Consider the following 72,089-nt stretch of genomic DNA (forward strand, 5'->3'; position numbering starts at 1 on the left):
ATAACTTTTTATAAAGAACAAATATGGTGAAGCAAAGGTTTGGGACCTATAAGTTAAATCACTCCTATCCATTAAAAAAAACCCATAAAAATCGTTTCACTAAGTGAGACGCAATGAATTTACAAACAACAAAGCGCGAGCATGAAATTTAAAGAGTTCCCTCGATTTCTCCAGGATTCCTCATACCCGTACTTGAAGAACATTAAACGACCGGGCGAAGTATACCGTTTAAAACTGAAAAAGAATTTCCTAATCGGTCCAGGCGACTTCTAGTAATTGGGGAGCATAGTACATAAAAAAAAATTCCAACTGAGTCTGTTAATTATTATTGCCATAACTGTAAATTAAACTGACGGCGTCATGAAACATTAAATCTACACTGTAACAAATTTCGGAAACGTTTCTGGGTACATCGGAAACGTTTCCGAAATAATAAGAATCCTTCATCCAATAGCGAACTCCTCATTATTCAGAAAGCTTTCTGTTATTTCAAAAAATCTAGAAGCGGAAGTGAGGCGCAATGCTTCGAAACGTATTTTATCCTTCCAACATTGGCGCCAGTGAGTCGGAAACAACGAGAGCTTATTTTTTTCCTTATCTATGGTTGCTGCAGTCAGCAACTGTTTAGCATTGGATTATTTGTTATTTCTTGTCTAGAGAGTAGCAAATTGTGTCGAAACTAATTTTACGCTTTTGCATTTTCGGCTGCCCTTTATTTTTTAGACGATGTACGCAGCTTTTAAGTTAGTTAATGACGATTTGCTTCTTTACAATTTCCGATGCGACCATGATTTCATATATATTGTGTGTTCAAGCGTGAATAGTTTCAACAGCCGTTTTTATACTTAATGAAACGAAACCCTTTGGATTACTTATCCAGTTGTAATGGAGGTACTTAGATTTTCTTCCTCTTATGTTCACTTGTAAGTATTAATGAATATTTTAAAGCTTGTTGCTATATACATTTATATTTTTGTTGATTTGCATTTGAAGAGGCTCCAATTGTAACTGTTTTTGGGTTTATCGAATTAATTTAAAGTTATTCTACATACCTATGTGCGCAGTGTACTATTTGTTGTAACCAATTGAAACTGATTAATTACGCAAAAGAAATAAGATTTATATTTGAAAAGCAATCACAGAAAAGTTATTTCGAAATACTTGGATATACATACATTGGTTCAAAAAAAAAAAAAAAAAAAATCAATTGTTTAATTTATTAAAAATATGGTAATGCAAATGTTTTCTAGTATTGTAATATGCTTCACAAAAAATGTGCCAGTATTATTTATCTTTTTTTTATTATAATTTATTCATTTATTTAAAAATATTTATACCATTAGAAAATGGCCCAGTTATCTATTAGTAAGCAACATAGTTATGCAATTAATTCATGTGCTTATTCATTTTGTTAAATGTGGTTGACAATAAAAAATTCCTTGACATTAGTTGCTCGCTAAGTAACATTTCCTTCGTGGATATACTAGTTTAATATAGGATAGTCAGGAGGAATGAGTCAGTGGCAAAAATGGAACAGTTGCATTTACAAGCCGAAATAAAAAGAAATATTATTTCATGCCATTGTTTTAAAAGTGATCATTTTTTAAATACTATGTTATTAGTATACAAAGTACATATGGGCAGAAGACGAGGGGCGTTCACCACGCAGACTGCCATTGACATTTTCAGGGATTGCTTTTTTTAAAAAGGGGAGCGCTTTATAGCATTTTATGGGTTCACCATCACTCTTATGGTGTGGGGGGGGGGAATCTCGTATATATGAAATGGAGTAATCATGCAATATAATTCAATGTTTTAATAAATAAAATATATAATGCATTTTGCGCAAATTTCAAAAATAAAATCAGTAACCTATTTTGATTAAGTATTTATATTTGTGATGAACTGCAAAAGGGCAAGAACAGAAGAATCAACCCGAATGGTTCCAACAGGAGGACTTGGTGTCATATTTAAATTCACCAATTTCTCTGTTGCACTTTTCGGTTCACTTTGCTCGTCAGAGAAATAGACTTGACGCGAAGGGAAGGTAAGTTCTGTCAAATATTATCCGAAAATAAAAGCTATCAAGTTTGATACAAGATATGTTTCTAAGTTCTGCATTAAAAATACAATATGTTGATAATTTTGTCTTGAAAATATTGAGAGAAAAACTGAAGTTTAAGATTGTTTAACAAACCATCCCACTTTTGAGAAAGTACCCCCCCCCCCCCTCCCCTCCCCTGACGATTTTGTGATTACGAATGAAACTACTATATTATTTCATAAATTTTCAAAAATTTATAAATGTGCATATGTTATGCTGTTAACCATGCTATTTGTTATTAGAAATTCAGAAAAAAAAATCCACGAATGATTCTAAAATTGCTTGTTTCATTGCTGTTAGATATGAAAGAACTGAAACTGATATGGTATGCAATACTATAGTAAAGAATTATATTTTAGAAAAAATCACGGAAAAAGGATTCTGAAATTCTCGGAAACGTTTTTGAAAATTGTTTGGAGAGTTCTGAAATACTCGGAAACGTTTTCGAAACTTTCATGAACCACAGCTGCACAGAATACTCAGAAACCTTTCTGGAAATTACGGAAAGAGGATTCCGAAATACTCAGAAACGTTTCTGAAAATTAGAGAAAGAGTATTCCAAAATACTCAGAAACATTGAAAGAGGATTCCGAAATACTCAGACACGTTTCTGGACATTACAGAAAGATAATTCCGAAATACTCAGAAACGTTTTTGAAAATTTCATGAACCGCAGCTGCACGATATACTCAGAAACGTTTCCGGATTTTTTTTACAGTGTAGAATACTTGTCAGCCTTCAGAAATCGGACACCAGTTACGATATACTTATTAATGGATATAAATCTATTGTGGGGGGGGGGATTTTATCTTCAATTCCCCTTGAATTGAACACTAAATATATTTCAAAACTGAAATATTAAAAAAAGAAAAAAAAAATTAATGACTAAATGAAGTTATTTATTAGCAAAACCTTTTATATTAAATTAATTATTTCAACTGTTTTCGTAGCAAAATACATAGAATTTACTAACTTGCTACATGAGTAATAAATACATTAGTAAGACTATAATTAAAATTAACAGGCGGCGCCGTGAAAATCAAACATCCAGATGCGTGTGAATTAAGTATTGTACAAGACAAGATTATTCTGTTGAAAAAATGGACCCGTCACGCCAAACCCACGTGACCGGTGACGTATCGCGCAACTGAAGAAAGTTGGTTTACGCAGCCACAACGTTGAAATTTAAAGTTTCTTATATTTCTTCGGGACCTCTTATCATATCCAGACAAAATTAATATGGGATCATCTGGAAAGTATACCCTTCCAAACAAAAATAGAATTTTTCACATCGGTGCAGTATTCTTGGAGTAATACGAAAACATACATAAAAAGTCACAAGACGAAATCATAACCTCCTTTTTCGAAGTCGGTTGAAAAGACACTTAGTGATTAAATAGGTGAATTAATAAACAATGAAAGAATGTAAATGAAGTATTTAGTATTAACAAATGATTTTGTAAATGATTGAATAAATGCAGGAATTATATTAAATGAAATGAAATGAATTATGTCACTTCGCCCATCGTGCTCTACTGTTAAACATTTACTATTAAAAATTTAAAATTGAAATATGCCTAATATTAGCTACATAAGTACTGCACCGGATATCAGTGGATCTCAATTAGTTTTTAAAAGTGAATGACAAAAACTTTATTGTTTTATAATAACAAAAATTTGACAAATCACAAAATACTAAAATTCAGCATTTTGACGATTGCTTGAATTCTGATAGTAACAGCAATTTAGTCTTTTGACTGGAATCAACTATATGTTTAAGAAATTAGTTAGAATATCACTAGATAGGTGGCGCTGCAAACTGTGAAAATTTTGTACCACTTCACTAAGTCCCGCTATTTCACTTCACCTTACATTCCCCTACAAAATATAAGTATTTTACGATGTAAAGGAATTATAACTCAACTAAATGGCATTTGACCGATTAAAAACAAAACATTACGAGAAGCACATTATTGAAATATTCCCAACTTATATTTACATTTTTACCATGACATCTCCAAATAAGTTTTAACATATTATAGATGCTTTGCAACTTGAGCTAAGTGAGTAAAAAGAACAGCAATTCACAAACTTTCGAAATTATGGCGAGACGGTAGTGTTCGCTATTTAAGCATTTCTTTGATGAACTGACTCTGAACATGCAACGGGGCGTGTGCGCTTTTCCCGCCACTGTTAATTCTTCTGCTGTTACTTCGTGTAATGTATGCGTGATATTAGCGAAAAGCATAAACAACTTTGTATAAATATGAGTAGAAACAAAAGATCTACAAACAACGCAAACCATCTGTCTGTTGTATAGTACTAGAAGTTGTTTTTAAGTTCGTGGAATGGAGGACAAGCCTAGTAAAGAAAAATGCAATATTATTTTATTTTTCAATATATTCACCTGCAACTAAAAACCCTTCTCAGATCTATCAATAAATTTGTTTATACCTGCATAAAAAAATATTGAATCTCTCACCGAAAAATATGCTGAAATTGCTTATTACACTTCATTGCTTGTAAATTTCTTCCCTCAAGTTCTTTTTTTTCATTTTAAGGAACAGGTGATAATCACTCGGAACCAGGTCTGGACAATTGGGTGGATGATTTTTAATATCAAAGCCTACTTTGTGCAGAGCAGCCAACGCAAGACGAGTCTTGTGAACTGGAGCAATGTCATGCAGGAGCAACACAACTTTCGTCAATTTTTCCTCTTCTTTTTCTTTAATTTCTTCTTCAAACTGTTCCAATATTGAAGCATAATATTCTCCCGATATAGAGACACCTTTATCTTTATAATCGGTCAATAATATTTCTTCTGAATCCCAAAAGATCGCCGCCATGTGGTTTCCTGCTGATTGAGTCACCTTAAACTTCTTGTCCCTTTTTTACGCCACTATATGAAGTCTAGTTCAGACTTAGGTTTATAAAGATAAACCCCTAGTTTCATCCCCATTAACAATCCGGGTTAATACACAATCTTCATCTTCTCTCCAGAGGTCTTCATGATTTCAGTTTTCTTCCCAATTGAGTTGCTTGATTCGCGATAGTTCAAAGTCAACATTTCATAATATAGAATATTATGAAATGTTGACATACATTTCAGAATATAGAATGTATAATACCTTTGAGAGACTAAAAATAATTTTTATAAGTGGGAAATTGGCCAGTTAAGAACAAATTTGGTATTGTACTAATGAAGAGTCACAGAACACGTGACGGCTAAAAATATCCCCACCACTTGCTCCCATCCTCGCCGTTCCGCGAAATTAAAAACGCACCCTCGTAAATTAATTCAAATCTAATTAATACTGCAGGAACAAAAGCAGAAAATGAAGAAAGAAAAACATATACAGTAAAATCTCGTTACAGCGAATATCGATACAGTTAAATGACCGTTTCAACGAAGTAAATGTACGTACAGTATTACATTGCATGAATTGAAGGGCTCGGGACAAGAATGTAATATGACACGTGATGTGAATTTTTCAATTCTGAAATATTAAAACCCGAAATGTTTTTTTCCAAATGACATAATCCATTGTCATGTTTATTTCAATTTTAGTTTTAAAAAAACAAAAATTTTGATCGAAAATACTTGTGGCTTGTCATATTTCTGCCTCGAGCCCTTCAATTCTAAGTAAAATTTTCACCACAACGAGCAAAAGTTGCGGACCCTTGAATTTCGTTGAAATGGGACTTAAGTGCATTAAACAATTAAACTTAAACTAGAAATTGCAGGCTCATTAACCATTCTCGAAACCCGTTTTTTTCTCCTTCGAACGATTACGAAATGTTTAGAATAATAAACTTTTTTAAAATTCAGGAAAAGCCTTTTAATGTATTTAAAAATTGTTTAATATCCAAGATAACAAGCGTTTCAAATAACCAGGATAGTATTACAGAGGAAATGATTACATCAAAGCGTGTTCTTAAGTAATAGGGTCTGGTGGGGGAAAGTGGTCAATGGGGTAAAGTGGTCATACATCAAATAAATGGCTATAACTTGGAAATAAATGTTCGAATGAATGTGAAAATTTCATTTTAAGATAGGGCAGTTAGAAACTAGATTTTGAATACAAAATTTCACAATTGACAAAATTTTATTTGGTAAAATAAAATATTTTGTGTGAATATGAAAAAATTTAAAATCTAAACACCTCTTTTAACTTCCTTGGGAAATTTTGTTTGTTAGAATTATGAACAGTTTGACTGTACAGGAAGCTTCCTATATGTCTCAAGAACTCTTACTCATTAGCAGTTAGCTGAATCTATTTTGGATAACTTTTTAGAACAATTTAAGTAAGATGGGGTAAAGTGGTCATAATATTAGGCTTAACGAATAATCCTTCTAAAGTCACTTAATATTTAATCATGAGGCAGACATAAATGAAATATTAATTTAACTTAATCTGTGTTGTTTTTACAGTAAAGAGGGTTAAATATACGAGTATATGCGTAAGCTTACGCATATACTCGTGTAGGCACGTATATATACGTATTCACATAAATGCCCCCAAAAAACGCGTAATATATGGGTATCTGCAAGTATTTTTTATCCATAAAGATATACATTCAACTATAACATGCATATACCCGCTTGTACTCGTATATATACGAGCACTTATATACTCAGGTAGACACGTATATACGCGTACGTGCTCGAAACTCGAGTAGACACTTACACACAAGCATATGATATACATGTATACAGGGTGAATTTAAACTCTTAGGTAAATTCTTAAAAGTTGTAAGAGGGGTGGCGAAGAAGCAAGAATCATAAGAAACATATGGTCACAAACACAACGCTGACGCGCTACATGCACGCAAAGACAGAAACTGAGGGATGCAAAACAGATAACAAATTTACTACACAAACCCAATTTTACATAACATTTTAGGTCTTAAAAAAGTTTCAAAGTGATTGATGAAACTTGTGCCGGCTGCTGTAATACATGCGTCGCAATCACAAAGCACTCTCTGTTGCAATAATGAGACTTTTGAAAAACTTTCATCAGTCGTTGTGCCTTCGTTGTGATGCGTGTATTAGAGATACAACAGGCTGTAACTTTTAACATCTGCTCTAATAATTTCTTAAAAACTAAAATGTTGGGTAAAATCATCTTTGTGTAACTAATTTGTGACCTGTTTTGCATCCATCAGTTTCTGGCTTAGTGTGCATGTAGCGCGTCAGCGACCATAAGTTCATTATGATTCTTTGCTTGTTATCCTCCCCTTGCACACCCCTTTGATTTTTGCTCCAGAGCTTAGATTCACTCTGTAAGCATGTATATTAGGGGATATACTCGTGTACACATACAGATGGGGGACAAAATAATATGAACACCTGTGAAATAAGGAAAAATCTTTATTAATAGGGGGTTGGACCACCCTTTGATTGCGACGAGGATAGATGCATAAAGGTCATGGACAACATTTAAAGGAATATTAAGCCATTCCTCCTGCAGAATGGTCTCTAATTCCGAAAGTCCGGATGGAGGTGAAAATCGGGAACGAAGTTTGGGCTCTAAATATCCCCATAAATGTTCAATAATATTTAAGTCTTGAAACTGAGGGGGCCAGGCGAGATGTTCAACTTCACTGTCATGCTCTTTGAACCATTCTTGGACACATCTGGCAGTGTGTATAAGGGCGTTGTCGTCTTGAAAGAGGGGTCGCTCTCCAGGGAACACAGTCTGGACAAACGGATGGACATGATCCTCTAGAATGCGCAGATAGTGATTAGATTTGATACGCCCATGCAGAATAACAAGTGGCCCAAGACCACGCCAAGATATCGCACCCCATACCGTAACTGAGCCACCCCCATGCTTCACAGTCGGCAAGAGGCATTCAGGATTAAAGGCTTCTGAGGGCGTTCGCCAGACAGAAACGCGCCCGGTAGTCTGAAATAGGGTAAATGATGACCATATTACACCACTGTTGCCACATCTGTGGGGACCAAACTTTGTGGTCTCTGCACCATTGGCGTCGCTTGAAAGCATTAGTTACTGTCACCAAGGGTTTTTGAATTGCCACTCTGCCATAAATGTTCGCAGCATGAAGTTCCCTTTTGAGTTTTTGTTGAAACGGGGTCCTGGAGATGGCTGTTCATTTCAGATGTTATTTCGGATAAGGATTGCTTGCGCTTTCGAGCTACTTATGCGCTTCAAAGCTCTTCTATCTATATCAGCAAGCTTTGACTTTCGGCCACTGTGGTGCTTTGAAGACGTCGTCTTACCTTCTTTCGTGTATGCTGTCATAACCTCTAACAGCGTACCTCTTGCACACCCCAAAAGCTTTGCTGTTTCCGTTACCGATACTCCTCCACTTAAACGCGCCCCAACAATCATTCATTCCTCTTTGGAACTCTGTAAGGTCTGACATCTCAACTTATTACAGAAATTTAGAACCAAGCACGCAACATTTGTGACTACTGTTGAGACACTAATAGGTTCCTCTTCACGCTCACCAGGTGGCAGACTTCTGTTGCAGGTGGCGTGGCTGTACTATAGGTGTGAAATACGGCATACTTTTTCATAGGTGTTCATATTATTTTGTCCCCCATCTGTATATGTACAGATATATACTAAATGTACATATGTACGTTTATACTGGTACATAATCGTGTTTACACGTAAACATACGTATATACTCGTTGCTTCCATATGTATGTACGTGAGTAGACATGTACAAATACGCACTGGATATATTCACGAAATAACTCGTGTATACCCGTATAGTATGCATGTATGTACTCTTTTATATGCATATATACATCTACTATACACGTATATACTCAGGTATGCATGTATATACTGGAGATACAAGTGCATACACACACATTATATTCGTTTATACGCGTATATACTCGTACATACACGTGACACGTATATACTCGTGTAGACACGTGTACTGTAAGTAATCACGTATAAATGCTTATATACACGTCTGTACACGTATATACTTGAGTAGGCCTGTGAATGCATGTATCTGATGTATACATGTATCTACTTATATATGAACGTGTATATTCATGTTTACATGGCGCATATATACTCGTGTATACCCGCATATACTCGTGCATATACTTGTAACTATAAAAAACCCCGTAATATTTGTATATTTCGTTTATTTGTAACGGTTTTGCATCTATTTTAAACTATGACCACTTTACCCCATGCTATGATCACTTTCCCCCACCCCATGGGGTAAAGTGGTCATAAATACGTAAGGAAATGAAAGTATTATAAAAACTACTTAAACCAATATTTTTTTTCCTGAAATTCAATGTACCGTGTTCTTTAATAATGCAATGTAAAATAACAACAAAAAAAGTTGAAGTGTTTAAAGTATTAATCGTATTTATTATTCACCTAAGTTGAAAACCTACGATTTTATGACCACTTTACCCCACCAGACCCTATTATATGAATCGCTGCTTTAGAACACGATGTATGACTAAGGTGATCAGAGTTTTTTTCTCTCAAAACGGGAAGCTTTACAATTGTAAGCATTAATATACTTTATATTTATTTCTATATTTTAAACAAAAAATGACAGTTTGTGCTTGTTTGATACCTCAGATTTCAAGACACACACAAATACCAATGCACTTAGTCGAACACTATCAATGATTTACCCTAACCTGACTACTTTGACACTTTAGCTACGTTCGCCTAGAGCAACCGGTTGACCGCGGTTAGTTAATCACATGACGTCAGTAGTTATTAACCGGTTGTTCAGCAACCGGTCCATCGAATACTTTCAGTAAATAACACAAGTTACCTTGCGTAGACGAATAACGCGTCGGTGAAAATATTTGTTATTGGTCGAAAATGTCACGTTAGGTATGGTTTAAGTTTTAGCACACAAGGCAACACCGTTCAGAACCCCCCCCCCCCCCGAAAAAAATAAGACTTCGATAAATAAAAATTCGATATATAAAAATAATTCTCGATTGCTCGCATATTGAATTTCCTTAGGCAATGTATCTACTAATCACTTTTGGGGGTGCTGGATCAAGAGTAAAAGAAAGACGTCACTTCTGTATATACATTGAGAAATTACGATCAAAATTGCAATTTGAGAAATTGCTTAAAAAGGGAATACGTAATTATGTTTTTTCTTGTTTTTACGAAGCTTTCCATTCGCATCAAAATTATAATAGTCGTATAAATACACTTATGTCTGTGAAAATTGCAACACCAAGAAGGAATTATGCAAATGAACTGAAATCCACAGGAAATGTATAACAGGATAAGATATGCAAATGATTAGAATTATAGGGACATCGCGCATGCGTGGACCGAGTTATGCCCTCTGAACTGCGGCGTAGACGCTGTATATAAACGGCTGTAAAGGTTTTTGTTCTCTCCATGTCATGGCAACGTCCATTGTAAATATTGTATTATACCCATTCTCATGTACTCAACTTCATGTATATATTCTTATCCTAGTATTTCTTATTTATTCTGTATATTTTCCAACTCATTTTATCCATTACACACTGCACTTAACACATGATATATATATGTAAATATGTAAATAGAGTGGCCCTGAAACGACTCCTTTTTTTCTTTTTTTATCCTCCCCCCTCCCCCCCTTACGAAATCACTCATGTCAACTCCATCACGCCTCATCTTTCATACTGAGTAAAAGAGCTTCGCTCTGTCTCATATTATCTATGATCTGTACCTGTATCTGTATTCGGAAGCATTGTATGGTTATCAGCCGACGGTAGATGTTTCTCTAGTACTAAATATGCCTCGTCCAAAACGCAGATCGACATACGAACGAGTAACGGAGTTCGAAGGGGGCTACATGATCTGCATGCGTGAGGGTGAGCCTACGCATAGAGAAATCAGTGCCCGCACGTTGCATAATAACTCAACTGTGATGCGTATTTAAAAAATGGACAGAAGACGATGAAATTAGCCGAAGGAATTGAACCAGCCCACGCGACCTGAACGACGCCACGGGGTTTTTGGCACCTCACCCGCTTAGCTGTGTTGGGTCGTATAGAGTCCACTAATATGCTAACACAACGTTGGAGTATGGCTACAGGTGTCACATTTGCTGCGTCCACAGTTCGTCGACGTCTGCAGCGCCAGGTCCATAAAGAAAAGATTCCCCCATAGAGGATACCCTTCACCCTCAACCATCGTTGCTCACGGCTTCAATGGGCCCACCAGCAATCCCAATGGCGTGCGGACTAGCTACAGATCGTCTTCTCGGATGAGTCCAGATTTAATCTGCACTATAACGATGAACGTGTACGCGTCAGACGTTGCACATGAAAACGTTATCTCCCAGAGTGTGTAATCCGACGTTATACCAGCATAACGCCAGGCGTCCTGGTTTGGAGCACTATTGAATATCAAGGGCAGTCACATCTAGTCCAAATTATGGGTAATTTCAATAGCGAGCGCTACTTTAGGGCTGCTGTAACGCCGGAGACACTACCCTTTCTTCAGAGAAGTCCTAGTGCAGCGTTTTAGGAGGACAGTGCACATCCATATATCGCACGTAACGTACAAGTGTTCTTCGGTGTGCGACAGGTTACACTTCTTCCTTTACCTGCTCATTCTCCAGATATGATGCCCATTGAGTATATCTCAAATTGCATTGGTCGGAGACTCGCCTATGTGTCTCGTCCGGCAGTGGGTACGGATGAACTTTGGCTTCATATGAAAGCAGATAGGATACTATTCCTAATCGTGACATTCAGCACCTCTATGATTCGACGCCAAAACGTGTACAGGCTCTCAAGCCTGCACGGGGTAGCTACATTCAATATTAATTTACATCTGTTATTTTCATTTCATTTGTAATTTTGATCGTTTATTTGTAGCACTATGAGTAATAGGTGCAATAAAATTTATTCATTTCTAATGAGTCCTACATGTTGTTGCAATTTTTACAAACATAAGTATTCTTACATACGTTATGACTAGATAAGTAGGTAATCTTTATAAAAAAAATCCCGATTTAAGAAAAATTACAAGTTGTTTTCAAGATTTCCAAGCTTAATTTCGAAGCAGTTATTTAAACTATCCGTTTCTGTAAAATTAGATCGAAGGAATGCAATTGAAAAGGTTTTATTTTCATTGTAATCCAATGAACCATTTTTGTGATTTTAAAAATGAGAAATAAAATTACCTTCTTCGTAAAAACTCTTAATTTCATGACGTGATAAATTTATGTTAAATAAGTTAAAATAACTAGTCCTTAAAAATTCAATGAAGATTTAAAGACAACTAACTTAAATAACGCATTAATTCAGTTTAATTAGTGCTACTGAACTTACGCAATACAGCTTTTGGGAAGAAAGTTCTTTTACTTCAGTCTTTTTTTACTCCCCCTGCAGAGATTAAATTTTAAAACATTCCAACTCAATTAAGTCCATAACTCTGCTTAAATGAAAAATTAATAATCTTGTTCGTGAAAAAACGTTCAAGTTATTTTCAGAATTTACGAAATTAATTACAGTGAACTTATTTAGAAGCTTGATAAGCCAAAAGTTGATTAAAAATGGAATGATGGTTTAAAAAATGCAAGAAATTTCTCCTAATAAAAAGCATTGTTCACTAAATTTGAATTTCGTTAATGAAATACTAATAAACCAGTTCGCAGTTAAATTTAAGTAAATGAATGTCACATAATTTTGTTGACACTTGTTCTTAGAAATCCTGTTCTTTTAAGTATCATCAATTAGTAAAACGCTTACGTTAAATTCAAGCTTTTTCCTTTATGCAATGTTATATTATCAGTTATAATCTCGAAAAAGTTAAATCCTTAAAGCAAATATTAATAAGAATTGATAACTAAAGAACTGGAATTAGAGCACTGAAATATTTTGTTTACAAAATTTAAGTCTTAATATCAATCGCTCTTTTCTTTAGAAATACTACTGTTTATCATAAAGTAAATTAAAAAAAAAAAAAAAGCATTTTGCAGCAAAAATTACTGCAAGATAAAATGAGAAGAAATATTGAAATATTACTTTTTTTTTTAAAAGGTAAGCAATCATAGCTTTTAAGAGCGAAGCTTGCGTTGAACGATTCATACTGTTTAATTGAAAAACCCCGTCCCCATTTTGTTGGTTCAGGTTACAAATAAACGTGTGGAACCACACACATTTTCCCATCTCGTAAAAAAACAATTTCAGTTTTTTTTTTTTTTCCGATATTTATTAAATTATTTAACAGTATTTTTAAGGCACATCAAGCCTTCTTTGATGATTATTTATTTATTTTTAGAACTTAAAAAAAGTCCCTAAAATGGTACTCGCAGTTCAAAAGCTTGAATATGCTACCTTGCGATAATTTAAGGAATTAGCCCGAAAGGTAAAAACATTTCAATTTTGCACTGACAAGACAGATGACTCATAGAAAAGGTCATAATACTAAGTAAGTCGGTCAGTCTTGCTTTTACCTCTTTCAACCGCCATTCGCCGAGACAGCAGTGCCGTCTATTGCTTATTTTAATTGCGAAATGGTAGAGGTTTAACACTAACACACTGCAAGTACTCTGATTAATAATAGCATATTTTAGAATCTAAAATGTTTTTAAATCGGTTAATGATGTTAATTACTGAAGTTATAAAATTTAATAAAAAATTTTCTTGTCACGATTGAGAGCACGAACTTGAAATGGATTTCGATTACGTTTTCGAATGCTTCCCTATTACGTCAAATGAAAGATGGTGAAACATTTTAAAAACGTTGATTTTTTTTTATAGCTTATGAAAATCATTTAAGAGCACAAAAATTAATTCAAAATGATTGTGCAAGACAAAAATGACTCATTTCTAGTAATTTTTAATGAATGAAATCGAATGTAGTAAGAGCAGTAAAAGGAAGTTATTGCTAATAAGAACTCATACTGAATGTTGATACGTATTCTATGCGTAGTGTTATCATATATTATTGAAGTTCTAGTGTTTGTGTGATTCCGAATAAACGAATTCCTTTACAATAATGTTTCACCTAGTTATCCTCAGCAAATAAATGCATCTGACGCGTTAAGATAAGGAAAATTAACAAGAAATCTTCAAGAAGTTTAGCTCGTCATTGTAAACTTTAAGTAGTATCTACTCCAAGTCCTGTAAATTAATTTGATTTCGAGTCGCAAAATTTTCAAAACTCTCAGACATAATGCGTCTTCAAACTATGAAATTTCAAAAGAAATGTATTCCGTGCTTCTCAGTAGCACTTGGAAGTACCCACGAGGATAAAGTTTTGAGAATGGAAATTTTGTGGGAACTTCGAATTCTCAGTCTCATAGTCGTGTTCAAAGCTCAAGGCAATATTGGCGAAAGTTTTAAAAGGAGGGATAAATATTCACTCGTAAAATAACGCTTTCGTCTCCGATGGCTCGAATTTTGAAAATATTTACATATTACAGCATTTTGAATCGCTACCTCCCAAAGGACAGACACGCGTTCACGTAAAAATTTATGAGACGTAGTTTATAGTGCCATTCCGTCTCGAAATTCATAATGCAGTGAACTATTACATTTCTGATTTATTACCATGCATTACTCAATCATTCGTCTCGTGTTATATTGAAGCTGCAAATACTGCTTTCAAGCAGCATTTTGTTTCTTTATGGTTTAGGATCTTTGTAGTTGCAGACGTACTTATTATTTTACAAAACCTATTCTTTATGAAAGATAGAAAAATGACTTTCAAATGGTGTTCTAGGGGAGGAATATTTCAAATTGTTTTTACATCAAGGAGGTGTGATATAGCAGCGCGAACCGGGTTCCATGAGTATTAAACTATTTCAAACCCCCCCTTTCTCACTAATAGCTCTTCATATGACTCCGTGCGATGCATAGCACCCACGGTCTGGGAAGATTGGACGCCGCACATGGGTGCCTGCAACACTGGACGCCCAGTTTTTTTTACGCAGAAAATGTTGAAATGTTAAATACCGGGTTCCCCGAGACAGCAGACTTGAAGGCGGGTGAGGCGTGTGCGTCGCATCACGGTTGTTGTCGTTGTATTGTGCCAGCTGGGCTGGCAATTTGGGGTGCGCTGCTTCACTTTTCCAACTGTATCGTAATTTGGAGTGAACTCCCGACTTCCACAGTACACACATGCCATAAGGATCCGTTTATAGGGTTGGCAATCATTAACAGCATAACAACACATTCACACATAGAAAGGACAAGAGAGAGAAAGGGCATCCATCCCTGAGCCGGGATTCGAACCCTAGACCTTCCTGTCGTAGTCAGACTCCTCTGACCACTAGACAGGACGGGCGCGTCACCTTTTTTAGTGGCAGAAAAAATGCCGGTTTCTTCTGCAGCAGCTTTCGGATGTGCAATATGACTGGAGTAATGCACGTCATCGCGTGGTTCTAGCGAGGAAAATCCAGGAAAAATAAACCTCCTACTATTCCGCGAATTTCCAGATTCTTTGTGATTTCCACCCGATTTCTGATTTATGAACTACTACATTTACTCGATTTGTCATGTTTATCAATTTTCTCGATTTTTTGGCTGTTATTCATCTTTTATGCACTAGTCAAGTTTTTTTTTTTTACGTGTTTCGGAATCCGATTATATCTGTTTATGTAACACTCATTAGCCACGTTCACATAGAGCTTTTGTAATCTGCTTTAAACCAGCTTATCACGGCATTCCAGTTATTTATCGGGTAATCCTGGATCTTAATTTCTCAGTTGTGCCCAACGGGGGGGGGGGGGGGGGAATCGTGGCGCAAACTGCGCCATTGAAATTTTTAGAGGGGTTGTATTGAGGGGTACTTTCTCATTGGGGGGGGGGTCTCTACGATATTGAGGGGGTGCGCCCCTGCTCTTTGGGGGGAGGGCACCCATGCCTCTCTCCTGATTTCTACCGGTTTTTTACTGGGTATTTACGAGTGCAGAGACTTAAGTAGAGGTTCCCCATCACTCCGAATGCGATTTTTTTCAATTTTTTGTGCTCCCCCCCCCCTTATAACGAAATTCAGACTATTGACGCATAAGGAGAATTACTGAAGATTCAGACTTCCGCACTTATTTTGTTACACATTTATTCTTGCACTAACCTCCTTTTCGCTGCGCTACCATTTGAAAAAAGATTGTTTGGGGTGGGGCCTGTTTGTCAATATTTTTTCTGGGATCACAGTTAAGCTCTCAGCAGCCCTTTTTAAAAAAAAATGCCTTTGCGGAATGCTGCAAAATGCAAGCGACTTAAGTCTTTCCGCAGCTTAATTTTTTGATGATTTATTTTTGTATAACTTCGTTGCAAGACATTGTTGGAAATTTTTTTAGTTAAAAAGCACACATAAATTAATTGCGTTTCTCGAATAAGTAATTAACTTATTTTCAATGAAAACATCTCTTTCCCATTTTTATTAACTTGAACGCGTTTCACTTAAAGTTTAAAACAGTTTACTTTCATCCCTTTCCTTCTCACTACCAATTATTAAGATTACGAGAAAACCAGGAAAACTGATGTCATACAAACCGATCAAAATTAGACCTACTTGTCACAACGATCAACTGAAGTATTCGGCGCATGAATGGGACAACTCTACGTTTTACCGGTTTTATTTTCTTTTTGCTTTGTTTTTCATTGGAGAAAAATATTATCTTTCATTATATACAGGAACGAGACATGTCGAAGTAACATTCTATATATATATGTTAATAACCAGTCATTGTTTGTCGGTGCAAATTACCTTTTATCAGAGCGATCGGACTTGAAATTTGACGTGTTCCAATAAATATCGAACCTTTAAGCCAGTCTAACTTAAGTCACTTTTTCGCTGTTTTTCATGAGAACGTAGAAACATTTGTTTACTGCATAAGAAGGTTAGGACTAGCGTTCTTATAACACTGATCAATAAATATGAAGTCTTTTTTTCTTCTTTTGAAAAACTATGTAGTTACGGTATAATGCAGAATAGAAATCGATTCATACAGACTGGCCACCGACGAGATGGAAAGGCTTACCTCCTTCCTACTTGGAAATGGACGCATCTATTTCTTTTCAAGGATACTACCTTTTTTAAAATGAAATTACCGAATTTTAGGTGTTTCAACAATGAAAAAATGCCCGCACGCTATTCAACGAAAGTCATAATTTTGATTTTATCATGGGAAAATATTACTTCTTTTTTAAGTGAGACAGTACCATTCCTGCTCTCACACGAATTTGTAAAAGTATCGCCGACTGGTATATTTACGAAGATATAAGAATTCTTTCAAAAGTATTAATTCTGTTCTCATATTTTTGGCTTACATATAACAAGCAGAGTTTTCCGTCAACCTTTACCAAATTTTCAGAAAATTTGACAGCATACAAGAGAATCATTACACTAAAATTTTAACTAAATATTTTGAAATTTTGATGAAATATATAAACATTCAAAGCAATCAATTTCTCCCTGCGCATGATCGAAGTATAGTAATTTATAGTTTTCAAAATTTCTAGCCGAATAGATTTGCCAACTTATAAAAATATTTCAGTTGACTATCATAAAAACTTGAAAAGATATCGGCGATCTAATAGCCGCATTTCAATTATTCTTGAGAAGGCACAAACAGTCCTTTGATTTCGTATTCATAAAAAATAATAAATAAAAATAATAAATATGTGCTACAGCACTAAGAAAGTAAAGATACCAGTACCATTAAAAATGCAACTTTTTCTACTGAATATTTCTTTTTAAAAACTGGAAACAATTTTTACACCTCACTAGAGGACCCGACAGACGTTGTTCTGTTCAAACTTGGTAAATTCAAAAGTTAAAAATTTCAATAAACAATCAAGTGTTTGAACCGTTTTGTTGAAAAAAATAAGTAAAAAGAAAATATTTTAAGCTGCTTGGTGTCAGAATGTGTACATTTATTATAACTTGATTTATCTAATGCCCACTGAGCAGTTGTTTTATTAACAATTTTTCTCCTGTACTTGATGATTTGTTCCTTCAGCCATACTCAAAGGATAAAAAGCGTCCTCAGATATTAAGTGTAGAAAACTAACTACCCATCTAGAACAAACGGGAAATAACGCTGCAACATCCCCCATGTGAAAAAGAATGACACAATCGAAAGGATATCGTTTTAAAAAATGATAAAGATAAAAACAGTTCTCTAAATAAGAGAAAATTACTCATATCTCCCTTCCCCCTTCCTCTCGTTGTAAAATAAACACATTCTTCAACTAAAATGATTTAAAAACTCTTTAAAAACAAAGAGCAATTATTTACAATTTAAAATATTTCGCCAAATAAACAAAAAATAAACTACGTTAACAGTAGCTTTAAAATGTAAACAAATGATCACGCAACTCTATTGTTTATAGCCAAAGTCGCCAAGCCACCACGTTACTGTAATCCAGCCGATCAGTGAGCGAAGCCAACTCCGACGGATTAGCAGTCCAATCTTTTGAACGAAAACTTTTAAAACTCCATATATTGCCTATTTGTTCTTTCCATCAAAGATAAAGATCTTCCACTGCACTGATGTTTTCTGTACAGAATTACCCTGTTGTAATTTATCTGGACGAAAATAAAATTTGTTTCGTCTTTATATTCTATCATCTTTTCTTTTAATAATGTGTTGATTAGTTAGATAATCCTTAAAGTATTCTTGACATTGGTGCCAAAAATCAGTTGGATTTCAGCCGAGAAACAAGTGTTGCTAGGTACGGTACTTTCTGATTATTTGGTTAGGAAAACGTAAAGTACTGATCCGGTTACATGGTTCAACTACGACGGCAGAACACACTTATTGCGTGAACCTTCTACTACTTTACTTTAAAACCTATCAGGGGACCTATAATCGTTGCTTTCAATAGAGAGAGAGAGAAATGAAGGCTTCACACACTCTCTCTACGTTTTATTTATTCTCAATTGACATATCACAGTAAGAAATGTCATTACAAAAAGCAGAGCTGGCTTTCCTATTGTCCTTTGGCAACGGGTTAAATATTTATTTCAGTCCTCGCTCAACAATAGGTTAAAATAAATATTAATCATTTGGGAAATATAACCATTCAATGTTTAAATAAATTAATTAATTAACAAAAACGTTTTGATTCGATCCATTGCACTTCGAAACCATGCTTGCCACAATTTAATTACACACAAAAAAATTGATCAAAATCGTTCCATCCGGAAACGTTTCTGAGTATATCGTGCAGCTGCGGTTCATGAAATTTTCAAAAACGTTTCTGAGTATTTCGGAATTCTCTTTCCAAAATGTCCAGAAACGTGTCTGAGTATTCTGTGCAGCTGTGGTTCATGAAAGTTTCGAAAACGTTTCCGAGTATTTCGGAACTCTCCAAACAATTTTCAAAAACGTTTCCGACAATTTCAGAATCCCTTTTCCGTGATTTTTTTAAAAATATAATTCTTTACTATAGTATTGCATACCATATCAGTTTCAGTTCTTTCATATCTAACAGCAATGAAACAAACAATTTTAGAATCATTCGTGGATTTTTTTTTTCTGAATTTCTAATGACAAATAGCATGGTTAACAGCATAACATATTTCACAGTTATAAATTTTTGAAAATTTATGAAATAATATAGTAGTTTCATACCTATTCACAAAATCGTCAGGGGAGGGGGTTACTTTCTCAAAAGTGGGATTGTTTGTTAAACAATCTTAAACTTCAGTTTTTCTCTCAATATTTTCAAGACAAAATTATCAACATATTGTATTTTTAATGCAGAACTTAAAAACATATCTTGTATCAAACTTGATAGCTTTTATTTTCGGATAAAATTTGACAGATCTTACCTTCCCTTCGCGTCAAGTCTATTTCTCTGACGAACAAAGTGTACCGAAAAGTGCCAACAGAGAAATTGGTGAATTTAAATAGGACACCAAGTCCTCCTGTTGGAACCATTCGGGGTGATTATTCTGTTCTTGCCCTTTTCCAGTTCATCACAAATATGAATACTTAATAAAAATAGGTTACTGATTTTATTTTTACAATGTGCGCAAAATGCATTACATATTTTATTTATTAAAACATTGAATTCTATTGCATGATTACTCCATTTCAACGAGATTCCTCCCCCCCCCCCACACCATAAGAGTGATGGTGAGCCCATAAAATGCTATAAAGCGCCCCCCCCCCCTTAAAAAAAGCAATCCCTGAAAATGTCAATGGCAGTCTGCGTGGTGAACGCCCCTCGTCTTCTGCCCATATGTACTTTGTATACTAATAACATAGTATTTAAAAAATGATCACTTTTAAAACAATGGCATGAAATAATATTTCTTTTTATTTCGGCTTGTAAATGCAACTGTTCCATTTTTGCCACTGACTCATTCCTCCTGACTGTCCTATATTAAACTAGTATATCCACGAAGGAAACGTTATTTACCGAACAACTAATGTCAAGGAATTTTTTATTGTCAACCACATTTAACAAAATGAATAAGCACATGAATTAATTGTATAACTATGTTGCTTACTAATAGATAACTGGGCCATTTTCTAATGGTATAAATATTTTTAAATAAATGAATAAATTATAATAAAAAAAAGATAAATACTGGCACATTTTTTGTGAAGCATATTACAATACTAGAAAACATTTGCATTACCATATTTTTAATGAATTAAACGATTTTTTTTTTTTTAAATCAATGTATGTATATCCAAGTATTTCGAAATAACTTTTCTGTGATTGCTTTTCAAATATAAATCTTATTTCTTTTGCGTAATTAATCAGTTTCAATTGGTTACAACAAATTGTGCACTGCGCACATAGGTATGTAGGATAACCTTAAATTAATTCGATAAACCAAAAAACAGTTTTAATTGGAGCCTCATCAAATGCAAATCAACAAAAATATAAATGTATATAACAACATGTTTTAAAATATTCATTAATACTTACAAGTGAACATGAGCGGAAGAAAATCTAAGTACCTCCATTACAACTGGATAAGTAATCCAAAGGGTTTCGCTTCATTAAGTATAAAAACGGGTGTTGAAACTATTCACGCTTGAACACACAATATATATGTAATCATGGTCGCACCGGCAATTGTAAAGAAGCAAATCGTTATTAACTAACTTAATAGCTGAGTACATCGTCTAAAAAATCGAGGGCAGCCCAAAATGCAAATACGTAAAATTAGTTTCGACACAATTTACTACTCTCTAGACATGAAATAACAAGCAATCCAATGCTAAACAGTTGCTGACTGCAGCAACCATAGATAAGGAAAAAAATAAGCTCTCGTTGTTTCCGACTCACTGGCGCCAATGTTGGAAGGATAAAATACGTTTCGAAGCATTGCGCCTCACTTCCGCTTCTAGATTTTTTGAAATAACAGAAAGCTTTCTGAATAATGAGGAGTTCGCTATTGGATGAAGGATTCTTATTATTTCGGAAACGTTTCCGATGTACCCAGAAACGTTTCCGAAATTTGTTACAGTGTAGATTTAATGTTTCATGACGCCGTCAGTTTAATTTACAGTTATGGCAATAATAATTAACAGACTCAGTTGGAATTTTTTTTATGTACTATGCTCCCCAATTACTAGAAGTCGCCTGGACCGATTAGGAAATTCTTTTTCAGTTTTAAACGGTATACTTCGCCCGGTCGTTTAATGTTCTTCAAGTACGGGTATGAGGAATCCTGGAGAAATCGAGGGAACTCTTTAAATTTCATGCTCGCGCTTTGTTGTTTGTAAATTCATTGCGTCTCACTTAGTGAAACGATTTTTATGGGTTTTTTTTAATGGATAGGAGTGATTTAAATTATAGGTCCCAAACCTTTGCTTCACCATATTTGTTCTTTATAAAAAGTTATGGGTAAAAAACAGTCAACTTCATTTAATTTCAATATTAAACGATTAAATATAAAATCCGTTGGTAAAGAAAGTGCAATAAAACAAAGGTACTTTCTTTACTCAGTGTTAAAGAAAGTACCATAAAACAGTATTTCTAATGAGGTGTGCCCCCTTAAATGCGGGGGGGATTGATGGGTATTTTTTCATTTTTAGGGGGCTCTTGCTTTGGGGGAGAACCCCCCCCCCTCCCGAATATTCTCCCTGTATTAATCATTCATAGACACATCGCAAATTTTGAATGAAGACTCCTCTGAAGCAAACAGGAAACTCATTTAGTATCATTGCTGTAGCAGTATTTTGATCTTCATATATAACATCACAGTAGACTGTCTGTAACTAGTGTTGATCTATAACGGGGCCAAGTAAAGAGAAGTGTGGCTTTTTTCACGAGTTACGTGACACGTATTATTGGGAAATATAAAATAGTTAGGAAAATCATTGCCATTTAAATCGTTCTAATTAAAAAACGCAAAAACGCACAAATAAATCCTGGAGAGGAACAAAGATCAGTTTTTAGTGCAATCGTATAAAATTTTATGTACATTAAGATTTTTTCTTTTTTAACCGACTTCATAAAAGATATTCTCAATTTGTCGGAATCTTTTTATGTATGTGCCCCATAAACTCAAACACGCATAGACCAATTCAGATTTTTTTTTCGTTTGAAAAGGTATATACTTCCCAGGTGATCCCATGGTCATCAGGTCAGGGTCTGAAGATGGGATATTTGAAAAATCAAGAAAACTCTTCAAATTCTATGGGCAAAGTTAAAGCGTACTTTGTATACTAATAACATAGTATTTAAAAAATGATCACTTTTAAAACAATGGCATGAAATAATATTTCTTTTTATTTCGGCTTGTAAATGCAACTGTTCCATTTTTGCCACTGACTCATTCCTCCTGACTATCCTATATTAAACTAGTATATCCACGAAGGAAATGTTACTTAGCGAGCAACTAATGTCAAGGAATTTTTTATTGTCAACCACATTTAACAAAATGAATAAGCACATGAATTAATTGCATAACTATGTTGCTTACTAATAGATAACTGGGCCATTTTCTAATGGTATAAATATTTTTAAATAAATGAATAAATTATAATAAAAAAAAGATAAATAATACTGGCACATTTTTTGTGAAGCATATTACAATACTAGAAAACATTTGCATTACCATATTTTTAATAAATTAAACAATTGATTATTATTATTTTTTTGAACCAATGTATGTATATCCAAGTATTTCGAAATAACTTTTCTGTGATTGCTTTTCAAATATAAATCTTATTTCTTTTGCGTAATTAATCAGTTTCAATTGGTTACAACAAATAGTACACTGCGCACATAGGTATGTAGAATAACTTTAAATTAATTCGATAAACCCAAAAACAGTTACAATTGGAGCCTCTTCAAATGCAAATCAACAAAAATATAAATGTATATAGCAACATGCTTTAAAATATTCATTAATACTTACAAGTGAACATAAGAGGAAGAAAATCTAAGTACCTCCATTACAACTGGATAAGTAATCCAAAGGGTTTCGTTTCATTAAGTATAAAAACGGCTGTTGAAACTATTCACGCTTGAACACACAATATATATGAAATCATGGTCGCACCGGAAATTGTAAAGAAGCAAATCGTCATTAACTAACTTAAAAGCTGCGTACATCGTCTAAAAAATAAAGGGCAGCCGAAAATGCAAAAGCGTAAAATTAGTTTCGACACAATTTGCTACTCTCTAGACAAGAAATAACAAATAATCCAATGCTAAACAGTTGCTGACTGCAGCAACCATAGATAAGGAAAAAAATAAGCTCTCGTTGTTTCCGACTCACTGGCGCCAGTGTTGGAAGGATAAAATACGTTTCGAAGCATTGCGCCTCACTTCCGCTTCTAGATTTCTTGAAATAACAAAAAGCTTTCTGAATAATGAGGAGTTTGCTATTGGATGAAGGATTCTTACTATTTCGGAGACGTTTCCGATGTATCTAGAAACGTTTCCGAAATTTGTTACAGTGTGACAAACGTACGCACAGAAGATTTTTATATATTAAGATAAGCAATGACTATTAATAATCATCTCTTCTAGGAAATTGATCGTCAGATTGTGCTGACATCACCCTAAATATTCAATATAGTTGTGTTCAATCGTCTGCATCCATAATTAGCTGAACAATTCAAATTAGAAAAGAAAAAATTTATTTATAGAAAATAATATTACATAATTACAAACATCTCAAAATGTAAATCAACTCAACAAGGTGACAAATGTTGCTGTTTTCAACATGCGCAACATGGTAATTTGATGTACCATTATTTAGAAAAACTTTTTTAACCGAGAAAAGGAAAAGAAATACGTGGCTGAACTGAGCTCCGACACTGGTTTGAAAAGGAAAGATTCCTTCTTTATAAGATTTTTCATTCCTGTTCACCCAGTATATCACACAGCAATCCTACACCCTGCGAAACAAAATGAAATACAATCAAAATTACATCCTATCAATAGAATACATCAATTATTGTTCATTTCAAAACTATTAACTTAGCGTGTTAGATCATTCCGTGTCGGATTAATGCTCTCATCATCTGTACAATACTGTGAACTTCACGACTTCTGAAAGTTTTGTCTTTTTTCAGTAGTTTTGTACCAAATTTCATTGTGCTCAACTATGGTAAGAAAAGTTGTTTTCGCAAAATACCTCCACTATTCTCTATGTGGGCAAAATTTTGTGATCTAACACAAAGACAGCGAAGTTTCAGAATTTTCTCAAACATTTTCGTTTGTAATGTCATTTGTTGATCTACGTCTTAAGTTTTGAGGTAGACCGACAGATAGATCAACTCTCCAATGAATGAACAGTGCGTAATTTAGTTTTAAAAAATAAGGCTACAAAAACTTTTTCCTTGATGAAGTGGCAGCAGTAACTTCTATCTACAATGCTCAAAACAAGTAGGAGAGCACATGGATTTAACAAAATTACGCAAAGATATATACTAATACTAGAGGACCCGACAGACGTTGTTCTGTTCAAATTTTGTAAATTGAAAAATTTCAATAAACTATTAAGTGTTTGAACCATTTTATTGAGAAAAAGATGTAAAAAGAAAATGTTTTAAGCTGCTTGGTGTCAGAATGCGTATGTTTATTACAACTTGATTTATCTAATGCCCACTGAGCAGTTGCTTTATTAACTATTTTTTTCTCCCGTGCTTGATGGTTTGTTCCTTCAGCCATACTCAAAGGATAAAAAGCGTCCTCAGATACTAAGTGTAAAAACAAACTACCCATCTAGAACAAACGGGAAATCCCGCTGCAACATCCCCCATATGAAAAAAAATAAAACAGTAGAAAGGATATCGTTTAAAAAAATGATAAAGGTAAAAACAGTTCTCTGAATTAGCGAAAATCACTCATTCCTCCCCCCCCCCCCCTCTCGATGTAAAATAAACACATTCTTCAACTAAAATGACTAAAAACTCTTTAAAAACGAAAAGCAGTTCTTTGCAATTTGAAATATTTCGCCAAATAAACAACAAATACAATAAATTACATTAACAGTAACTTTAAAACATAAAAAAACTGATCACGCAACTCTATTGTTTATAACCAAAGTCGCCAAGCCACCACGTTACTTTAATCCAGCCGATCAGTGAGCGAAGCCAACTCCGACCGATTATCAGTCCGATCATTTGAACGAAAAGTTTTCAAAACTTCATATATTGCCTAATGTTATTGCCACAAAAGATAAAGATTATCCACTGCACTGATCTTTTGTGTACAGAACTACCCTGTTGTAATTTATCTGGACGAAAATAAAATTTGTTTCGTCTTTATATTCCATAATATTTTCCTTTAATAATATACTGATTAGTTAGGTAATCCTTAAAGTATTCTTGACATTGGTGCCAAAACTCAGATGGATTTCAGCCGAGAAACAGATGTTGCTAGGTACGGTACTTTTTGATCATTTGGTTAGGAAAACCTAAAGCACTGATCCGGTCACATGGTTCAACTACAACGACAGAACACACGTTTTGCGTGAACCTTCCAGTACTTCACTTTAAAATATATCACGGGACTTTAAATTTCGTTGCTTTTAAGATATGAAGGCTTCACTCTCTCTCTCTCTCTACGTTTTATCTATTCTCAATTGACACATCACAGTTAGGAAATTTTATTTTAAAAAGGAGAGCCGGCTTTCTTATTGTCCTTTGGCAACGGGTTAAATATTTATTTCTGTTCTCGCTCAACAATAGGTTAAAATAAATATTAATCATTTGGTAGATATAACCATCTAATGTTTAAATTAATTAATTAACAAAAACGTTTCCGATTCGATCCATCGCGCTTCGAAACCATGCTTGCCACAACTTAATTACACACAAAAAATTTGATCAAAATCGGTTCAGCTGTTTAAAAGCCTTATGGTGACAAACGTCCGCACAGAAGATTTTTATATATTAAGATGTAACATAAAATGAATGTTCTATAATTTAAAACCTACCAGGAAACAGAAGAAGAAAACTTTATATGGAAATCAGTGTTCATGACGTCAAAACCCAAGAAAAAGGAGATAAGGGCAGAAATCGGGATGTTGCAGAAACGTCTGTTTTATTGCCATAACAATCAAATTCGATTGCGCAGTACTTTTTCTTGGGACAAGTTTACTTGAGAATGTCTCAACAACGTGATTTACCGAATTCCATGACACGGTGTGTTATAGGCAGAAATAACGTAGTGTCGCGGACGCTAGTCTCCATAAGTGTTGTTTCAAGACTGTTAAATCGATTCCAAGAGGCAGGAAATGTTAAATGTCGACCAGGGTAAGGTCGGCCACACGCCATTAAAGCAACTGATGACCGGTACATACTGTTAACAGCCCGTCGAAACAGAACATTGAATGCTACGCAGCTGCAAAGACAGTTGCTTCTTGGCAACAGGACGAAGGATGTCCAGCCAAACAGTACGTAATCGGCTTCATGAGGGAGGACTCTATGCACGAAGGCCAGTGGTCTGCATTCCGTTGACCCCATGCGACATTGCGGTCCGAAGAAGATGGGCTGCTGAACATCGAGATTGGGAGCAACATGATTGAAGCCAAGTTCTGTTTACAAATGAGTCCGAAATCAGTCCGGAGTGTGACATATGACGTGTTCTGGTATGGAGGGATAGGTGCATTCGAAATAACCCGGCATTCATTTGTGAATTGTCACAATAAAGATGAGTTGTTGGATGGTATGAGTTGGAATCAGCACTGGCGGATTTACGGACCTGCATATCATTCGGAATAGCACTTTGACGGACCGAAGGTATGCAGACGAGATACTGCGACTCTCTTGATCTGAATCCAGTCGAACATGTTTGGGACATGCTCGGACGACGCATTGCTGCACGATCAAGGCCGTCTGTTATTGCTGTTACTGTTCGAGACTTGGAAAATGCACTTCTTAAGGAGTGGAACATAATTCCCCAAAGTCAGATCGATAACCTCGTCGTATCCATGGCTAACAGGTGTGCAACAGTCTCAGCTGTTCGAGGAGACCACACGTCCTATTAAAACTTATGAATAATGTCTAAACAGAACCTTTTTTTTTATCGTTTACATGTGACCAAATTGTTGCCCTAAATCATCTTTTCATGTTTTTCAATATTTTCAAAGAATTAAAGCTTACTTTCAAATTTTTTACGTCTTTTTTCTGTATTGCGCATTGATACGTGTGTATCATCCATTGTATGCCAACACGTGGCTGTCTCGAACTATTTTCTTCACTTTTTTGTTTGCTCCCCTAATTGTGTTGAGCAGTGTAGACGCTTCCCAAAAAAGAAACGACCAGAAAATATTGCGTTTGTTTACTTGTTAGAGGTGTTAATTTGCTGAGTCAATGCTATTTTTTCATACAAACTCCTCGTAAAGAAACCTGAAGCCAGATTATGAAAGTTATCTCAGTTGTTTCTTAATAGTTGTACAACGTACATATTAATGAACATACTTCCAATTTCATGTACCAAATACTAAACTTTGCAACTTTTAATGATGCTTATAAATTTTTGAAAATGAAATTGAGAGTACGTTTTCTCTTGCTTGTCAGACTGCCCTACAATTCGGGTAAAAATTAAAAATAATAAACTTAACAACGTCATTGCACGATTCTACAACACCAACAATCAAGACTCGTGAACCATTAAAAATTACGAAAAAAGTTTGCGGACCTGTGATTTTCTTCAGAAAAATTAATAAACAAATGATAATTACATACATAAAACTTCATAGTATTAAAGAATTGTCACAAAAATATATTAATGTTAAGATAAGTGATTATCGTAACAATTATACATAAGCAACTAAACATTTGAGAAAAATAGCGCACTGCATTAGAGCAGAGAACCTGGTGAAATGAAATGGGACGTCTACTTAAAACAGTCTTCAGTTCTTCCCTTAATCCCTTAATAAGGTCAGTTGAGTTAAAAGGAAACAGAATTTCAATGTTTTAACTTCTGAAGCGTAAAATTTTGTGCATTGTGTCCACGATTGTGTCCACTCACAGAGTAGTTGGATAAGAAAAATTTGACATAATAACTATTTGTAAGCGAATGAAATTGTTTTATTTTACCTCATCGTATTTCATTTTACGCGTAAGACTAGGAGGTAAATGGAAACACTCCATTTATTTCCGTATGAAGTTGATGCAGCTTGATAATAGCACTATAAATTATCAGTTCCAGAAGCTTAAAAACTTTTTAACCAATAATACTCAATCTGTAGTTTTTAAGTCATTGCGACCAGCTGAATCCTCCAAATTTAATCTAACATCATGTAAAAAGAAAAAATCCCACGAAAAATTAAATTATTCTCTGAACCTGTGTAAAATACTCACAAAAGTGTAATTTATTTCAGAACTTAATCTTCCAAAAGAGATTTAAAAAAAAAAAAAAAAAAGAGACTGAAAAACTTCATTGTTTCCATTTACCCAAGAGTACACTGTGTATAGGATAAATAGGGACATCTAAACTGCAAATCAAAAATTGCTGAGAAGGCAAAATTAATAAATAATTATTTTTAGTATGAAACACATGACAAGTAAAACTAGTTGAAACCAGTTACTTACCATTCGCAGACCAGTCGGAGAAGAAAATGTAAGATCATTTAACTTTAAAAAACTAATTTTTTTCACAGGAACACCTCTAAACAATCATGACGGCTGTGAATACAATTGTTTGGAAGCTCGTGGAACTCTCAGAATGTCTTTTTTTATGGTACAAAGTCTTCACTCACCAACGGTTTAGTTTAAAAAAAATACCACAAATGTGGTTTGTTTCCATTTATCCGATGTTTCTTTTTACCCCAACTGACCATGCATTTATCCAGTATGAGAATCCTCAGGTGTGAAAAGAATATGCCACTTTCAACCTCGTTAAAGGGGCGACTTTCAATCTTCACACTAAAAGGTACATTGGTAGTCGGTAACAGAGCGGATACAGGCTATAATTTTAGGGTTGAGGGGGGGGGGGGGTCATGCTGAAGAATGTCCCCCCCCCCATAAGTTAACCTATTATTTTGGAGTGCGAGAAAATTCTGAAACTGCTTTGGTGTCAATAAAAAGCACCAAATGGGTCACGAATAAGGCACCTAATAGGGCATAAACGTAACAAATTAATTTCATAAGTAATGTAAAGAAGTAGTGTTTCAAATATTTGCTTTCAAAAATGATTAATAAATTGAAAAAAATTCTGAAATCGTTTAAAATTTATTCAAAGTGTTTGTAAACGGAAACTATTGTCGACGATTTAGGGGGAGGGGATCGTGACCCACATGACCCTCCTCTTGTATCCGTCCCTGGTCAGAAACAGTCTGGAATCACAAATAATGAACTGCTATTCACGGTTGCCGTAAACGTAGCGCGCAATATTTAATTTGCTTGTTTACTCTCATGTATTGGCAACGATATGGTTGATAGCAAGAGCATAGAACTTAACATTTACTTCGCTTCTTTATTATTTTAACATGGAAACGCGATAGACAGCAAGCCTAAACATTCAGCGCGCAAGTGGAATACGCGGCTATCTCATCATTTGTGACGTCAAAAGATCACGCCTTGTTTGAAAAATCGGACATTTAAAAAAATTATTAAAAAAATAACTGTTGGGAAAATGAAAGTATTTGCTGGGTCCATGTTATTTTTTTTTCTCCTCATTCTATCAACTTCAGTGACTAAGAGTAGTACTTTTGACTGAAGGAAGCAACCTGATGATGTTTTATCATTTAGAAACAATTTGCAAAGCAATCAAAAAACGATTAACTTGACCGCATGTCTATCTTGCATTCGAGCTTCATTGACTAGTTTTTGTTGAACGCACTTTTAATTACAATGAAGTGTATTAAAAGATATTTAACCTTTAATTAGATTCAGCGAAAGACTTACGAGAGTCAATCGAACCCTTTCGTTGGAATTTGGGTGCCTCTGTGACTGTGAGGCGAAATAATCATATGACAATTTTGTAACACAGGTATAGCTTGACCACGGATAGGTAGCAGGTGAACTGCAAGCGAAAACGGACTACTTCATTTCATTATAGGTAGGATTATCGAGAGGGTGCGACTTTGCTGCTTATGTGTTCTCGCTGATTCTACCCATTACAAAATGAAGTAGTTCATTTTCGCCCCCAGTTCACCCGCTATCCTCCGTAGTCAAGTTTGAAAACACCCCCAAAAAAAGTTAATATATTTTACACAACAGTTAAAATAAAAAAAAATGCATTAATTTCAAAACAAAAGAGTAAAAGATTCATAAAAACTAAAAAACTGGAAGTTGGAAAAATTTTATATGAAAAAATACGTACTTTTAAATTGGTGTCCGAGTCGCTTGAAGATATAGAAAACTGATCATCTGCGCTTTGCGCCAACATAGAGCAGTCTTTAAACAGACCTTGCTTGTTGACCCCCGTTTGACTCTCTTCACTTGCTTGGGAGTTTTGTTTCAGGATTTTTCCGACATAACGTTTATATTTTTCTTTGGATTGTTTTGATTTGGCATTACGCTGAGTTGATACCTCTTCCTTCTGAATATCGTATTCGGAATCAGAGCTCAAAGCTATTGTAGGGATGTACTTCCGTCGAGTATTATACGGTTTTACAGTTTTCTCGCTGGGAATTTGTTTTGATTTAGAGTCGTGAAATAAATCATCGAATGCTTCATCTTCTGATGATAATTTTTGTGTCTTCCTGCTTTGCCGTTCGCGACCGACACCGTCAGTAACTTTTCCCAATGATTCCTTTCCTCTCAGAGCACCTTTTGTCTGTTTGGGTGTTAGTTTTACCCGTCGAACTTCATTTAAATGTTTATTTGCTGTTTCTTTGTTGTCGTATTTCGATGAATTGCCTATTTTTCTGTATTTTTTTGTACCGTCTATACTTGCTTTTTCTTCACTTTCACAGCTACTTACATCCTCTATTCGGTTGCACTTGACATTTCGGTCACCCTTCGCCACCAGTATAGCAGTTTTATCATTACGCCATTCATGATTTGAATTACTATGATTAAGTCCTTTTAGTGCAGGAGAATATCTATTTTGATCATCTTCATCAGTTATCATTTGGTCATCATCTTCATGACTTTCGCTGACATCTGAATTATTGAGATCAGGTTCTAATGCTACATAATTATATTGCTTCTGTGATTTCAATTCCGAATCTTCTTCAGATAAGACATCATTACGATTATCTTCAGAACATACCCAATTCGAATAAAGTTCCGTCCGTACCTCCTTCGCTTCATTTCCAAGATCTAAGCTTGATGCTTTCAAATTTTTCTTTTGTTTCCGACTACAAACCAAATTTGCTGAAGTAACTTCGATCGAGTTATAATGAGATTGTTCTGCAGCGAAATTGCTAATATTCTTCTCCGAAGTGCTGCTTGCTTTTTTGAGATAATGAACAACTGGTCGTTTGTCGCAGATACTATCCACTTTCTCTTCATATAGCTGATCAACTTTCCATTCACATGTCTTCAGCCGTTTTTCGTACCTTTCCCATGGATTTTCTAGTTCAGAGTCGGTATCACTTCTGCTTGGTTTTATGCCATTACCCATAAAGCTTTCTTGAAAGCCAGAATCTTCGAGGCGAAAACTGCTGTCATTTCTTACAGAAATATTACGTTCGTTTCTATCAGTGTTATTAATGTCACTTAGTGGGTTGTTTGTTTTTTTCCTCTGTGTAGTGGAGCGTGCATAGCTGAATTTTGAACATCTTGTCAAATACGACGAAACAAAATTCTCTTCAGGAGAAACCGCTTTTAAAGAAGGATCTTCTGATTCTAATGATTTTTCAAGCTCTGAATTGCTATTTTCTGAACTATTGTCTCCAAAGCTGTCTTCATAAAGGTTTTGACCTTGAAAAACCTAAAAATATATATTTGAGCACATATACAGTGTGTCTTAGTTAAACGTTTCAGGAACTCCCAAGTGGGGTATGCTTCATCCTGACGACTTGAAATCATAAGCAATGCTGGGTCAGAAATGCTTTCCTGAAGCGGTGATGTACACAGAAGCACCATAAAGAAAAGAGACCGTAAGTGAAAAATCTTTTTAATAAAACATGTAAAAAAGCAAAAGGTACGTGAGTTCAAGTAAATGTTCGAAGTTTTTTTAATCGGCTATAATACACACCTCACATCTTTGCCGCATGGAACACCGAATAGTGTGGAGTACTCCTAGTATATCCCAAATTTCTTGGGTAGGGAAAGCTTTTCCGACCCTGCATCGCAAACTGATTTCGTGTCGTCAAGATGCATTCAGCCCCTCTTTGGAATTTTGAAACATTTAACTGAGACACCCTGTGTATGAACATAACTGAAAATATGAAAATGCTTTCAAAAGGCTTCCAGAAAAGTTTTTACTGTAAAACTAAAACGAAGAAAAACACCAGTTTTTAAAATATATTTTCTTTATTTTTTCAGTTTTACCTTTTAAGTCATGAAGAGCTGTTAAAGGGCAGGAAGTACTATTCAGGTAGTTTTTCCCCATTAAATATTAGCAAGGTTACGTGGAAGTTAAGTGGGCTCGTTTAGTTGTCGATGAATTTCTTGTTATGACTGTATTTGTTAAATCATCAATCAAAACCACTGAATATTAACATATCAGCCAATTCAGCAATTCAAAACGAGTTGATGTGTGCATCACATGACTTCCTTTTACACTAATTTAATGTTATTTTCCCATTATTGGCAATTTCAATGTGATTCAATTGTGAACTCTCTAAATATTACCAACAATGGCCAAATTGAAACTAGATATAAAAAAAAACCCCTAAGTTTGTCGCCAAGTTGGCGACAAAACTTAGCGACCAAAAGACTGGCTATATTGTCGACTTTCCGCCAAATTATAAAACCACTTGAATTTGCATCGAAATTAACAATGATTTCCCCGCAAAAAGGTGCAAACGATCCTTTTAGAAACCCCCGAATGTAACCAAAAGGAGAGGTGCACAACTAGACCCCACTAGGAGTCTACGTACCAAATTTCAACTTTTTAGCACATACCGTTCTTGAGTTATGTGACATACATACGCACGTACGCACATACATACGTGCATACAGACGCCACGAGAAAACTCGTTGTAATTATATCGGGAATCGTTAAAATGGATAATTCGGGCGTCTATACGTTCTTAGGTATGATGCACGTGTGGTAGGGTCGAAAAAAAAAACTCTGCATTCATTCGGGGGTGAGAAAAATGGAAATTAAGGTCGATTTTTGAATGAAAATTTTTTCACGAATACAATACTTTTTTTTGTAAAAGGAAGTAAAAAGCGATAGATTCCTTTCTTATCGCAATGTTCGCCTTATCGCAATAATCGTTATACTTTTTCAAAGAGTTAATTTAACATGTTTATCACACATGTATATTATGGATTATTATGAAAGTTCTAAATATTGAAGCTTGAGCATGGAGAGATTGCGGATGACCTTGAAGAGGAAACGTTTGTAATAGGAAGAATCAGCCAGAAAGTAGCGAGTAATAAGAGGTATGTTCTCGTTGATCCCTATCTACTACAAAATAATAAAATAACAAATGATAATTCCGCTTTAAGGTCATCTGCAATCTCTCCGTGGTCAAGCTTTATACTGGTTTTGAAAATTATAAAAACAAAAAGTACTTGCACTTACTTTAACTTGTTTACTATAATCTAATTTGCATTTCTGCATGGCTGCTAGAGTTTGCTCAACAATCGCTTGCGATCCACTAGGTTGAATTTTGTTTGGTGCTCGAGCTTGAAATACACTGAATTTATCACATTCTAGGTCTGAAGCCTTTCCACTGCTACCTATGTCAAACGCGTAACCTGTAAAATGCTGACCCGACCTCACATTTTTGCCGTTTCTTGATGTAGATCTTTCCTCTCTGCTTGTTACTGTAAAACAAGTGTTATCGCGAGACGACACTATGCCATGCGACGATGTAGATGCTTCAACCTCGTGCCGGTCATGTAGGATTTCTTTTCCAAGTTCGTCCCATGTTTTAGGCTTTTTTCGCCTTTCAATAGGTTTTAGTTCTGACTCATGACCAATCAGTCTTTTTATGGGAGTAATGAGAGGACTACTTGTCGTAAACGACGGGTTCGTGTTTTTCTTTCGTTTGACTTGACGTTTCTTAGTTTCAATATTTTGTTTAGTTTTCCTAACGCTTCGCCTGTTGGCAACTTTTTTATTCGATGCTTTTGAAGGTGCAGCTATTTGAGCAAAATTTTGATGCTGTTTCGGTCCCTTCGGTGTTCTTTTGTTCCGCAAGTTATATTTTACAGAGCTTCTCTCTGAATCGACACTTGTTATAGAATTCGTATTTTTAACTGCCTTTTTTGTTTTAATGAGTAGTTTATCATATATGTTTGGCTCTTCCGAAACCTTTTTCATTCCAGGAACAAATGGCGGTTCTTCTTTCGACACTTGTAGAGGAGAAATTTCTTCAGAACGTGGAACTTCAAATTCATACAATGCATCGGAATTGTTTGAGTTTTGAGTATCCTCTTTCTTTGATAGGCTTTCTTCTAAAACATTGGTACTCTCACTGTTTTCAACAAATAAATCTTCATTTGTATTACAGTCCATTTCTTTTATTTCTGAGATAGAATTTATGAATCTGGTTTCAATTGCTGATTTCTTAACTTCTTTAAATATTTTCTTCGAAAAACCCTTATTCTTAAATTCAGTCTGTTTTAAAACACTATTAGCTGCATTGCTTTCTACTTTAGCTGTAAATGGTAAATAATCTTTTTCGGCGTGGCTTGGAGAAGCATTTGAGTTATTTTTGCCCTCGTTTTCTCTCTTTTGATAAAACAAATCGCTTGAATACGTAGAGTTCATAAGGTTGCAGCTATAATCCTTCATTTCTTCAGAGTCATTTTTATCTTCGTTGCCAAAGATTTCCGATACATGTTCTTCTCGCATCGAGTCGCTGCTTTGGGTTTTCAATAGGAGCTTCTTATGCATGTTCTGCGCTTTGAAAAATAGTTCGTCATTAGAAATTGTCTGGTGTATTTCACTGGTTGAATGCAACATTTGGTCATTCTTTTCGTATGAAAGTAGAAAATCATTTTCAATTTGCCCTGGATTCCTTTCCAAGCCGGTCTGAGTAAGATTGAGACCTAAGGGACTCGCACCAGAAAATACTTTTGTTCCATCTTGATTGTTTTGTAGCAATTTACGTGCGGGTGTAAGTTTTTTTGAGACGATTTCTTCACTATCTTTTTTACTCTCGCCATTTGTTTTCAAGTTGGGTGGAGAAGTACTGGGACTCAATGAACGCTCATTGGTATTATAGTCCTCCTGGGTATCAAGAAGATAGTCTTGCAACATCTCGTATGCGCTTATCACTTTTTCCGAGTTTGCTTTATTTATTTTTTGAGACACATTAGTTTCCCTTTGTAATGAATGTTTTTCAGATCTTTTAACAAGAGCACTTTGGGTGTTGTTCCCATCATGCAACGAATTAGGCATTCCATGCCCATTAGAAAATAAATATTCATCGCTCCTTTCATCTTCCTTGGGATAACAGGAAAGTGATGCTTTTAATTCTCGCTCACGCTTCTGATACTTTTTTATGCTTAAAGTACCGCTCATAAAATCTTCAATAATTTCTTCATCGGTACACAAAGCGTGACATTTCAATTCTTCACAAACACCCCGAACTTCGTCTGCGAAAGTTAGTGTCTTATCAAGAATATTTTCCCTCTTTTTTTGTGCAGAACAATCATAAGCTGAACCTTCATACAAATTCAGACGCTTGCTTTCGTCTTCTTTTGCATCGGGACTTCCATTGCTCTCTGTTTCGTTGCAAACGCTTACGATCCTACCATCCGAACTGGGAGATCCCGCACTCAATGAGCTTATGGTTGTAACGTTATTTTTTTCATTCGGTAAAACAGCATGGTTTCCAATTATCGCTACTGAAGAGGATTTATTATTTGCATCATTTTTATAAGGTAAAACAGAAAGGTCTCCTATTCCTGCTGCTGAAGAGGATTTATTATTTACATCATTTTCATAAGGTAAAAAAGTAAGGTCTCCTATTCCTGCTATTGAAGAGGATATATTATTTACATCATTTTCATAACGTGAAATTGTACGATTTCCTATTCTTGCTACTGAAGAGGATTTATTATCTAAGTCATTTTCATCGGAAGATAATTGATTTTCAAAATCAAAATTCCTTTCAGTTTCCTCAAGAGGCAGTTTTTCAGCCTCCACTTTTGTGCCAAAAGGTGAGAGGTGAAACGCGTCTTTCAAACTTCCACAGTCAAAGTTATTGCTATCAAGTGAATCCTCATTTAGGATCCCCGATTCAGCAACTATCAAGGAAGATGGCTCATCGGGATTCAATATATCAGGTAAACTTTCACTCTCAGCGCTATCGTTACATTCCTCTACCTTGGCAACGTCTCGAGAGAGCAACACGTGTGTGCCCTCGCTACTGCAAGGCGACATGGACGACAGCGTCTCTTCGGGAACAACAGGTGTCAATTTCTTCGAATCGTCTGAGGATGCATATTTTTTATTTGCATCAATTATATCGCCGTATTCGTATAAGCCGAAAAAAGAATCGGCTAGTTTCACTGCGTTCTTGGATTTAGACTGTTTTTTGGTTCTTGAGTTCTTTTTCCAAATTTTGGGAGCACTTTCTGTGGCATTTGATCTTCTCTGAGAAACATGTATAGTGGTCAAAGTGCTCTCTATTTTGCTTTCTTCGTTCTCAGCATTGCTCGTTTTTACAATTTTTTGAGCCTTATAACTCCAGGAACATTTGTCATTTATCTGAAAGTCATATTCTTGCTTAATTGCATTTCTTCTCGCCATGTTTTTGCTTAGAGATGAAACCTTATTGAAAGATGTCTCATTTAAGTAAAATTCCTTTATTTTTTTGTTTTGGTTCTCTGATTTTTTGCTTGTATGAGTGCTGGTGCTGCCCTCTTCACTGGTTGTTCGATAACGCACATCAAGTTCATTATTAAAAGTCACATGTCTATCATTATTGGTTGTTTTTCTGAAAGAAAAGAAAAATGAAATTTTAATTTTATACTTAGAATAAGAAAAATGCATACAAATTAAATGAAAGAATAGCATTGTAAAAAGGTGCCAATTTGAAATTAATAATGCAATTTATCGCACACAGCCCACATTACTGTTTTTTTATTCATTACTATGACGGTATTGTTAAAGAAAGTTGCATTACTAAACTACTTACAAGCTAGAATATCAAGTCAGTATAATGGAAGAAAAAATGAAAACCATTCTTCCCCATGGCAAAAGGTTTGTAATAAAGTACGCAGTACAAAAAGAAAAAAATACCCTCCTCCTATAAAAACTACTATGTTGCTGCTAACACGAAACTTTCTTCTTGGGGTGTTCCGGTTTAACCAGCAAAAACCCTCTATTTTCACAGCCGTTAGTCCTAGATGCATACTTTCCATCACAAAAATGTTCAAAATCAAATGAAGAGTCAAGATATTGATAGTTTAAAGTGAAAAGAAAAAAAAAGAGTCAAAAATACAAAATTTAACTATTTATATGGGTCATGAAAGAAAGAGAGAGAGACAGCCAAAAATGAGATCAAAACCTCTCGCAAATCTCCCGCACTTGTGGGTACACTCGCAAAAGAATGAACTTGATGCCCAAGCACATAAATAAACTAAAAAACTTCGAAACATCAAAGCAAGTTCTAAAGAACAACTTCGTGTCAACGTGTAATTTTTATCTGAATAATACAAAAACTGACTAGTATGTTGTGGCTATCACGAAACTTTCTTCTACAAGTATGTATGAATTCTTGGATCTAACGTATTGTTACAATTTTTGTAAATAGTAATTACTTGTATACACTGTTAAAACTGCAGGTTGCATTCGGCACCTTTCAGGAGTGAAACGCTTGTTCACCAGCGGCACCTAATACGGAGCCGAAATTGCACCTCTAACTAGGGTGAAAAACAGGCACCTTTTAAAAAATAGGCAGCCAGGGTGAAAAGAATGAACCTTCGGAGAGAGAAATGGCACCCTTACTGTAGATCCTCCCCCCCCCCTTCCCCGTATTGTGTGCTTTTTTGAATACAGTTGTGTATTTTTCTTTTTTTAATAGTTTTGTTTTGATTCATGATAGTCTATGTTTTGCACACTTTTCACATTGCATGAATTCAGTACTGGAAATGATTAAAACTTGTAATTACAGCATTTGACCATATTTCAGAGTTTTCAACATAGTTAAGAAGTGCTCATTGCTTTAATTCATCTGATCGTTCTCTACATCAGTGTTTCTCAACCTCTTTTGACCCACTGGTCGGTAAAAACAAATGAAAAACATTGCGGACCTGTGAAATTTTTATCCTTTTCTTAAAAAAAAATAAAATAAATAATAATAATAAAAATAACTCTCGGGGCGGTAAAAAACTTGTGAAAAAAATTCTGCGTACTGATGAGTTTTTTGTTTTTGTTTTACAAAGTAATATTAAAAATGAATAAAACAATAAATATCTACAGACTTTATTTGATATCAAAAAGTTGTCACAAATATATTTAAAGTTAAAGACGAGTAATTATTTGAATAATCATAGTTAAGTTAATGATCATTTGTGAGAAATAACCGCACCGAAAGTAAAGTGTAGATGTACTTATGAATTATTTACATGAAGAGCCAAAAATATTCTGGGATATTAAAGTAAAGGAAAAACAAAATCGTTTCTCAAATGTTCAAAATTTCAATCAAAATAACAATAAAATAAAATGCGCATAAAATTTTTCGACAGTTAAAAATTTAAAGAAATTCCTAACACTATCGAATAACCGCTAACAGGAAATGATTCAAACACTTGAACGAAAAAGCAAAAGAAAAAGATACACGGAGAGATATTTCTTTTTTATTTTTTTGCGCTCGCTACACGAAGCACAAGAATCATTTTTATTTAGGTTCTCACTAGTTGATTATTGAAAATCTCATTGCGGTTACTATTTCGGTGATTAAATGTTGCTTATCGAGTACTCAAGAAAATAATGATAGATACATTTAGTAGCGTTTTGAATGATGGAATTTTCACGACAGTAACGGTAACCTGAAAATAAACAACTAACGGTACTACGGTATCGTAACGGACTAACGGTAACTGAAAAGCATTAAACGTACTTTTAACTATGTTTGAAAGCCCTAAAAGCTACAAAGTGATCAAAAGCTGTACTTACTTGTTATTTTAAAGAATTATCCTACAAAAGTTGAGATTTAATCCAATAGTGTACTTCATTCAATGTGAAAGACGTAGAAGCCACGCGTAGTGCAACCTATCATTCGTCCGCCATATTGAAGTGGTTGAATGATGAATGTATGCCGGAAGCGCATGCGCCAGCAAGTCATTTAGCGATTGCTTGCTGTTTTGGCACCCCTGTCTACGATTGTCTGCTACTTTCGCACCTCTGCTTTACTTCCTGGCCAGTATGGCACCCTTGGTCACCATGCTTTCACCTTAGGGGGAATATATTCATTCGTCTGGAACCTCTGGTTATAACAGTGTATTTATTAATGAGAAATTTGTGGATATCTGGTTAAAGTTGGCGTTTTTTCCATTAATTTTCGTTTAAAGGAGCTGCAGTTCATGAAACTCTAAACATATGTTACCTTTACATGCCATGCACCATTTTACATTGTGCTTATGGAATTGTCGAGGAAATCAAGACCTGTTGCTAAGTTTGCATTTTCGGTGACTTATTTTTAATACCAATTTTGCGAGAAGTCACAAATGGTCGCGAAGTTTGACGATATTTCGAACATTAACTTTTAAATAGTATTTCAAAGTTAATAATGAATGGACAAGCCCTGTAACCCTAGAATATACTGGAATCAGGTAAAGGGGATCAATCCACACGCCTGTTTAAACCAAGGAAGGTAGAAGGAAGGGGAGATGCCCAACGCGAGAAAACGTGTTGCCAAAACCATAACCAGTTTTTAACTGGCGCTGCGAAAAGTCTACCGAAAACATTCGGCTTTAAAGGGCTTTAACAGTGGTGTTTGCTTAGAAATGATAGTGTGATGGTGTGTCTAATGGTGAATATTTTCTATTCATTATTTCCTATCATGATCACATCTTTGAGCCTGGATCCTTGACTAAATTTGCTGAGCACATAGTATACTATATTGCAGGGTTTGTTTCCAGAAAGCTGTCCCGGGCCCCCGAGTGTTAGTCATGCGCTGATGCTGTTATTTCCCCTGATCACTATTTTGTAAAGTTTTTTGTTTCCTTCAAAACTAGAGGTGGATTGGCGAATCCATCTGTTGATGTGTTCAGAATTTGTAGAACTACAGAATTAGTTTTTAAGGAAAATATCCAAGCAGATGAAAGGAAATTTTGCTTAAAAAACATGGTATTTTGGCGACTGAAGCCAAGGTATTGTGCTCAGTTAAATGTATCCTTGTTTCAAAATTTGAAGAGTCATTCTTTTGATCAAGGTCCATTAGAAAACCCTGTTGCCCATTTAATTTGTGCATTTATAGAAGAATATTTAAATGTAAGGTTTAGGTATTGGTAGAAAAATTTAGAAAAAAAAAAAAATCCCGCAAAAAGGCATTTTTGCCCGTACAGTGGGAAAATGGCAGAAAAAGAATTACAAAGAAAGCTGAATTAAATTCTGTTAATTAAAGAAAAGTAATGATACAAATACAATGTAAATAAAAAATTTTACCTTTGAGTATTGTTATTCATAATATTTACTTATAAATTGCAAAATTTGCATCCTCATATATATAATAGCTGATGACCGAGTAATGTCCGTGTTTCAACAATGAAGCTCACGCCACGGCATGATAATTTGATATGTTTTGGTAATGCTTAACATGCAGGGAAAGGCTTTTTTGTGACAAGGCTGAACTCGATCCGGTAACTTAACTGTTTTACTGGTAAGACTGTCTTTTCAGGGGAATGAAGAAACGAAAAAATGGTCAACAATGAATGCTACCTAACGCTACCTACTGGAGTTTAGGGTTACAATTTCAACTATAAAAAGATCATCAAACAGGCAATGTCTTCGTTCAAATTATTGTAGAAGCAATTTTCACCCGTCATACCCTGACGGGCGATTCTCTGTAGTTTACTAATAAAATCAATCATTTTAAATCTTCTCTACTACTTGTTGCGAAACAACGTAGTAAAATTTTTTATAAGTCTAATTCTTTTAATAATAAAAATTAAGATAAGTAAAATTTTAGAAATTTTGCCTTGACACATTTTTGACACAGGTAGAAAAAGAAAAGGTAAAAACTGTTCTGCAAAAATATTTTGTCCATATTTGCCTAAGTGGTAAGACTAGATGTGCTTTTTTTGTAGGGATTGGAAGTAACTAGTTTAATATTATAGTAATTTTAACTGTACTCTAATAATTTTTATGTTTTTATGAATAAGATATTAAATTGCATCAGTGAAACTAATCCACATGTTAAGTTATTTGTACTGTTTTAATGACACTAAAATGCTTTTCTAATTAATTCTTTGAATGCAGAACGAAAGAGAGTAAATAACAATAAAATAACTCACTGGACTTTGGTTTAAACTATTAAACTGTTCAAACTATGAAGTAAGAAATTCTCATCTTTTTGTCAGTTTTGGCAGAGAAGTAATGCGAGTTTCGCAATGCCATCAGAGTTTAAAAAAAAAAAATAGAAGAGGAGGATGATTATATCTAATGTAAAACATAAAAAAGTATAACTCATACTAAATAATATTTTTATTATTGAAAATTACTCATGAATTAGTTCAAGTTCATTCAAGTTCAATTGAATTCTGTACAGCAAGGACATTTAAAAATATCTATATATCTATATCTATATATATCTATATATATCTATATATGCAAGTTTCAAAACATTACCTGTTTCCCCTAACATTACTTCAAATTACATTCAGTAAATTACTGCCCAATAGCCAGGGCTAAAGCAGAAATACATGAAATACACCGCCAGCTCAGTCATTTCCAGCCGAGGACTGCAGTTTCGTGCTTATTAGCACTCATCAACCCGGCATAGGAAAGTGACTGAGCTGGAGATGGAAAACCTCTTAAGGAAGCCAAGAGTGCCAAACAAACTGGTAGCTATTATAGAATTAGCGCAGACCAGGCGAGTGACCGAAGCAATGGTTCGGTTCAACTCGAAGATTAAAGGCAAGTCATGGTATATTCATATGAATATACCATGCCTTGCCTTCAATCCTTGAGTTGAATATGAATATACCATGCCTTGCCTTCAATCCTCGAGTTGAATATGAATATACCATGCCTTGCCTTCAATCCTCGAGTTGAACCGAACCATTTCTTCGATCACTCGTCTGGTCTGCGCTAATTCTATATTAGCTACCAGTTTGTTTGGCACTCTTGGCTTCCTTAAGAGGTTTTCCATCTCCAGCTCAGTCACTTTTCTATGCCGGGTTGATGAGTGCTAATAAGCACGAAACTGCAGTCCTCGGCTGGAAATGACTGAGCTAGCGGTGTATTTCATGTATTGCTTCAAATTTTTTTAATTATAAATGTATATTCATGAAAAAAACCTAGGTAAGCCTCAATTTTCTGCTTTGATTTAAGTTTCAATTAAATTACGTACAAAATTATCTTGTTCTTTTGTACCTTGTTATTTTTCAGTTTTTGTAGATTTTCTCCAATGTTTGCCACTGTTCTCGCAAAAATAACCTTTCCCGGCAGAACAACCAATCCTATCAAAAAAGGCTTATTTCCCACTTCTCAATCCATATGCAGTGGTGTGATGTTTTAAGCATACAATTTGCACTTTGTTTCTGGAATGTTAAATTTTGGCTTTTTATTGTGATGTACAAATCATGATTTTTGAAAATTTTAAGCGCCTTGTTCAAATTAATTAAAACATTTTATTTTTCAACAAACGTAAGATGTTAAAGAATAAAAAATTTAAATGGAGAGTTTCCGATCATTTTCTAACACTCACGTGAAATACGCAGATACATATTATATTACGAGTTATCTTTCTTATTGTTGCCTTAATAAAACTATTTTTATTTGCACAAAAACTAGCAAAAATCAGCTCTCCGTAAAGCGATTGGTACCAAAATTGAACCGACACCTGTTCCTGTGTGTGTTCACATTCATTCCAAATTTCATCTAAAACGTAGCATCACTTTTTGTGATATAGCACTCGCAATGAAGAAGAAAGAACGCTGATTGCACCACCCCCTTTTTAGCTATTAGCGCCAAAACCAAATCAACTTTATTTATTACGGGCTGCCTTTCGATACATTTTTGTTCAATTCTATTCACTATTTCTTGAGATACAGTAGCCACAAGTAACGACAAAAAACATTCAATTAACCCCCGTTTGAGCTATTGACACCAAAATTGAATCAACATCTGCATTTGATAGGTTCAACATATGGACCAAATTTGTTTTTTCGTTAAATTTCATGCAGTAGTTTTTGCTTTAGAGCGGCGACAAAAACAGGGTCACATACATACAGGCAGACAAACATTTTCCAAAAATTCTGAAAATTGACTCAGCTCACCTCAAACCGTTCAAATGCTACGAAATTCGACAATTTGCACTTTCTTCTATGTATGTAGAAGAAAGTAAAAATGATATACGTATTTAATGGTTAATGCTAACCAGTTAAGAGAAATTGGCAATGTTTTACTAAGTAGTAACTTACTAACTACGAAAAAATAAATACATAAATAAATAAGAAACATGAGTTATTGGAATAAATAGGAGTCAGAGTGCACATTATTTAAGCTTCATCTCAAGGAAGTACTCTAAAGTTTATATTATAAAAGCAAAATATTTTAAAACGCAATTTCCATACAAATTTAAAATGTCTAAATACTTATGATACTAATGGCACAACCAAGGGAGGTGTGTTAAACCCTCAGAGCTCTTGTTTTTAACCAATGCATTGCCAATCCTAATGCGGTAATTTATGTACATGTAAGTGCTGTTATGTTTATGAACCCCCCCCCCCCAAACAGGGGTGCACCAATGGGAGGTCACTTTGACCTCCCAAACATTTGCTTATTCGGCACTTTTTGTCTGACATTTCGGCAAAATCATAATCTTTCGGCAAAATTTGAAGTTCTGTACCGCAAAATTATCTTCATTCGCAGAATTTTTGAGTTCCATTCGGCAAAAATGTCATCACTCGGCGAATTTTGGAGTTCCGTTCGGCAGAATTATCATCATTCGTCAAAATTTAGCATTCCATTCGGCAAATAGAGAATTTTCGCTCTCTCAAAGAATATAGTTTGGGGCGCCCCTGCCTTGAAGTAAAAACTGACTTGTTTTTTTACTACAAACAGTACGGTACACACTTAAATTAAAAGTATAATTTAAACACTTAAAACAACGAACTATAGCAGAAATTACAATGACACTTAGTTACATTGATGGGAAATTACAGTAACATTTCCTATGTGATGGATGTCGAAATCATTGACTTAATGATGTAGCTTTTTTACGCTGTCCATAAATGATTTCACTTTTCTCCAGCAAATTTGACCCATTTCCCCGTTCTTATTCCACTGTGTCACATTTTGCTTAACCCCTTCCCCTTACCATGTCACGTGTCATTCTATATTATACAAACATATTCGTACATTAAAAATGTTTTTATTTCACCCAAGATGTGTGAAGTCAACCTTCTTGTTGCCCATTCTCTCATAAACTCACAATTTCATGAACCCACCCCCTCCTGAAAACGTGACATCTAATGACAGATAAAAGGTAGGGGCGATGGTTCCATCGCCCCCTCCTCGAGCTAAGACGCAAGAACTCTCTCTCGGCACATTTTCAACACTGAAGTTCCAAAAACGGAATTTTAAGCGATCTTCAATATCGTTACGTAAAGAGTTCCTATCCCTCGGAAATTTTTTTCGAATTGTAGTCTTGAAAACGCAATTGCAACCCATCTCTCAACAATTTAGTGAGAGGGATCGAAACTTAGTGAAGGAAATTCCAAAACTACCATTTCAGACGATCTTTCGATTATATGATTATATTGGGGGGGTTCGGGGGCTCTCCCCTGGAAATTTTTTTGAAATGAAGTTCAAAAAAAGAAATTATAGGACACCTTTGATGACGTTTGAGTAAGAGATGGGGGATCATTACACCCCTCCGTATTTTTTAGAAATGCAAATTCAAAAAAAAAAAAAAAAACTTTATTTGGGATGATTTTTCCTTCTGTATCATTTATAGACCCCCTCCCCTTTTTATGAACATAATCTTTTTTTTAATTATATTTTTTCTTCAACTATTAAGTATCGACATTCATGTTTAAAAAAAAAGCATCCACTGGGACATAACGAAGGTAAAAGCATCGACGTTTTAACAAAAATATGGGTGATTCGAAGCGTCGTCATAACCTTAACATCTTAAGAGCAATAGCATAAAAATTAAATCACACGAACTTAGCCAGAAAAATGAAATGAAGTCGAAAATATTCAAAATAAATCAATTGAAGCTGTAATAACCCGGATGTGTTTATTATTTGCACAAATAAAAGAAATTATTCTAATGCATAAGTGATGATAATCCGTGTTTTTCCTTCATAATTTCTTTACATTATTTTGATATTATTGAGCGAAAGGATTATCGTTTTCATAGCTACGGATTGCGCTCGACTCTACAAAAAGAAGAAGAAAAAAAATTACGATGCTTCAGTTTTCGGGAAAAAAAGTTTGATTTAAGGGGCCATTCATTAATTACGTAAGGGTCCCAAGTGGGAGGGGGGTTAGAAAAATCTCTACATACCCTTACTTGGGGGGGGGGGGGGGTCAAACCCATTCTTACGTAATATTTTCCAAGTCGATATTTTAAATTAGAAATTGCGCGGTCAAGTGGTTTGACAGGGATCAATATTTCATTTGCGTCTGAAAGATGAAAAACGTACTAGGATGAGCTGTTTTTTACTTGTTTTTCAAAGAATGAATAGTGTAAAATATAACAAAAAATCGCACTGTGTATGGCATGTTTTATTTTTAATTAGTATCGCATCATATATATACAAAAAGTATCTGTCAAAAAAGCATTTAGTCTAAATTCCTTTTAGTAAATATTTCTTTACACAAAAAGGTTTTTAAAAATATCAATAATAGTGAATTTAATAACGATTTCAGCGATGCAAGATGTTACTTTATTATTTTGAAAATTGAAATGGAATATTACGTAAGATAGGGGGGGGGGATCTTACTTACCCTTACATGGGGGGATGGGGATCAAAATTGCCAAAATCATCCTTACATAATTAATGAATGGCCCCTAATTATGTCCTAAGACTGGCGGTATGAACAGAACTCCACAACAACGCGTCAAGAAAAAAAAAGGGTTAAAATTTATAGAATACTCAAACAAATAGACTTTTGTCTTAGTTTTCAAAGGAAATATTTGGAATTTTAACTGTAATAAATTTCTTGATGCCATTTCTTATGTTAGTGCACTGGGCAAAATAATTTATATCATTCACATAAGCTGACTTTGGTAATCGTAAATGTCACGCGTCGTGCAGTCGGAACTTACTTTCCGTGCGGGGGGGGGGGGGGCATAACTCTGTGTGTGTAAGGAAAATACTGTATTAAGAGTAGCAATATATGTACTAAAACCAAGAATTTCTGCGGGGAGAGGGGGGGGGGATAACTTTCATCCGAGAGTCAACGATTTAAATCAGTAACTTTAATCCTGATTTAACTTCAAACAGTTATGAACTACAAACTTTTTTTAAACCTTTAAACCACAAATGAGGTAAATATTTACCCCATAACTTTGTTTGCTCTTGAAATCTTTCTGAAAATTGTAATCTGACTCATAACTGCATTTTTTTTTGTTTGTTTTTTTCATGCCGAAGAGAATGGTGGAAGAGCAAATTCAATTTTATCAAGGTTTTAGCTGGTGAAAATACGATTTGAATAGCTGAAAGTGCTGAAAAACCGTGTTAAAAGGGTTGAAAATCCAGTTTAGATGGGGTAGATTTCTACGCCGGCTGGTAGTTTTAGGGTTTTAAAGTAAATGATTTTTTTTAAATAACTGATTTAAATCTTTTTTTTTTTTTTTACTTGACCCAAATAAATCTTGAAAGTTCTAAATTTCACTAGCTCTGCTTTTTTCTTTGTCAACACAACCTTTCTCATTTACAGTGATTTTTTTCTCTAAGATTCATCTGACTATACTCACTTATCTATTTTATTCTATTCAAATTTTCTTTCCTTACTCAAGCTAAAGATTCGAATTTTAAGTTGGTGGCAAAAGGGTACTATCAAATTAGTAGCTGTTTTTTTAATTATTAGTCACTCACTATATTCGGGTCGTTTTTAATTAATAAAAACAATGGGGAAATTTTAAGATTCAATGTTAGAAGCTGAGGCAGATGCAGGCTACTATTTTAGGGACGGTCATGCTGAAGGATGCCTTCTCCGCCCCCCCCCCCGCCTCCATTAACGAACTTACGATGTAGGGTACGAAACATTTTTGGAATTGCTTGGGTGCCAATAAAAAGCACCAAATCGGCCAGGAATAATGTACTTAGTCAGGGGAGTGGAGAGAAGGGACACCTGTTTGAGCACGCAAGAGCCTGAAGGGGGTCCGAGATTTTTAAAATGAGGGTGAAATATGTTTAGGAAATAGGGGTAAATAATATGAAAGGGGCCCCGTAAAAGTCATTTGTGATGGGCCCCAAATTTCTATACACGTCCATACAGCTAGTGGAGCATAAACGTTACTAAACTAATTTCATAAGCAATGAAAAGAAGTAATATTTCAAATACAGTTGGCTCTCTGTTTAACGACTTTCAAGGGACCATAAAAAATCGCCCTTAAGTAGAAAGCGTCCTTAAATAGAATGCTTTTAACACTATAGTGAACCATCTGGGACCGTGAAAAGCTGTCGTTAAATAGAGAAAGTCGTTAAATAGAGCATCATTAAACAGAGAGCCAGCCGTATTTACTTTAAAAAATAATTAATGAATTGACAATATTAGTGAAATATCGTTTACATTTTATTCATGAAGTGTTTGAACACAGTGTGGACAAATAATACTGACAGTTTAGGGGGAGGCCATGACCCCCATTACCCTCTCCTCATATCCGCCCCTGCTAGAAACTGATTGTGAAGAAAAGTCCTGGCAAAAGAGCCCTATTGTTATAGCATACATATTTAAAAAAAAATAAAATACATTGCTTCAACCATGATTCACAGTTAAAAAATAAAAACAAAATAAATAATTAAATAAAGCATGTACGGACAAATTAAAACAAAAGTTATGAAAAAAAAATCATCAAATGAAAATGTCGAAGGTTATAAAGTCTTTTCACTGTAACTGTAGTTGGGGAATGTAGGGCAAAGTGAAATAGTTAAGATAGCTTACTTTTTTCAAAATGAACAAATAGGAATTTTGTTTTGAAATTTACGGTACACAAAGAAAGAGCAATGTATTTTATGATTAAACTTGCATTGAAACATTATTTTTAATTTTTGGCCCTAAAATGGTACTTTAAAAGAAAAGTGAAAAATTTTCACTCTTTTTTTCATGGGGAGAGAGAAAATTAAAATTTTTTTCTAATCAAATGTTTTTCATTTAATCATTAAAAATATTTTTGGTCTGACAGATAATTAAATAAAAGAATGCACGAAGAAATAAATAGATAATGAAAGGAACAAATGAGTAAAATAATTAATGTATGATAAAAATAAAATTAATGAATAAAATAGTGAGTGAATAAGAACATAAGTAAAATATTTAATTCTAGAATGTATATTAATGAATTAATACGTAAGTGATTTAATAAGTAAGCGAAAATGAGCTATTTCACTTTGTCCCATCCACTTTGCCTCGAATTCACTTGACTAATTGCATAAAATATTTAAAATAAAAATAAGCTTAATTTAAGTAAATAAGTAAATGCTTCAACAAATATTAGTGGGATTCTTTTGACATTGAAAATGATAATAACAAGTACTTTATCTTCTTATAGTAACAAAAAATGACTTTTGACTTCTTGCAAAATATTACAAAATGAGTATCAATTTTTGAAAATTGTTCGTATTATCATATGCTTTGACCTTTAGAGATAACTTTTTCCTGACTATAATAGCCTACATAAGGTACTACATAATATATAACCAGATAGGTGGCGCTAAAACAGAGCAAATATTTCACCATTTCACTTTGCCTCACAGTCCCCTACATATAAACAGTATATATTTAGATTATTTTGATTTTGAAATAATTTTACGAGAAAGTGAGCAAATAAAAATGGATAGCTGTCTGATTATGAAATTATATCTCTATAAAGAAATAGTAAAACTATTTCTTTAAAATCTGATACAATGTATTCTTTACAGAAAAAGATTTTGATTGAAAAAAGTTAACCAAATTTTATTTTTCTTTCATTGAACTCTCATTTGATTTTTATCTCATATAAAGCTACTTGAATTTGTTTATTTTTTCCTGTATTTATGATGTACTACTATCCCATCTAGATTCGATTTTATTTGAAACATACGCATTTGCATTCTGAAAATGTTTTGTTTGGAAAAACAGTATTTGAAATATAATGGTTTTGTAATTCTTAAAATATCAATTTCATGTTTAATTAATTTATGAATGCAAATCAACTAACTGAATTTCCTCAAGTCCTTTCCAAAAATGAATAAATAAATCTGCTAAAAAAAATCAGATTTAAGTTTTTAAAAAAAATCTTTTTTTAAACCTCAAAAAATCTTTTTGTTTGTTCCCCTTTTTTATAGCTTGTGAAGAAAAAAAGAAGAGAAACACTTTGATAAACATAAATATCATCGACCTTTTTTTTCTAAATTCAACTTACGTAAACAAAAGTGAATTTTGTAAGCACGAACTTTACCTTTTTAAAAATATATTGAGACAAATCAATAATATAAAACAAAGAACGTAAAATGGACTAGTCGGAAAACCTGGACAACAAAACATGTACGTAGCAACAAAATATTTTGTAAAAGTAATATTTTTGTCCAAATGTAGAGTTTACAACATAAAACTTTCTTTTGCCGTAACTATTTAATTTACTGTTTGATTAGCACATTGTTTTATTTTGAGTTTGTGTGTTGGCAGCACTAACTCAAAATACAATTTTGTGCTAATCAAACAGCAAATTAAATAGTTATGGCAGAAAAAGTGTCCTGTTGCGGACTCTACATTTAGAGAAAATACTGTGAAATGGCCTAAAATTTGAATATATGTTATCACAGAAACCTAAAAAATAATTTGATACCCTAACCCCCAAAAGCAAAATGTACAGAATAGAGGAACGTACGTCACTTACAGGGATGTAATTCTGAACTTTCAAAAGGAGGGGGGGGAGCAAATAAGGGTAAATATTCAATGTGAATTTTATCGGAAAACAACAAAACTATATTGACACGTGAAATCATTACTTTTTTCAAAGTCCTCCGGGAGGGGGGGGGGGTTGACGTCTTTCATTCCCTAAATGACGAACCTGGTCGCCGAACACACACCACAGAATCATTGTAAATAAATCAGCGAGCGGCTTTAAACGGATCAGTACCGATCCAAGACATTTTAAATCGCAGTACTATTTACAAAAAAAGGTTTTGAGATATTTAAAAAACAAAAAAAAAAAAAAAAAAAAGCTAAACTAGAATAGCTGACAGAAAAAAAAAAGAAAACACCCAAGAAATTTGAAGATACTGCTGTTTACCTTTCCAGGGCATAAACTGCTGGGACACAACCAAGTAAAATATGTACATATGTACAGACACACAATAAGTTCTATACGCGCTGAAATTGAAATACATTTCACTGTAAAAGTCTAAAATCTGGTAAATGTCGGCATTAACCGGTGGATGTTAGTACTATTCACATATTAAAGATATCTGTGAAAGAATCACCATTGCAGGTCGATATTCTCAAATTTTGGTGTTTCACAGTAACATATAAACTAAATATTGACGCTTATTTGTGCAAAGCACGTTTTGAAAACAACGAGCAAAATTATTCATTGATTTTTATCCATATGATATTGTTATTGAACTAAATTCAAATAGTGAACGTGAAAGTTAACAATACAATATCAATTAAAACATATTTTTTCAAAAAGAGACATTTTTTAAGCCGTTAATCGTGAATGATAATGCAGAAAACTATTAAACAGTGGTACTTACGAACTCTAAGAATGCTAACTTAACAACAAACGTAATCTGGATTAAGAACCTGAACCTTCTACACCCAAACATGTGTAACAAAAATGGCGAGCTTCCAAGTTCGAAATTGGCGACGAAATTTTAATGAAATTCACTTCAAGTGAAAAAAAAACTTTGACAATGCAAACAATGAATAAACTTTAAAAACACACTCGGACCACTAAGCAAAACTCTCACATTTATGCTATTTTAATTTATGTAAACAAAATAAGTTTTGAGGAACTTTCGTTGGGTTTGTTGTCGGTAAAAATTTTACAGTTAAGACAAAACAGTCTGAACGCATATAACAGAACACAAAATTTTATCCCAATCGATATAAACTAGATTAAGTGATAAAAGACGATAAAAACCAATCTCAATTGAGTAACAATTTTTCAAGTTAATGTCAAAACAAACTGCATTTCAAACACTGCGAAACAACGAAATATTCAGTGGAAACTCATCATCTTAATGCTTTAAGAAATTTCAAAAATAAATGAATTTCTGACTCGAATCTTAATTCAGAAACATGTTTAACTAATTTTAACTGATTAAATAGTAATCACACCTGTTGCTGAACTTTAGAATCTGTTTCATTTCGTTATGCTACAGAATAACAGTTTACTATAATATTTAGTTTCTTAAAATGTAGATACACCAAACAAATGTGTTAGAAAGCGTCTAAGTTGGAAAATCTTTTATCGGGTGTCTTTTGTTCGGTCGTTTTTGACGGTCGTTCTTCCGGCCGTCCGTCTGTTACAGACCATTATCTAAATAATAAACTTCTTATTCGCATGGTAATCTTTTTATATCCGACCAAATGGTCTCATTAGCTGAGAGGTCAAAAGCACCTGCTCCAACATTTGCTTGCATGCAGTACGGAGGTGTTGAGTTCGACTCTTGCCCTCGGTATTGTTGTAGTTTCCTTTCCAATGTGATGAAAATCTTTTCTGTTTTGTTAACAGAGTAAGGGGCTAAGTTCGGAGTTACCTTTTATTGGTGAAACAGGTTAGTTTCTTGTATAGAAAGTAGGGTATCTAAAAAAACCTCAGGAATGAATTGCCAGAAATAAACTGCCAAGTATTCCTTTGAATTGTTGAGACCTAAAGTTTTGATTGGTCTCCTTTTTACCTCTGGACCATGATCAAAAGAGCAATATTGCACAAGCATCTATGTTATTGATGGGATTCGTTCGAAATCAGGGTTGAAGTTGCGAGGGAATCATCTTTATACCATTCAGGCCTTTTTTTTTACCCGACTGCGCGTGCGCGACGCAAAGGAGAGTAATGTGTTTATAAGTCTATGTATGTATGTCTGTTCCTATGTGGCGTTCTGCAGACTGAACGCCTAGGCCTATTTTGGTAATTCTTACGTCAATCGATTTGTCTTAACCTTGGGAGTGTAACTAAACACATGACAGTAATCAATTCACGATATCAACAACCAGTTGCCGTATTTTGTCAGTTTGGGATCGGAGTACGTTGAGTGTTGTACACTGTGTCGCACACTACCTGCGTGTGACAAATGCAGGTAGCTTTCGCAGTCTGAAATTTTTTATTTACTAAGTTTACTAATTGGTATCTCAGTGGCCGAGTGGTCTAAGCGATTGCTTCTCCCACTTGAGGCGGTGCGTCAAGACACCCTCGCTCCGAATGTACTTTGTTGTCTTTCTAATGTTAATTCTTTCATGTGTTCTTTATTTGTATTCTGTCCTGTAATAAAAAGTATATTATGCGTAACGACGGCAAGACACTCAGATTGTAGTCCTCATCAAAATAAACCCGTGCAATAAGCACCAAAAGAAAGAAAGTCTACTAATTCGATTTTCATCTCTAACATGTTGCATTTGTTTTTGCCTTGATTCAAGGGACTGAGGGCCGTGGTAGCCTGATCGGTAAGGCATTGGACTCGGGACCGGAGGGTCTCGGGTTCAATCCTTGCTGGTCGAAGACCCACCGTCGTCACTAATGGTGACTGGGCAACGTTAAATATGCTCGTGGTCACAATGTCCTCCAAGTGAAACGATACCTCTGGGGGTGCCAGACCAGGAAGTTATTCGGCTCCTGGCCTGGTTCTAAATTGCGTCTCGAACTGTCCATAGATGGCACCACCATCTATTGTGTTGTCCTGGATAAACAAAATCCTGGAAACATTGTGGATTAATAGAGGTATAAGCTTCCTTCGTGGAATAGCAGAAACCTCAATTTGTGTTTGTGTGTGTGTCCCTATTGGAAAAAATTCCTAAAACCGGTATCCAAATGATACCGGACCCAGTATGATTTGTACCGGAAAAAAGAAAATCATACCGGAAATTTAAATTCCGGTATGAAATCTTACTGGAAATTTTGAAACCGGTGTGAGCATTATGTGTAGTGAAATTTAGACTTACTACACCGCTAGTAGAAGTGAACTTGCAAATAAAAATGTCCATAGCCTGAAGTTGGAAAGAAAAACACGTGAAGCATTTTTCCTCATGGAAAATCTGTATTTATTATCCACAAAGGATTACTTAAGTTGACGAACAACATCTTCATTGATATAAAAAAAACATTTAGACGAATAGACAAAGATTAGCCGCTAAAATACAACGATACATTCAGCTTTTTACGAACATGCTGATTCCTAGGAATATATGGCATTTACGTAACATACAAAAATAAGCCTAAAGGCGTTTTAAGACTTTAAAATAGACATCACGTTGTATTACGCCCTGCCAGGAGTAAAGGGCACTGGCAGACATCACGAAATCACGTACAACACATTTTGCGGCTATGTGAGGTGAGAGAGAGAGAGAGCGAAAAAGATCGCTCGAAGTATTTAAAGGTCTTCACATGGCTTTCAAATTAAGAATATGCAAAATACAAGATGTGTTGCCAATGCAAGAAAGTTAAAGATATGTTGCCAATCAAAAAGTAACTCAATCTACAAAAAAATTCTCGCGGTTATAAGATACAATGAACTGGTGACTCGGTTCACCCAAAAGTTCATTCACTTGACTGAGTCATTGCAACCGATCGCACACATGACGTCACAACGTGATGCAATGTTTACATCGAAAAAGGATTGATACTGCATGATGCAAAAACGTTTTTTTTTTTTTTTTTCAAATTAAGTGATTCTTTCACGTTTTGTGAAAGTTTAAATTAAAAATCTAACAAGCGGCCCCATTTTTGCAACATGCACAACAATCAGAAAAATTCACAATAAATTCAAATTGACAAAGTCACCATTGAATTTCACAAAAATTTTACACACCCAAAAAGTTCAAATTTAGGTTATATATTTTTCCCCCCAAAAATAATGTCACAAAAATGTCCAAGTTGAGATTTGGTATAAGGTTTTGTCAAAGCATCAGCTAAATTTAATTTAGAACTCACATACATTAATTTAAACAATTTTTCATTTACTAGATTTCTCAAAAAATGATACTTGATATCAATATGTTTACTTCTTTGATTTTGTATAGGACTTTTGGAAAAATCTATTGCAGCAATGTTGTCACAAAATATTTCACAATTTTTCAAAATTAAATTCAAATTTTCATTTTTTAAAATTTTTATGATCCAGACAAATTCTTTAGCAGCCTCTGTCAAAGTGACATATTCGGCTTCCATAGTGGAAAGAGCAATACATTTATGCTTAAAGGTTTTCCACATGATAGGTGCATTATCTAGCAAAATGATGTAACCTCCTATTGAAACCCTATCATCTCTACTAGCTGCCCAATCTGAATCAGAATAACATTTAATATTTAAATTTGAAATATTTGATAACTTCAATTTAAGATTTTTCGTATACAAAACATAACCAAGAAGACGAAGTAAACCATGCCAATGTTTTTCACCATAATTAGATTGAAATTGGGAAAATATATTCAAAGCATATGTTATGTCGGGACGAGTTCTACTAGCCAAAAAGGATAAACAGCCAATTAAATTTCGATATGGTAAAGAATTACATTTATCTATTTCTAACTTACTAGTAGGCGAATCAATTTTTGAATAAACCACCCCAACCGAAATAGGAACATTACTAATTGGAATATTATAACTAGAATACAACTCGACAATTTTATTAATATACGTTGTCTGATGAATATACCAATTACCATCAATGTTTTGAAATTCAACACCCAGAAGTTTTCTTATTTCACCCAAAATTTTTAATTCAAAATGATTTCTTAAAAAATTTACAATTTCATTCAAATCAGATTTTAGTTTGCCAAAAAGTATGATATCATCAACATAAAAAAGAAGAATAACCTTATTTTTATATATGTAACAACAATTACACCAATCTAAACTAGAAAAGTTCATTTTCAAAAGTGTTTCATGGAGTTGATAGTACCACATTCTACCACTTTGGTGTAAACCGTACAAAGCTTTCTTTAACAAACAAACTTTACCAGGCTCTAGTACATATCCACTAGGTTGTTTCATATATACATTAGTATCCAAATTAGCATACAAATAAGCGTTATTTATGTCTACATGCAGATGACACCATTTAAAAAGACATACAAAAATACAGAAAAACAATCTGATTATAGAAAAATCAATGACTGGGCTAAAAACTTCTTGAAATGATTCTCCAGCTTCCTGAAGATAACCTTGAGCACATAACCGAGCACGGTATTTCACAATATTCCCTTGCTGATCTTCTTTTACCGTATATACCCACCGATTTCCCAAAATTTTACTATGTTCAGGTGGATCCACTAACTCCCATACACCGCGATTATATATGGTTTGTATTTCCTGATCCATCGCGTTAATCCAATGTTTAGATTCCCTAGAATTAATGGCTTCTTTAAAATTTAATGGAAGTTTAATTTCAGCAAGATTTCCCTCTAAAATTTCTATTACCTTTCCCTCTTTTAAATTTTTGCCCGAAAAGTCAAAATATGATTCATCAAATTCAATTTTGTTATCATTACAATATTTAATAACTTCATTTAAAGAACGCAAGCGAATATTTGAACCTTCAATCCTATAGTAAATATCAGTTCTATCACCCGATGGTCTAGGAACAGCTTGACGCAACCAATTAATTTCGGAACAAGGTTTTAATTCTTCACTAGGACTATCACCGGAAAGCTCATCCACTCCCTGATTTGAAGTTACAGGATAATCATAATCAAAATTGTCAGGTAAGTATTTCATAACCTTTGGACTACTTGATCCAGAACCTAGTACGACATCTGCCCCTTTAGTTCCCTCATCAAAACTGACATTACATGTTTCTATGATTCTTTGTTCGTCTTCCAGCCAGACACGATAACCTCTAGTATTTTGAGCGTAACCTAACAAAATTCCTGGTTTAGATTTATCGTCCAATTTCTTTCTTTTCTGGCTTGGAACATTTACAAAAGTTAAACAGCCAAAAGTTCTGAGATGTTTTACGTTAGGCTTTTTATTGAAAAACAGTTCAAACGGGGTATGATTGCTCCCATGACAAGACCTATTCCAAACATAAGAAAAACAAAATGCAGCTTCCCCCCAGAATTTCGAAGGTAAGTTACTCTCTTTTAAAAGTGCTCTAACTCCCCCCATTAATGTCTGGTTAAACCGTTCAATTATGCCATTCATCATCGGTGTGTAGGGATTAGTTTTCTCATGCCTAATGCCACGGTTATTCAAGAAAATTTCAAAATTTTGATTGCAAAATTCTTCAGAGCATAAAAATTCAAATTTTCCAAGTTCTTCAGGTTATGGCCAGGAATTGCAAAGTCCAGGTGACCTGGGCCCATAACCACTTGTGAGCATTATGTGTAGTGAAATTTAGACTTACTACACCGCTAGTAGAAGTGAACTTGCAAATAAAAATGTCCATAGCCTGAAGTTGGAAAGAAAAACACGTGAAGCATTTTTCCTCATGGAAAATCTGTATTTATTATCCACAAAGGATTACTTAAGTTGACGAACAACATCTTCATTGATATAAAAAAAACATTTAGACGAATAGACAAAGATTAGCCGCTAAAATACAACGATACATTCAGTTTTTACGAACATGCTGATTCCTAGGAATATATGGCATTTACGTAACATACAAAAATAAGCCTAAAGGCGTTTTAAGACTTTAAAATAGACATCACGTTGTATTACGCCCTGCCAGGAGTAAAGGGCACTGGCAGACATCACGAAATCACGTACAACACATTTTGCGGCTATGTGAGGTGAGAGAGAGAGAGAGCGAAAAAGATCGCTCGAAGTATTTAAAGGTCTTCACATGGCTTTCAAATTAAGAATATGCAAAATACAAGATGTGTTGCCAATGCAAGAAAGTTAAAGATATGTTGCCAATCAAAAAGTAACTCAATCTACAAAAAAATTCTCGCGGTTATAAGATACAATGAACTGGTGACTCGGTTCACCCAAAAGTTCATTCACTTGACTGAGTCATTGCAACCGATCGCACACATGACGTCACAACGTGATGCAATGTTTACATCGAAAAAGGATTGATACTGCATGATGCAAAAACGTTTTTTTTTTTTTTTTTTCAAATTAAGTGATTCTTTCACGTTTTGTGAAAGTTTAAATTAAAAATCTAACAACCGGTATCAATTTATACTGGAAATTTCAAAACCAGTATCAATTTAATCTGGATTTTTTTATACCGGTTTTCAAACATACTGGAAATTTTGAAACCGGTATCAATTTATACTGGAAATTTTGAAACCGGTATCAATTTATACTGAAAATTTCGAAACCAGTATCAATTTAATCTGGATATTTATACCGGTTTTTAAGCATACTGGAAATTTTGAAACCGGTACCAATTTATACTGGAAATTTTGAAACCAGTATCAATTTATTCTGGATTTTTTAATACCGGTTTTTAAACATACTGGAAATTTTGAAACCAGTATCAATTTAATCTGGATTTTTAATAGTGGTTTTTAAACGTACTAGAAAATTTTAAACCTGTAACTAACCACACTGGAAATTTAAATGCCAGTATGAAACCTTACGAGGGAATTTTGAAACGAGTATCAATTTAATCTAGATTTTTTAATACCATATTACCCCGAAAAGCGAGGTTGACCAGTATGCCGGAAATATGAATTTCCCGGCATGCCAGATAATTTAAGGTTTATTTTGCAACAAAACTAAAGTTAATTTCCCCTTACAGTTCCTATCAAAAAGCATACCATTGCTCTGGGGAGCTAGGCAGATGTTCCTGTTAAGAGGTCAGCCTAATGCAGAACCACCAGGGTTTAGTTTCCAAGCATGCTTGGTACTCATTTTATTGACGCACTGAAGGGATGAATGGCTGAATCAATCATGCCCGACCGGGAGATTGAACCCGGACCTGCAGCGTGGTAGCGCAAAGCACTACCACTGAGTCACTGGGCTTCAGAGCACTTGAATATAATTCACGAAGAAGAGAGCAGTAGGCTACGGAGTCTTTAGATGAAAACAGGGCCGGATTTAGGGGAGAGCAGGCGGGGCTACTACCCCGGGGCCTCCACAACAAAGGGGCCCCCACAGTAAAATTTTTACAAAATAACCTAACTTTCACGGGTGGAAAATATCGGATATATACATATATGTATCAAAATATTCGAATATATATCAATGTATAAGATATTTTCGAAAATATGATTTTTTTTCGAACCCTGATTAGGGGCCTCCACATTTCCAAATCTGGCCCTGGATGAAAAATCTAAACTCAGATTGGTCAGAAATGCTGCTGATAGGCTAAGGTGCACAAATGCACAATGTGTACTTCAAATCGAGAGAATTCCGCAAGTGTTTCCGAACACATTTACAGATTAATCATGCACTTTACTGGAGAAAAAGGGTTGACCTAAGACTGATAATTATAAAACTGAAGAAAAATATTATTGTAGCAAAAAAATTAGTGATTATTATATAACACTAATATTTATGTCATACCTCATATACCACTTATTTCATCTCATAGTAATATGCCTTTTAAATTCAAACGTAAACAATTTCATGTTAGATTAGCCTTCCTAATGGCTATAAATAAAGCAGTGTCAAAATGATTTTATGAAAACATATTAGCAGTAAAATCAGGTTTCACGATTCAATTTGTCGCTTTACTCTGTCACTGTGGTTCAGTTCTTAACATCAATGCCATTGCAAAAGTATGTGAAATATTTCGCTGTTCAGGTCTTCACGATTCAATTTGTTGCTTTACTTTGTCATTGTTGTTCAGTTCTTAACTTCAATGCTTTGCAAAACTAAGTGACATGTTTTGCAATGAGAATTGTTCAATAAATTCATTTAGTCTATGTGGAATAACATAATACAGTGAAGCACAGCTTATACGTTTCCCTTTTATACGTTTTAATTAATAATACATTTTTTAAATTGGTCCCTGGAGAGTCTAATATACATTAACCTTTACCAAGTATATGTTTTTTCATTTGTACGATTTTTTAAATGGTCCCTTCAAAATCGCATAAACGGTGCTTCACTGTACATACAAAAATGTGGTTGGAAACATCTAAAGACTCCCAAGTCCACTGCTCTCTTCTTTGAAAATTATATTCAAGTGATTAAAAACACTCGTTCTAAAATCAAAACTCTAACGATAGAAGCGATTCTGCAGAACGTAAACAAAGATCGTACGTAAATAAAGCGGGTTGTTGCCAACGGAGAGAAAGAAATAAAGGCTCGTTTTGCGCCACGCATAAGCGTTTTATATATATAGATTGGCACGAAATTAATTTACATCCCAGCGGTTTGCCTAACGAAGTTTTTTTAATTTGTATTCGTCCTAGATTTTCTAATATTTAATAATTTATGAATCATTTCTTCATATTTCTTTCACTCCTAACGAATCAGTTTCCGACTTCAACTCAACCGAACACGTAGCCACGCGGTCGATTTGTTTACTGTGTTGCTTAGCTTTGCACCACGTTTTCCTTAATTTATTCTTTTTTTTTTAGTTCATTCAATTCAGTATGTCTCTTTCGAAAAAATTTTATTCTTTTTTTTTCTTACTATTATTTCTAGCAATTTTTTTGTCATATAATTTCTTTATTAGTGTTGCGCTGTCCTTGTTTCATTCTTTAAGGTGCTAATATAAAGTTAATTTTTTTAAAATATTTGTTAATTTTAAGCTTTGTTCTTTTTAATTTTTGTCTGAGTTAATTCTAGCATATTAAATAAGTCCCCGAGAACTTAACCATATTGATTTTCGTCGCTAGTAAACGAGGAAAAAAATCTTACATTTCGCTCACAAGCAATTTTTGTTACGTTCCTTTTATATTTTTTAGGTAAAGCCCCCTTTTATTTTATTTGTTTCATTCTGTTTTTTTTTTTTCACATTTGTTTATTTTTGGGGGATATTTCTTCGGTGTTCTTTGTATACAGTCAAGTAAAATTTATCACCAAACATTTTTGCATGATTTAAACAAAAATAAAACCACAGTTGAGTAGCAATAACTTTTGTACAGAAGTAACTGTACCTAAAAGAAGCAAGTTAAGCAGAATAAGGCTAAGAATTCAAATGTATATAAATAAGAAAAATTACAAATTGGTCAATGTTAAATTACAGTAGACTCGGACAAATGAATTTCTTCCGAAAAGAAATTCTATTTTAATAAATTTTTGTATTTGAAATGGGGGAAAAACTATTTTTAAATTCTTTATCAAATGAAAGTAGAGTGTTTTTACATGCTAAGTGTAGCAGGGTTGGCAAGTTTTTGCCGAGGGCGGAAAAAACCACGGTTTTTACTGCCCGGCAAAAATAGGATTTTGCCAGTTTTTGCCAAAGTGGCAAAAATAGATTTTGTGTTAACAACTTACGGACAGTTTTTTTTTTCCTTTTTATGTAAAAGTAAAAAGCATGAAAAGATTTTGATAAAATTTTAATTCAATTATTTTTATTGTTTAAAAAAATTTAAGGTTTAACTTACTTTTAAAGTTATGGAGCATTTTTACTTTTAAATTTTTAAACATTAACATAAAATTTCAGTTAGTAACATCTAAGACAAATAATTAACTTACAATGAAAATGTAATTAGATTGTTTATTATAGCATTTTTTGCAGAATACTAAATATCTATATAAAGTATTATACTTAATCAAGATGCAACTATAAAATAAAAGACGTAAAAGTTGGCTCATTCTGAAGAAATTGTTTTAGCAAACATTTAAAATCTTAAGTTTTGCAATCCTAACATTTCTTTTTAATTTATTTTTCACCTTATAAATTAGAAGTAACATGGGGAGACATAGTTAAAATATTAAAGTGCATTATTTATATTATATTGTCACTATTTCTTGATTAACAATATAAAGCTACTTATTTGCAATTAGGTTTGTGCCGTTTTTTCCATTTTTGCCGTTTTTTTTCCATTTTTGCCATGGTTTTTTCCACTGTCCCGGCAAAAATACCTTTTTGCCGGCAAAAAACCCAACCCTAAATGTAGTAACATGTGCCGAACATTATGTACAGTAAGGATGTACTGTACTCTAAATGAAAATCATTGCTTGCTGAATATCTCTGTCAAAGTGACTAGTGTGAGCTAGCGTTTAACTAGCACACAGAAGGAAAAGCGCTTAGACAGATTATTTATTTTGTGAATCACTTCTACAAATATTTTGCGTTAGTTTCTGTCTTAATTTTCGTTTTCTGGAAAAAATTTGGATAATAGTAGTTCTACTTACTGGTACACATCAGTAAGGAAAATGAGATGTGTGTTACCAAAACAAATAGAAAATATCCATGACTTAATTTATAAGTTACTGAAAATAGGGCATGTTAACAAATCAGAGAATTAGCTAAAACGTGCAAAGTAAATAGACATTTACACCATAGGTTGTGCAGTTTTCAGGCCACTGTTAGATTGTTGTGCGCAGACTTAGATAAAATGAAAAGCTTTCTGCAAACACAAATCCTAACTGGAAAATTTTCTGCAAATAATTATTTTGCCTAATTCACCCTTGTGAATAAAGAATTAAATTTATATTCAAATATGAAAGAGACAAAAAAAAAGTGCTTTAAATCATTTAATCTTTTTTACAATAACATACAGTTCTTATTTTTCACCAACTGAAGAAAACTGCTAAAATCATTAATTTTTTGACACATGTGCTTTAAAAGGCTTTTGGGGAAAGGTTTTACCAGAAATAAACTAGGATTTTTTTCTTTAAAATTCTCTTTAAAAAAATTATTATTTTTTCATTAGCAGTTTGAAAAACATTCTGCAGACCCAAAAATTTTCTGCAAACGCCGTTCGCAGCGTTCGTCTGTATTATGCAAGACTGGTTGTGCGGACTATGATTTTCGTCAATTCATTTTTTAAAAAAAGGTTTATTTTACTTATTTATTTTTTGTCCTGGGTTCTTTTCCCCATATAAGCAGAAAATTCTCTCAAGAATACTCTGGACTCTGCTGAATTCACGCAGTTTTTCCGTTCCAGAATCTTGGAATTCTGTTGAATGATTGTTCTGCATTATTGTTCATGATATTTTAACGGGCATCCAAAAATAAATTTTTTGTCGATGCAGTATAAATGTATTGTTAATGGGTATTTATCAATAAGTCTGCTAGTAGAGGTTTTTTTGCCCTACTGATCATGGACGGATACAAGGGAAGCACTCTACAGGCAATTTTTCGGCATTAAAGTTTCAAAAGTATTTTTTCGTTAATCTGCCAAAAATTTTATGGAACTTTTTAATCAGAAGATTTTTGGAATAATTTCAAAACGCAATTTTAAATCATCTTTGGTAATGTTTAAGAGGAGGCTTTGGTAAGGGAATGAAGTTCAATCTCTTTCCTCTGTTAATTTTTCAAAACTGCTGTCCCAAAAGGACTATTTTAAACGATACTGGATTATGGTGAGGGAGAGGGTTCATAGGCTTGCCATTTTTCCAAAATTGAAGTTCTAAAAGCGCATTTTTGTCCCTCAATGGATTCCTGAATCCGTCCTTGCTGCTGAGGGCGTTTCTTAGATTCAGCCAGATTATCATTCAAGTGCTGGGACTCTACTGTCTGCGTTAGACAAATGAATGGCTCCAAATGCACGCGTATTGATTTTCAAAATTTGTTTTTGTCAATATATGTTTCTATAAAGATAATAATCGGAAACTGAGGCATGCGTCATCAGAAGAATTATCGTGAAAATTAAAAAATATAGATACAGTCAACTCAAATTTGATAACTTAAGTCCCAAGGCACCGGCTAAAACGTTCGAGTTACGGGAAGTTTCCACAACAGTCTCAAATGTTTGAGACCTGATGAAAACTTCGAGATAAAGAAATATTGGAGTTATGGAGATTCGACTGATGTCACTTAAAAATATAAATTTTCATTCCAATTTCCTTTCATCTTATTTATCCACTCTTGTTCAGTGCACGACAAGTTCTTAAAAAATTTCCCATTAGCAGAGAACTTTTACATTACAGGGTCAAGGTTTCAAATTTCTTAATGAAAATACACAATATTTTCCTTACAGGTATATTATGTTTTTATTAAGAGCACTCAGGCCTGTAGTGCTTTTGTGACTTCATTTTACGACCCCGGCAACTATCAATTTAATTGCTTTATCACGTAATCAGAAGAATTGTCATAATAATTAAAAAATTGAAATAAAATTTTTAATTTTCAACCTTATTAACTTTCATCTCATTTATCCACTCTACGTCAATAAACAAAGTTATTCAAAGATTTTCTATAAGAAGATATGACTTATATATTACAGGATCAATAATTCGAATTAAATATATACAAAACCCTGTATTTTCACTAAAGGTGTTACTGTATTTACATTTAGTTCACATAGGCCTGTAGCATTTTTTAACTTCATTCTGTTATGGGTCTTTGCACTTAGCCCCAAAAGATGCCAGCATCTACCAATTTAATTACTTTGTCAGGCCACGTCAAGTGAGTTGCTGATATCCCTACAATTACAATATGCTGCTGAAGGAGAGAGAGGGTCTCCAATACCCTCCACCCAAGGTAAGTGCTAGCAAGGGACTTATTGCATGACTTTCGGACCCACAAATTATTTTCTATTTCTGTGCACAGAGTAAGAAATATTAAACTTTTTCATAAGATAATGAAAATACTGTACATCCTATTCTGTTTTCTGTCTGACCGTTTGTAATGCCTGTTATCTTCTGAAAAATATACCTTGTTTATTTGAGATTTGTGATGTGTTGGTTTGCAGAAAATAATTTGAAATTAATAACAATAAATGAAAGAGCCTTTTAGCTAGAGTAGTTTCCTCTGTACAAACTACAAATATTGAGAAAATCAGACGTGACAGGGCTTAGTCAAGACAATTTGAGTTATTTATTGACCAGTTGAAGAAAAAAGTTAAATATATTTATTTAAAATCTTTGAAGTAGTTTTTTAATGCCTTTAAGAGTTAAGAAATATTATTAAAGTTCAAAATTAATTTTTTATGTCCACTGTCTGTGATGAAGAACAAATAAAAAAGAAGTTTAAATTGTGAAAATATTTAATTTTTTTAAAAAAACTTCTCAGAAAATTTTAAAAAACCGAAAAGTGGGCTAAATAATGGGTTTTTTAAATGGGTTATTTAAAAAAAAAACCCATTGGGTCCAATCGGCCAACCCTGACTGGTATTGTTTTTTTTTTTTTTTTTTTTTCAGTTTCTAAAATTTATAATTTTGTAAAATTTGTTTACTGTTGTTGCGAAAGCAACTCAATTAAATTTAATAAAATTTATTGTAAAACATTAATTTTAAATTACATATAAGCATTAAAACACATGTAAGCAATAATCAATAAAACTAAGCTAATATAACTTATGATTTTAAATCAGCTTTTCATGTATTAATATTACATAAAACATTATATTTGTGTATATGATACTGTGATTCTTTACAAGGCTTGTCTGTATATTTGTAATCAGTTTCATAGAGTATATAAATATTATAGTCAATAACCAAAATATAGTCAATATCAACTGTAGTTATTATATCAACTGCTATATTTTATTCTTACATTAAATTATATTTCAAAATTGTAGATATCAGCTAGATTTAATACCATTTAAAGTGAATAAATTTTTACATTAAATACATGTTTATTTATATGCAAACCTGTTTTTGTGCAGTGTATGAAAATTATTTATAAAACGAGTGTGAGGTAATGCAAAATTATCTTCACTTGGTTTACTTTGATTTTGTTTAATTTTGGGGTTATTTTCTTTGTGAGACTTTTTTTATGCGGTCCCTATCCACCACATTTTTTTTTAAACTGTGTTGCAAAAACAACCTTTTATAGCTACTTGTGAAGTTTCGAACAATATTTTTTTAATGGGATTTTTTTTTTATGTGGTCCCCATCCACCGCATAAAAACAGGTTTGGGTGTATAAGTAATGAAAGAAACATTAATTTTAAATCTATATACTATAAGAATAATGTAGGAAAATAAACAGCAACAATTTGACAATACATTTAATTATTTAAATTTGAAAATATCTGATAGATATCAAAATATATTTTCAAACCATGGAAACCAGTAACACGCTGTGAGTTATATAGATAACACACTGTGTTTTTCTATGCTATACAGCAACAAAACTGACACGAACAGCTGAAAAATATTGGTGAATAAACATCTACACAATAGTAGTTTTAAGTGGTTTGAACTCGAATGTTACAATATTTGGAAAAAATTATAATGTGGCACTTATTTACTTTTTGTTGTCTAAATTAATAATGCATACTAAATGTGTGAAATTTTTGCTTCTAAATTATGAAATTTTAATGCATCACCATTGATTATATAATTTTATATTGTAAGCATGCACAAGAAAACCTTTTGTGGCAAGAAAGAGCATTAAATTTGGGTTATAACACAGTGATCCAGATTTATTAATCCAGATTATGCCATAGACATTTTAAAGGGTTTATTGACCTCAACTTTGGGGTCTTGTTTGCTTGGGGGAGGGGGTTCATCATCATTCCTGGTAGGAAGGACATTCTTGCCATACATGTTAGTAAGTTAAAATCTATATTTTGTTCAACTTTAACTTATTAATGTATTCAATAAAAAGTTACAACTGCAGTAACAGTTGTAACAACTGCTGCTGAATTTCAGGAGTAATAAACAGATTTTTGGTAACAAAGATGATTTCCATTCCACGACAGGCTTTATTTTAGAATTTCTTATATTTCATCAAAAACTGCACAATACTTTTGATATGTTCTCCTAAATAAATTTATTGTTAATAAACATGCTAAAATTAAAAAATTTTAATTTTCAGTTTCTCTTTTTTTTTTTCATTTTAAATATTGCGGACAAAAAGTAGTCTCTACACAATGAAAACATTATGTAAAAAAGTGCACTAAGTCTGAGCATTGGTGATTGCATATGAAAAGTATTGTACAATTTAGCTGTACAGAGTGTGCTGTTTGTACAGTGCACTTTTTGTGCACAAAACAGAGGTGCCAAACATGCTTAGATTTTGCGTATCATGCTCAGATTTATGCTTTGTTTTTGCGTATTGTGATGTAAATACATGTGTGACCATTGAGTTTACGGTGTTAATGGAATTTGCCTAATTGCTATGGTTAATTTAGCAGTTGCTAACGATATTTCTTGTCGTAAATAAATCTTCTCTATTTTCTCAAGAACTATTGTCATTTAAAGAATTTCTTGAAGTGGCTGGACTCATAACAATATATTGCAATTAAACATTTTTGTTCTGACTAAATATATTTTCTTTTTAATCATTTACTCGATAATGCACTACATATAGCTTTGATTAATATTGTAATTTTGCATCCCTTCTTTTAAGTTTTGGATATTGATAAGTCGCATTTTTAGTTGATTTAATTATGTTACATTAAAATATTGTGCTTCGTAAATATACCTAATGCAATGCTGGTATTCTAGTGACTTCAGTATGCTACTGGCACCATGCACCGTGCCAGCTTATGCAATGCCAGTACACTTTAACATCAAAATGGACTGCACCAGTGTCTATTCCCGCATCATAAGTCAGTACAGACCATTCTAGAGAATCACCAGAATATACTACCGCGATAGGAAGTAACGAAATGTGCTGTACCAGTACCAGAAATAAATATCGGTATACAACTGAAGTTGGAACAACAACTCTGGCTAAAACTACCGGGATTTGAAGAACCAAATAAATTCCAAAATAGAACAACCGTTCGGAAATGGAGTGCCGGGATCTGAAGTACCAGCTTATGGAACACCGGTTCCAGTAGGAACTACCGAGATCTGAAGTATACTGGCTAATGGAACACCGGTTCCGGTATTGAGCCCCGGTCCCGGTATGGAATACCAGGATATGAAGTATACCGGTTTATGGAACACCGGTTCCAGTATGGAATACCGGTTCCGGTATTGAGCCCCGCTCCCGGTATGGAATACCGGGATATGAAGTATACCGGTTTATGGAACACCGGTTCCAGTATGGAATACCGGTTCTGGTATGGAGTACTGGTTCCGGCATGGAATACCGGTATTATTGGAATACCGGTTCCGGTATGGAGCACCGGTTCCGGTATGGAAAACCGGTATTATTGGAATACCGGTTCCGGTATGGGATACCGGGATCTGAATTATACCGGCTTATGGAACACAGGTTCCGGTATGGAATACTGGTTCCGGTATAGGATACCGGTTCCGGTATGGGATACCGGGATCTGAATTATACCGGCTTATGGAACACCGGTTCCGGTATGGAATACCGGTTCCGGTATGGGATACCAGGATCTGAATTATACCGGCTTATGGAACACCGGTTCCGGTATAAATACTGACATACCGGAAGTATGATACCGGTTCCGGTGTTTCATAAGCCGGTATATTTTTTTCCGGTATCATTTTTTTTTCCAATAGGGGTGAAAGAAAGAAAGAAAAGGGACTGAGTTTCGCGACGTGTACTTTCTCGACAGGCTTTTTTAGTTTTGCGAGAAAGACTTGACTAACGACGTTTCCGATTTCGCGTCATCATGAGTCATACAGGCTGTTTATATAGCTGTGCTGTGGTCGACGTAAGTTCGGGTCTTTTTGCCGAAGGTCAAACACATATAGCTTTAAGCGGAATTAGGACCCTAGAGGGACTCATTATCAGTAGTTTAGACCACCGCAAGTTACTTAATAGACTTCACGATACAAACAAACTCTCTCAATGAAATGACAAGGTTGCGAAATGTACCGTATCATAATCATAATAACTAAGTCAATGAAAATTAACTAAGAAGTGTCAAATAAAAAAATATTAAATAAAAACAAAAAACCCGACTGCGTAAAAACCAAAAAAGCTAAAAAGAAAAATGTATAAGCCCAGTAGTTTAGAATGTTATTAAGTACTACTGAATAATTACACCGTTGAAATAGTTTTATAACCGTACACAGATAAGACAAATCATAAATTCAAAAGCAGAATAGAAGGATCAACAGTCGAGGCCCATTCAAATTTTACGGGGTTCCTTGAATCAGAAACGAATGGGCCCCGACTGCAGATCCTTCTATTCTGCTTTTGAATTTATGATTTGTCTTATTTGTGTACGGTTATAAAACTATTTCATCGTTGTAATTATTTAGTAGTACTTAATAACATTCTAAACTACTGGGCTTATACATTTTTCTTTTTAGTTTTTTTGGTTTTTACGCAGTCGGGTTTTTTGTTTTTATTTAATAAGTTTTTTTTTACTTCCTTTTACAAAAAAGGAAGTATTTTATTCGCGAAAAAAATTTCACTCAAAAATCGACCTTAATTTCCATTTTGCTCACCCCCGAATGAATGTTGAGTTTTTTTTTCGACTCGACCACACGTGGATAAGTGCCTAAGAACGTAGAGACACGCGAAATATCCATTTTCACGATTCCCGAGTTAGTTTAATGAGTTTTCTCGTGACGTCTGTATGTACGTATGTGCGGATGTATGTCGCATAACTCAAGAACGGTATGTCCCAGAAAGTTAAAATTTGGTACGTAGACTCCTAGTGGGATCTAGTTGTGCACCTTCCCTTTTGGTTGCATTCGGGTGTTTCTAAGGGGGTCTTTTGCCCCTTTTTGAGGGGAATCATTGTTAATTTCGATGTAAACTCAAGTGATGTTACAACTTGGCGGACACTTGGCGATATATCGCCAGTCTTTTTGTCGCCAACTTGGCGACAAATTTGGCGAATTTGGCGTTTTTTTTAATATTTGGTTTCAATTTGGCCCCTGTTGGTAATATTTAGAGAGTAAACTATTGTATCACATTAAAATTACCAAGAATGGTAAAAGACATTAAATTGGAGTAAAAGGAAGTCACATCAGCTCGATTCCTTGGCATTACAATTTAATTGAAGTTGACTTTTAGAATGATAATGGTGGTACGAAGCTGTATTCCTCCTCGATAAAGCACCTGCTGAGAAAGTTGAATTCCTGAAGGTGCCGGCTGTCCCTATCTGCGTATTGTTTGTAACTTTATACCATTGCGTTTATCTTCACTTTTCTCACTTTCTGAGGTGAATCTTTACCATTTTTGCGGACCTGTCGCTGATGTGCTGGAATGTTTTTAGCTACCAGCATGAAGATATACTCAGCTTTTGAAGATATATTGAGGTTTTGTTTTTGTGTTCAGTTAGGTTATGGTTATTCAAGACTGAAGAAAGTACAAAAACAAAAGCGGAACTTCAGCTTCTGGATGTTGCAACAAGCTGTTCAGTATTTGCTAGCAACTCTGCCTGAGTTCCGGTTATGAGGTGATAGCGTTGCTTCCAAGTTGGTGAATATTATTCCACTTTTACGAAAGTTAAGCTAACATAAACAAATGTTGTTTCAATTCTTCATTTGATTTCAAAGTTCAAAATTTATTTTAATTCTGCACTCTTGATCAAGTATGGCGCACTTTAATTTTTTCTAAAACATCTTATTTTTCATTTAAGGATACTTTGCTCTATTTATAGTTGTAAGCATACAAGGTTTACTACATAAGGGCAAATAATAGAAATACGCATTCTTAGTAGAACCAATGAAGTGTATAGTCTGGCTCCGATAAGTTGGCTTCTGGTCTGCTGAAGCTTAAAAGATTCCATATAGTAAAATAGAGGAGAGGAAAATCGGTTTAAGTTATTATTGGCATCGTGCAAGTTTAAGATTTTCTTCTCTTTCAACCTAAATGCAAATGAGCGCGTACAAGGTCAAGCATCGTTTTACCACTACATACACACAGAACCATTCTTCTTCTTCTTCTTCCCATCTCCCACCTGCTCAGGGGCATGCACAGGGGGCGGGGGGGGGGGGAGGTGAGAAGGGATACATATTGTCCCGGGCCCGAGCCTGAAAGGGAGCCAATATTTTTAGAACTAGGCGTGAAATGTAGGAGTTAACAATATGGAGGAGCCCGGAAAATAATTTGTGATTGGCCCCAAAATTTCTGTGCACGCCCCTGCACCTGATAGGACGAAGTCATACCAGGCCTAGAAAACCATTTACATTTATGAAGTCATAAACCTCCAGTGGCGAGGTGTAGATGTCATCCCTGCACAGTCCGACGGCGACGCAGTCTAGGATGTGCTTTTGAGAGGCTTGACGTTTCAGACTTTTGGGACAGATAGGGAAGGTCTTGGTACTCTCAGAAAACTTGAGGCACTCAGTGCTACCTAGCCGTGAAAGGCAAGCATGTGTAAACCTATTAATGATGTGGGATAGAAATAAGCCAGGTGTGACCCTCAAGTACCAACCGCTTAAGGAAGGCAATGACCAACCCCTTTTGATGGAGGACTTTTGACCAGACCCTTTGAAGTAAGTTTTCTTTTTCTGAAGTAAGCTTAGGAAGTTAGTCAGTTTCCTTTTTTTCCCCCTTCTGGTATGTTTGGGGAATCAACATTTTGTAGGGCTTAGGACATCTAAGAGGATCATAATTTGTCCCTGAGTACAATCATCTCAGTTTATTTTGAAAAAAAATGCACATAATTAGGAAATAGAAGTAAGATAAAGTAATGTGAAATCAGTCGTACACAAATAATGTCACATTTTGAGGGAGGAAGTGGATTCCTGAAATTGTGACAGAGGAAGGGGGTTAACAAGAAATGTGGCATCACACATTTAGATTAAAATAAAAATAAAATTTTCATAACAATGTGTTTATGCAACATAGCGTGAGATGTAACAAGGAGGAGGGGTAAAGTGAGGTGTGACACTTGGTTACAAAAGGTGGGAAGAATGGGGTAAAATATGTTGAAAAAAAAGTGTGATATCCGTAATAAACAGCCCCAAGGTGAAATGCTACTATTTATTTATATTTACATAGTTTTCGTGAATATTTGTGGATGTCTGCAATATTTATAGTATTAATAACTTTGAGAAAAACCCAGAAGTGGGAAAAACATGAGAAAGTTTTACCTTGCATTTTTATTGTTTTGAACCTTCAGAATATTCACTGGCAGAGGGACAGACTTGAACTTCTTAACCTCATCTCTTGGTTTCGAATGGAAAAAGCTGGATTTG

This window comes from Uloborus diversus, chromosome 2 (genome assembly GCF_026930045.1).
Source record: "Uloborus diversus isolate 005 chromosome 2, Udiv.v.3.1, whole genome shotgun sequence".
Taxonomy (NCBI): Eukaryota; Metazoa; Arthropoda; class Arachnida; order Araneae; family Uloboridae; genus Uloborus; species Uloborus diversus.